The 72,089-nt window shown below is 41.4% G+C and overlaps 1 long non-coding RNA gene across 1 annotated transcript; it reads right to left on the bottom strand.

Moving 5' to 3' along the window:
- Window positions 1-16,891: 16,891 nt before the first annotated feature.
- LOC125632280 (uncharacterized) lies at window positions 16,892-44,702 on the bottom strand. Its single transcript, XR_007355260.2, has 3 exons — window positions 44,644-44,702; window positions 18,100-18,678; window positions 16,892-17,513 (listed from the first exon to the last, which is right to left on the bottom strand). It is a non-coding gene; the product is annotated as an uncharacterized LOC125632280 (long non-coding RNA).
- Window positions 44,703-72,089: the final 27,387 nt, after the last annotated feature.

The raw sequence follows: 72,089 nt of genomic DNA on the forward strand, positions 1-72,089 counted from the left end.
AACTTCATTACCCAGAAAGATAAATGAGCTAAATAATTAAGCAATCAATTTGCAAACACCTAGAAGATAATAAGGTGATAGGTAACAGTCAAGAACAAATTTTGTAAAACCAATCTAATAGCTTTTGTTTGACAGGGTAACAAGCCTTGTGGATGTGGGGAAGTGGTAGATGTGGTGTTACTTTACTTTAGTAAGGCTTTTGATACTGTCTCTCATGACCTCCTCATAAACAAATCTTGGGAAATGCAACCTAGATGAAGCTAGGTGGGTGCATAACTGGTTGGAAAACGATTCCTCCAGTGTAGCTATCAGTGGTTCACAGTCAAGCTGGAAGGGCATATTGGTGGGATCCTGCAGGGATCAGTTCTGGGTCCAGTTCTGTTCAATATGTTCATCAGTGATTTAGATAATGGCAGTACATTAATAAAGTTTGCAGATGATACCATGCTGGGAGAAGTTGCAAGTGCTTTGGAGGGTAGGATCAAAATTCAAAATGATCTGAACAAACTGGAGAAATGGTCTGAAGAAATAGGATGAAATTCAATAAGGACAAATGCAAAGTACTCCAATTGGGAAGGAACAATCAGTTGTACACATACAAAATTGGAAATAACTGCCTAGGAAGGAGTGCTGCGGAAAGGGATCTGGGATCATAGTGGATCACAACCTAAATATGAGTCAACAGTGTAACACTGTTGCAAAAAAACTAAACAAACCCAAATCTCATTCTGGGATGTATTAGCAGGAGAGTTGTAAGCAAGGCATGAGAAGTAATTCTTCTGCTCTACTCCTCGCTGATTAGGCCTCAACTGGAGTAGTGTGTCCAGTTCTGGGTGCCACATTTCAGGAAAGATGTGGAGAAATTGGAGAAAGTCCAGAGAAGAGCAACAAAAATGATTAAAGGTCTAGAAAATATGACTTATGAGGGCAGATTGAAAAAATGGGTTTGTTTAGTCTGGAAAAGAGAAGACTGAGAGGAGACATGATAACAGTTTTCAAGTTGTTACAAGGAAGAGAGAGAAAATTGTTCTCCTTAACCTCTGAGGATAGGACAAGAAGCAATGGGCTTAAATTGCAGCAAGGGTGGGTTAGGTTGGACATTAGGAAAAACTTCCTAACTGGTGGAAGCCTAAACAGGGTGGTTAAGCACTGGAATAAATTGCCTAGCGAGGCTGTGGAATCTCAATCATAGGAGATTTTTAAGAACAGGTTAGACTAACACTTGTCAGAGATGATCTAGATAACACTTAGTCCTGCCATGAGTGCAGGGGACTGGACTAGATGAGCTCTTGAGGTCTGCTCCAGCCCAATGAGTCTATGATTCTATGCTTGCTCTGAGAATCAGGTGAGCAGTCCCTGCTCTTCCTGCATTGCTGGATTCACAAACAGTCTTGCTCCCCTGCACAACTGAGTAAACAGTGTTTTAAAAGTGTATTAAAATGAATAATATTAAACAGATTGATCTTCAGTAAAATATAGGTTATCACTTCCAGTTTGTTCTTGAGCAGGATCAAAGATCCAATATCACAAATACCTCCTTTCAGAATATTTCAAAGTCCTGTAGCACGTAACTTTGAAATCAGAGGCTGATACAGCAAAGCTTATCAAACCCACACAATTCAATCTGAAACAGACTTGCTGAGTTTTATAAAGACAGTAAATCCTACATGTTCACAACAGGTCACATAGCACTTTATATGCAAGGAGTAAGATCTTAAAAAAAAATCAATTCTATTCTTGATCAGGAGCGAGTGACAAAGAGAGAAAGAAGCCACAACAGGCATAATAAGTTTTGTGTCTTTTTTGTGTCAGAATCCAGGCAGCAGAATTTTAGATATGCAGGAAATCAGGCAATCCAGCACAGAGGCATGACTGTCTGGCCAGAACCAAACACTTAGCTTAAATAAAATAGAATAAAATATAAAAAAATAGGAAGAACAAGTCACTACTTTTCACTACTAAAAATTATTGACAAGAAATGTGAACTTAGAAAACACACAGAGTAAACAAAAGGACAAAATCAAGAGTGCCTAAGGTCAAATATGGGAATCAGGACATTCGCTTCAAAATCACAAGCTACTAAACATAGAAAATATAAACAGATGGGAATTTGGAGCGAAGTGGGAACGATTAGAACCTCAGCCTTGTTCAATTTAAATTTGACAACTGTTTGATAAGACACACAGTTCTTAATGTTCTCCAAGTATATTGAGAAAGCAAACACAGTAGTATGGACATGAGAGTAGGGTAAGCAGACTTTACAGCTCTGCATATTTTGGTTTAAGGATTAGGTACTGAATATATTAAAAAATGTGACAAGGCCAGCATTGAACCTTGAGAATTAAGGAGCAGTACAGTGAAATACATCAACATGAATATTAACCCACTCTCTCAAAGTGACAGTTTTCTGCTGATTCCTAGCTGGTGATATTAAACAGTATGGTAACATGAGGAAGGAGTAGCATCAATAGTCTGTCACTTTATTATACAGAAGTCGTTGTTTCATCAGTATAACGTAACAGTATCCTTCAACAAGACAACTAGTGAAACGATGCATTAATAAATGTACGGCCAAATCTTGAGGTTCTTACCAAGGTAAAATTCCCAATGGGAGTTAAGTGCTCACTAAGGTTAGTAGAGTACAATAATTGGGCCCAGTGTCTACTATGCACAGATCAGAAGGAAGATTGGAAGATTGTAGTACATGATTAATCTTGGGGCAAAATTTCCAAAGGAGCCTCAGTCCAAGCCAGTCTCAATTTGTACATACAAGTTTTCTTTGCACATGTCGCTTGCAGAAATATGGGCACAGACTCATTTTGACAAATGTGTTGACAAATTGGATAGAATTTACATCCCGTTTGCACATCTGATAGTGTGAAAAACTGGGTGTTATTTGCACATCTACAGTAGAACCTCAAAGTTGCAGACACCTCAGGAATGGCAGTTTTCCGTAATTCTGAAATGTTCGTAACTCTGAACAAAGCGCAGTTCGGGCTCCAGATTCAGCAGCTGACACTGCAGGCCAGGATTCAGCAACAGCTGAGCTCCCTACTCAGCCCCCGGCATGAGTTTACAAGCTTGTCCCCTTCTGGGGTGTGTGTGTGTGTGTGTGAGAGAGAGAAAATAGTACATCCCTCTCCAGGCCTGGAGAAGGGGGCGTAAAAACAGCAGGTCCCTCTCTTGGCTGGGCGGTGGACGTGAAAGCTGCACAGACCCCAGTGCTGCTCCTGGCTCTGCTGGCTCTGGCTGCCTTGGGCTGGCAGCCCCTGTGTCTTGCTGTAAGTGGTTGCCCTGCAGGTGGGGGGTGGGGTGGGAACAGGCAGCCCAGATGTGCCTACCTTTAATAGGCAATACAGGCACAGTACAGTACTTGTATGCATGCGTGTGTGTGCGTGTGTGTGTGTGTGTATGTGCGTGCTGCTGCCTGACTGGTTACTTCCAGTTTCACATGGTGTCCAGTTGACCAGTCAGTTCATAGCTCTGGAGTTTGCATCTTTGAGGTTCTACTTATGTGCGGATACAGATAGATTTCATGTCAGGATAATCTGAACCAACAGTTTCAGGCAAAGCATTCAGAAAAACTAAGATGGTAAACAAAATTCTGAGCTCTTTGAACAGTTGTACTGATTCAAGTTAGAGAAAATTATTTTAGCATGGTGTTTATTAGAGACTGGTGATTAAGGCCACAGAATGAACGTGAGACGTTTGAAAGAATCCAACTGTGTACATCATGAGCATGACTGTCATGTTCTAAAACAATACCATGTTCCCCATTGAGTCCTCAAAAGAGAAGGAATGCCTTTGAGTGTTATTTAATAATTAGCACTTATATGGTGCTTTTTTACACATACCTCTTAAGACAGTTTATAAAGATCAATATGCAGCATGAGACCCATTTTTCAGATGAGGAAACTGAAGAAAAGAGAGTTTAAGTGGTTTACCAAGGTCACACATATCAGCAACAGAGGCAGAACTAGAACCCAGATCTTCTGAATTTGAGAGATACCACTGATAAACTCTGAAGTCTTGGTGTACAGCAGCAAAGAGGCATTGAAAGCTGGTATTGAAAACAGTACATAAATGAAAAGAGCTACAAAATGGCAATGTTAATTCTATCAGACTTTTGTAAAAGAGAGAAAATCGTCTGTGTTGAAGGAAAAAGAGCAGGGAAATTACCTCCAAAGAGATATATCTATTTTCCTTCCTCACCTCAGCCCTATGATTGAAGCTAAAAGGAATAATAGCTTGCTACTAAAACAGAACATTTCTGTTCACCACAGGCAAAGTTTACTTATAAAGGATCACTTATAAAAATAAACATTTTATTTTCTTCAATAAATTCTTTGAATGTAAGCATTAGATAGAGCTAAGAAAGAACGTTCTTCAGTAGACTATGAAACCTTGGATTCCGTTGACTGACCTTTCATTATGTAGGATATAATATTAAGCTCTTTGGGGCAAGGACTATTTTTTTTAAATATATATACACACACACACACAGTTGAGTTCTGATCCTTGAGAGGGCTGCTAGCTGCTACTACAATACAAATAATAAATGACAGGTTTCAGAGTAGCAGTCTTGTTAGTCTGCATTCACAAAAAAGAAAAGGAGTACTTGTAGCACCTTAGAGACTAACCAATTTATTTGAGCATAAGCTTTCGTGAGCTACAGCTCACTTCATCGGATGCATTCAGTGGGCCACAGCTGTAGCTCACAAAAGCTTATGCTCAAATAAATTGGTTAATCTCTAAGGTGCCACAAGTACTCCTTTTCATTTTTCAGATAATAAATGGTAATTAATACTACCTATGGTCAAATAGCCTGAGTAAAAGTGCTATGCCCACAAGGACTACTTTGGGGTGGGAAGGAAACAGACTCCTTGCTCAGAGGCAAACTATACAGTGAGATATGGCTACTACTCCAGCCTGTGGCAAACACAGTCCACAGTGTCAACCAGATTTGTGGCTCATTTCTAATCTATACAAGATCTTATACGGCCTTCATCACTACACTATCTGAGAGCCTTCCAGTAGTGCATTAAGCAACATAACTAACATCTGTCATATGTGGTTCATTCTCTCTTCATCCTATCCCCAGAGGTTAATTGAATCTGCTGTGTTTAGGTTTGGTAGGGCTTTTTAACATAAAAATATACATATGTATATATATGTACCTGCTGCTGTATATTTGTATTAGAGAAGACAAAGTCAAAAGACTCCACCTTGCATTTGAATGGAAGGTGGTGAAGTTTGTGGTGGTCCTTAGTCCTGTGTGACTTTATTACTGTGACATGCTATACCTCAAAGTAGCACCCTGGAACCGCATATTCACCACTGTCATGTAATTATGATATGTATTGTACAATGCATGCCTTGTGTGGTATAGTTTTAAAAGTCTTGATCTGTTGAACCTTAATATCCTGTTGTATTGTATGTACTATGATTGTATGTGAAGTTATAAAATATTGCCTTATGTGCTACTGAAATATGTTGTGAGGTTGGGAGACGTCCACAGCTGGCCTTTTACAGGGACAAAGGAGCACCTATCACTAGCCAGACAGGCGTTAATGACCCATCAAAAAGAATTCACTATCCCAGGGACTTCCCAAAAAGAGCACCTATGCAAGGGGGACTGCCTGACCCCCATATCACAGCAAGGATCATTCTTGCACTGGAAGAAAGTATAAAAGATGGAGAATTACATCATCATTTGGCCTCTCCCCCCTTCCTCCCCATCTCAGCATCTTGAAGATCATCTGGAAGACATAGACTTTGAACTAGGGAGATTGGTCCCAGGCTGGAAGATAGCTAAGTCTGTGTATTGAGAACTGTGAGCTGCCTGTAACATCTGTTACGGGGAGAGACTGATTAATTCAAATATTTGGTTCGTCTGTTAAAGTTAGGATTTAGAATGCGTTTCTATTTTTATTTCTTATGTAACCAACTCTGATCTCTATGCCTGCTACTTATAATCAATTAAAATCTATTTTTCTGTCGTTAATAAATCTGTTTTATGTTTTATCTAAAAAGGTGTGGTTTTGGTTGAAATGCTTGAGGAATCTCAGCTCAGATTACAAAAGTTGGTGCATGTCCACTTTCCTATCACAAAATGGCAAACTAATTAATAAGCTTGCACTGTCCAAGGAAGTCTTGAGCAGTGTAAGATGTTACATTTCTGGGGTGTAAAGCTTGGGGCAGGGGTGATTGGCTGGTGCCTTTCTCTGTATGATTCATGAGTCACTCAGGGAGTATTCATGTAAGTAGGTGGATGTGGGATGCCATATGCTGATAGCTTTGTGAGAGACAACCCATACTGGAGAGTTAAGGGAGCACAGTCCCACAGTTCCAGATTGTACCCCAGAGATCCAGCTAGAATTATACAGTTACCAGCTCCTGAGGAAGCTCTGTCTTATGTGCAGTGTAGATCTGCACTGTGCCTAGTCCTCAGTGATCATACTCAAAGTCCCTCCTCGAGAGCAGCTGCAAGTCAGGGTCAGATATTTAGTAGTGTGTACACAAACATCTATGCATAAAATTAATGTACAATTATTGTGAATGCACACACACTCAATATAATTGTTCTTGTACAACTGTATATGCATAATTCTAAATATCTGCCCCTCAGCTCTCAGATTCTGCCCTGACTCCTTACTGGTGTTGCCATACACACTCTTTCAACTTCCCCTCACCTACTGAGTTGAGGGAAAGGGGTATTACATATGTTAACTAAAAGGAGTAATCCCTCCTTCCTTACAAGAATCCCTAAAAACAGTCTTCTGTCTCCAGTGAACTGTCAAACTAAAGTAGATTAGTATTATTCTACACACTACTGTGTACATCATAGACATGTATTTTAATTCATGGAACAAAGAATCTTAGAAATGCTATAAAATAGGCAAACGTATTCAACAAAGAAAGCACATCCAAACTTATTAACAAAACTGGTTTCAAGTAACCATTATTAGTGCTCATGAGTGTTCTGAATTTCTCTTCATATTGGACTTCATTTTGTATTGTCATGCATGATGAGAACAATAATAAAAGAAAACTTTTCTTCAAAGTTATGATGACACTTTCACATTCTGCAACTTACTAATGTCTCTGGAAGCCAAGGACAGCTTTTATGATTCTCTGGTTACCTAATTTATTGTTTATAATGTACTGAAGTTCATTTAATCTCCTGGTATATGAGATTTAACTGCCTTGGACTTCTTTTTTTTATTTTATGATTTCCTTTAAAAATATAAAAAAAAAACCCTTGTTTTTATCCGTGTGAAATACTACATAATTTCTTAGATGCATAAAGAAATAACATTAGACCCTACATATTAGAGACAATGCATAAATACGTTTGGTAAAGCAGCTCTTATGAGGCATATGATCTAGCTCTTAAAGGGAAGTCCAGCTGTCATTGACTTCTTGAGTTATCTTTGTGGGACACAGTATTAATCCGTTTACAAATTCCAATTTTTCAGTTGTCAGGTTCCTTTAAAAAAAAACAGGGTAAACAGCAACAGAAAGGACAGCAAACAGTAATGAAGTGTAAGCCAGATTTACCTACTACAGATCCCTGATGGTAAACAAATACATGCTGGCCTGTCACTTCAAGACCAGAAGGAGCTATTTGCTTAGCATTTAACAGAATTAAAAGCACTGTTGTCTTGTTCCAGGAAGCAATCCAAACATTTCAGATTTGCATTAGAGATACAGCAGTCAGTGCAGAATAGTGACTAAGTGTGGCCTTGTGTCCTTGAAACAGTTATGTAAAACTGCAGGGCCTCTGCGGGATATAAATTAATTTCTCATATCCTCTCTTAAAAAAAGATAGTGCTCAGGAAAACAGCTCATTCTAAATATTAATACACTTGGGCTTGTTTTTGTCAGAGTGATAGTACCTGTTAATTCAGATCATTCTGCTGTACTGTATTTTCAGGCTAGCTAATGCCCTCTCTCCCTCCTCTTATTCATGACCTCTAACTGGGCAAATCAGTCACACCAAATTTTCCTGCCTGCAGCAAGCCACAGCTAAAGTTCTATACATTGTACCACATTACCTATTCCATGGTAAAAACAGAATGGAGACAAGGCACTGTACTTTGACCACAAGGTAAACTAGATGAGGTCAAGGATAAATGGGAGGGTATAGTACTGACCTCGCCTAACAATCTTGCGGTAAGATCTGCAAGTGCCTTTTCTCCATTTAGGATTTTATAGTGCATTAATCATGTTGCTGTAAAAAAAACACATTTTTGTCAGTGAAGGCAAAGCTTCAAGGGTGTGCTGAGTGCCCACAGGGTGACCAGATAGCAAGTGTGAAAAATTGGGATGGGGTGGAAGGTAATTGGCACCTATATAAGAAAAAGCCCCAAATATCAGGACTATCCCTATAGAATCGGGACATCTGGTCACCCTAAGTGCCCACCTTTGGGCCTCCTATACCCTGGGGCCCACTGAGACCAAATCAGGTTGTCCATGATGCCACCATGTCATAAGGCACTTTAACCATGCTCACTTTCTCCTGGACATGCCCACGGCACTGCGTACACATGCCAAACCCGTGAAAAAACACAAAAATTGGGCTTGTTTTTGGCTTAATTGGATTGGCTTGTTGGCTAGTTTTTTGTTGTTGTTGTTGTTGTTGCTTGTTTATTTTAGATTCTTTTTTTTTTTGATCGGCAAGCAGGGGCAAGGGGCAAGCAAGGGCAAGGGGGGTAGAGAGTCAGGGGTGCACAGCGAGCCCACCACAGACCCAGACTTCACGCTGGGGGGATCTAGTTACATAGAGTGTGATTTAGGGATTGGCTTGTTTTGGCCTTGTTTTGAAATGGGATTAGCTTTTTTTTGGCTTATTGTGAAAGTCGGGGTGCTTATTTACCATGTGAAAGTTGGCAACTGTGGCACTGGGGAATGCGAAGGGATGTAGCATAGATGCCATGAAGGGGAATCCTCAGGGTTCAGATTCTCTGGCTTTTGGAGCTGCTTTGTGTTGACAAAGCAGCAGGAGTATAGGCCAGGATTTTGCTCTATATTTCTTCTTGGCAGAGAGGGGTGCTCTGCAGCTTCCTAGATGCCAGGGAGCTTGATTGTTCAGTGAGTATCTGTAGAAATACATAATGGAAATGTCAGTTAGCCAAGATTGTGGCCATTGGGTGCACAAACTGCAGAAAGCTACTGACCACAACCCCTATACATTACCTATATGATGCAGTACAGTATCACCTGAGATGAGTCATATAATGGCTCAGCATTACCCCCAAACTTATTTAATTTAGTTCACCTATCAAGATGTTTTCACTCTGCTTTTGTGTAAGACAGCAGAATTTCACATTAGAGCATAGTGAACATAGCAGAAATCTCACTTCTCTCTAACATTTTATAAATGTGCATACATATCCACATGCATGTTTCTAACTACATATATATGTATATAGTTAGAGGGGAGTAAGATTTGTACTGTGTGTACATATAGACAAATACTATTTTAATTTGAGTCAGAGTTAGGGAATGTTTAAAGAATGTTTACAAAAGACTTCAGAGGCCACTTGCTGCATATAACAGCTAAAAACACCCCCACTACAACCCTGAAGGCTTTAGAAAAACTATATCGTACTTAATGGGTCGGTTGTGCTAGACTGCAATGCATTTGTATGTGTGCGCAAACCCCCCCACACCGCACAAAGTCCCCTGACTCCAGACCCCAGCAGAAGGCAATTTATTTCTGACCTTGGTCTGAGCTGCACTTTGGGGTTACCAGGGTAAAGAGTACAAGCCCTTAGGTTCTGACATGTCTTGCAGAAGCTGCTTGCTCCCTAGCAGTCCTGCACAAGGAGTACATAAATAGTATTATGCAGCTCTTCAGGACTGATCAACATAGGAATGAACCCCACTTCCTCTTATGCTATCTCTACACTGCACCGCAGTGTGGACCATGAGGGGTGAATTGCAGCATGCAACAACGTGCTGTCACTTCCCTATGTGCATGCTGCTGGCACACACTAGAAGGTACCTAGTTTGTGTTAATGTAGACCTCTTCAAACAGGTACAAATACAAAAGGGTTTATAGGATGAATCAGATATTCAATTCTGTGTTACAACACGGTGATAATGGACAAGGAAGTGGTAGGGGATAGTTGAATTTCCTGAGTATTTAAATTAAAGTGATAAACATAGAAGCTGTTTTTCCCACCGAGTGCCCACTCTGCTTTTCTCAATATTTTCTCTTCTTCATGGATAGAGCTGCAGAGATACAAATGAAGTCAAATGATAGCAGTGTGAATGAAAAGACAGATTTTGCAACACACAGTATAGATATTCTAGAAAAATAACACTGAGATTTTCTGATGGACTGAAAGGAAAGGAGAGAGAAAAAGAACACCACACACTGCAAGTGAATAGTCAGCTAGCAACAAGAGAACTAAACTGGATTTTAGGCTAAAATGAACCAACAACTCCATCAAGAGTTTGCTTAATACTATCAGCAAACCACACAAGGAGGAGCGTATACTAACGTGGGAGGAAAGAATACATAATTTAAAGACTCCAGCAGAGACACTCATTTTCTGTGTATTCCAACCAGCTGAATCCTTCGTAGGCCCCAGTTCAGCTGGCCTGGAAGCAAAGCTAAACATTACCATTTGTTCTCAATCGCTGCAGCCCAGATTTTCAAAAGCCTTTTGCTTTTGGACATCATGGGACCATGAGCAAAAGCCCTAGCTAGGACTTTAAATATTTTTATAAGCAGGACATATAATATCAAGCCTGCCTTCTTACAAAAATGAAAAACCCATTTGAGTTTGTTACAAAGTCTGTAAAATATTCTCTTTTCTTCATCTAGAGTGAAATGAGCTTGGCACCATGTGTAGCTCTGAATAGTAATCTACATGTAAATCAGTAGCAGCCCCATGACCTGAAAAACCTTATTCTCAGAAGATCACAGTCTTCAGCCAAAAGAGGGGAAGAAAATACATATTGATACAATTGTAGATGTATTGTTAGCAGTACAAATGTTCACTAGAAAATAAGAGTCTGACTCCAAGACGAAATGGCTCATAGATGTATAACCAGCGTAACATCTCATTAGGGCAGCTCCTTTTCACTGTCTGTTCTGAAGTAATGATTTGAAACTAGACATTGTGGTGTAAAAGAAAACATTCTCACCTCCCACAAAAATACATTTATCTGATTTTGTCGCTGATGACTGCCGCTTATAACGGATTTTGTTTTACAGCATGTGTTCCATTATGTTTCTATAATCTCATTTAGTATATATGTCATTTGTTTATCTAGGTTAGTTTTCCAGTAGGAGGGCTGCTTTTTTCTCTTTAAAGTGAAGGGCCAAATTTTGCTTTAAAGTCAGTGGACTTGCACAGGATATAAACCATGGCAGAGTTTCACCCTGGTGTTGTTTATTTGTCTTTAGAGAATGCACCATTTAGGTTATTATTATTATTTTTTTTTTACTGAATGCATCTCTCAATGGATGCTGCTGCTAAGAGGGTAAAGAAAAACACCACTACGAGGCTGCTGTAAACAGCTCTTTACCATAGAACATCATTGACACATTCCTGTTGTTCATTACTTGAACAACAAAAGGTTAGAAGTGACTAATGAACATTGCCTGCCACTGAGCAATTTGAGAACCTGCATTACCTCAAGGTCATACAAATCCATGTCTTTGTCCAAATTATAACCCACTGTCTACCTCTTCATGAGCCTTTTGACGTAATCACTAGATTATACCTTAAACTGGTATTTTCATGCCCAGGGCATACTCCCACAGCCTTTTGTCTCTTAGGGCTGAATTGCATTCTCCAATCTATGGAGCACATCAATGCATATCATTAAAAAAAGAAGGTATTTTTCTGTTTGCCTTACAAGCATCTGAAATTCACCTGCAGACAATGCATGGTACATATCAGAAGGCAGGACTGAGTCTTTGTCTCTCATTTAATAGGCAGCAGGATTAAAACAAACAAAAGGAAGTATTTCTTCACACAACGTACAGTCAACCTGTGGAAATCTTTGCCAAAGGATGCTGTGAAGGCCAAGACTATAACAGGGTTCAAAAAAGAACTAGATAAATTCATGGAGGATAGGTCCATCAATGCCTATCAGCCAGGATAGGCAGGGATGTTGTCCCTACCCACTGTTTGCTAGAAGCTGGGAATGAGTGACAGGGAATCGATCACTTGAGGTTTACCTGTTCTGTTCATTCCCTCTGGGGCACCTGGCATCAGCCGCTGTTGGAAGACAGGATATTGGGCTGGATGGACCTTTGGTCTGATCCAGTATGTCTGTTCTTATATTCTTATTGATGCATATGGAGAAACAAGAACAACCTTGTCTTTTCATAAACATACAAAGCTATATTCACTCGTGTGTTTGGAACACTCAATTTTCTTTGATGTTAGAAGGAACATCTTCAGGTCTATCTATCTACTTATAAGATGCAATATGAAAATGTGAAGTTTAATAAAGGGGGAAAGGACCGCACAACCCAAGAATAAACAGAAGCAGTTACCGGTATATAAATAATCACATTAAAGTAGAATAACTGCTTTGGGCAATGCACAGGAAAAATCCCTCTCCTCCAAATCTTTGCCCATTTTTAGAACAAAACTCAAATCAAACCTTTTCTGTTCTCATGAAATATGAATCCCTGCCTCCAGCTCATCTAGGAATGGAATTAGAAGTGCCAAAATACTGTTAGACAGTTCTCATAGGACTCAACATATCATTTAGACTTACCTCAGAGTAAAGGGTGGTACAAAGTCCCTGGTGAGAACATGGGAAGGAATTCTGCTAGCTCTCTGAACATCCTGGCACAAAGGGAAAATTCACCTTCTATTTTCCTTTCTGGGATGCTGCTTATTCTCTCCTGCTTCACAAGTAATGCAGTAGAGGGCCAGTTCATGGCCCCATCTCATTTCTACCTCTCCCTATTCTCTTTGAAGTGCCATCCGTCCTGAGTGCATAGGGACGGAGCAATGCTTGTCCTCTACTGAGTGCAGGAACTGCTATTTGCCTTACCATGTGTGGGTTGTTCAAAAGAGGAGGAAATATCTTTGTTTCCCTCCCTACTACACACCAGTATGAGAAGCAAACAGAATTTAGTCCACAGTACCTGTAGGCTAAGCTGGAAGTAGAAATACCAGAAAATTTATTAAGATCGGCAAGCCTAAGACATTTAAAGAAGCATGCAAATTTAGCAGAATTGAATTCAGTACCTTTGGAATACAGCTGGTTGGAAATTTTCAGACAGAACCTTTTTCCATTAGAAAACGCTGATTTTCTGCAACTGAAACATTCTGTAGGAACATGGCAATGTTGACCTAATGCTAATGGAAATGTCTATCTGCCTGGTTTCCTACCAGCTCACCCTTCCAGTCTCTGAGCTCTCCAGCAGCCCACCTGGTGGACTAGCAATGAACTGAGAGCCTGGAAGCCCTACAGGCCCTGCATCCCAGGCTCGTCGTTCCTTAGCAGTCTGGGCTCCCAGGTCACTAGCTCCAGGGCAGCCCACCACACAGGCTGCCTTGGAGCTTGGGCTACTAGGGGTTCCATGGTCCCTAGCATTGGCATAGGCCAGAAGCTTTGGAAGTCCTTACTCCCATGCTTCCCTGGCTCGTAGAGTTGCCTGACTCCTCAGCCTGGCAGGCTGCTGTGGCTTCAGCCAGCTTGGGGAGAATCAGGAATGTTTTGAAAAGGGAAAAATGAAATGCCATTTCAACACAACATTTTGGAATTCCCATTCTCTAAGAAATTTTGAAATTTAATTTCTTCCTTTTCAGTTCTTTTTTTTAAATTTCAGAATTACCGCAGGAATGGGAATTCTAATTTCCAGACAGCTCTACTGTGGCTTTTTGCCCATTGCTTACCAATATCCAACACAGGACAAGATTAGAGCCAAAGCAGTAAAGTTTGGATCCAGAGCCAGTTGTATATAGTTGCAGGATTTAGGATGAATGCCTGACAGAGGAAAGGGCCAGCTGTGAAGCTCAGGGGTATTTATATCTGGGATTTTGATTTTAGTTCAGATCAATCTCTTGTTAAAATACTCTATCCCATTGGGTGCTGCCAAATGTTAGGGGCTTATTCCTTCACCAACTTACTTCCCTGGTCCTTCTTTCATGAACAGAGAGCAACAATACCCAAAGTCCAAAGATGCAAACAATTTGATGTTTATTGGGGTGAACTTCCAGCAAGCATGATTTCAGTTTCCTTCCTTAGTGTCCCCCTTCCCAGCTCTGAAACCACAGAGCCTTACCTGTGTCCCTCTTCCGATTCCCCACCTTAGCAAAACATGATTCCAATTTCCCCACCCCCATTCCCTGTTCCTATTTCCCCCCTTACTTTCTTATTGACTGCAGACTATATAGTAAAATTTGAGTTCTGCTTAGCTATACATTAACCAATCATTTTACTGAAATTTAACTAACCAATCCTAACATATTGTAACATGATTATTTAACCAATTATATCCCACCACCTTAATTAGTTTACACCCAGCAAAATTAATTATACTGCAGACAGAAACAATCACAGAACCAGTCAGAGATTATACAGACAAATAATAGCAAAGTGGGAACTATAATGACAAAACAATATAGAAGAGAGGATTTCACAACTACACCTATAAAGACATAAAGGTTTCCCAGCTGTGTCTATTGACAAGTGAGTTCTTACCGAACAGAAAACTATGAAACTAAACTTCCTTTTACATCCTCTAGGCTCTTCCCTTTCTCTGGAGGTGATAGATCGGATCACCTTTCCAACAGCCCCAGATTGCCTTAGGGTATGTCTACACTGCGAAATTAGGTCGAATTTATAGAAGTCGGTTTTTTAGAAATCATTTTTATATAGTCGAGTGTGTGTGTCCCCACACAAAATGCTCTAAGTGCATGAAGTGCATTAACTCGGCAGAGTGCTTCCACAGTACCGAGGCTAGCGTCGACTTCCGGAGTGTTACACTGTGGGTAGCTATCCCACAGTTCCCGCAGTCTCCGCTGCCCATTGGAATTCTGGGTTGAGATCCCAATGCCTGATGGGGCAAAAAACATTGTCGCGCGTGGTTCTGGGTACAAGTCATCAGGCCCTCCCTCTGTGAAAGCAATGGCAGACAATTGTTTTGCGCCTTTTTTCCTGAGTTACCTGTTCAGACGCCATACCATGGCAAGCATGGAGCCCGCTCAGCTCACTGTCACCGTATGTCTCCTGGGTGCTGGCAGATGCGGTGTGTGACAGTTGTTTTTGTTTCTCCTTGATGTAAAGCCACCCCCTTTGTTGATTATAATTCCCTGTAAGCCAACCCTGTAAGCCATGTCGTCAGTCACCCCTCCCTCCGTCAGAGCAATGTCAGACAATCGTTCCGTGCCTTTTTTTCTGTGCAGACGCCATACCATGGCAAGCATGGAGCCCGCTCAGATCACTTTGGCAATTAGGAGCACATTAAACACCACACGCATTATCCAGCAGTACATGCAGCACCAGAACCTAGCAAAGCGAAACTGGGCGAGTAGACGACGTCAGCGTGGTGACGAGAGTGATGAGGACATGGACACAGACTTCTCTCAAAGCACGGGCCCTGGCAATGCAGGCATCATGGTGCTAATGGGGTAGGTTCATGCGGTGCAACGCTGATTCTGGGCCCGGGAAACAAGCACAGACTGGTGGGACCGCATAGGTCTGGGACGATTGCAGGTCTGGGATGATTCCCAGTGGCTGCGAAACTTTTGCAGGCATAAAGGCACTTTCATGGAACTTTGTGACTTGCTTTCCTCTGCCCTGAAGCACATGAATACCAAGATGAGAGCAGCCCTCACAGTTGAGAAGCAAGTGGCAATAGCCCTGTGGAAGTTTGCAACGCCAGACAGCTACCAGTCAGTCGGGAATCAATTTGGAGTGGGCAAATCTACTGTGGCGGGCTGCTGTGATGCAAGTAGCCAACGCAATCAAAGATCTGCTGATATCAAGGATAGTGACTCTGGGAAATGTGCAAGTCATAGTGGATGGCTTTGCTGCAATGGGATTCCCTAACTGTGGTGGGGCCATAGACGGAATCCATATCCCTATCTTGGCACCAGAGCACCAAGCCGGCGAGTACATAAACCTCAAGGGGTACTTTTCAATTGTGCCTCAAGCACTGGTGGATCACAAGGGATGTTTCACCAACATCAATGTGGGATGGCCGGGAAAGGTACATGACGCTCGCATCTTCAGGAACTCTGGTCTGTTTCAAAAGCTGCAGGAAGGGACTTTATTCAGACCAGAAAATAACCATGGGGGATGTTGAAATGCCTATAGTTATCCTTGGGGACCCAGCCTACCACATAATGCTGTGGCTCATGAAGCCGTACACAGGCAGCCTGGACAGTAGTCAGGAGCTGTTCAACTACAGGCTGAGCAAGTGCAGAATGGTGGTAGAATGTGCATTTGGATGTTTAAAGGCGTGCTGGCGCAGTTTACTGACTCGCTTAGACCTCAGCGAAACCAATATTCCCACTGTTATTACTGCTTGCTGTGCGCTCCACAATATCTGTGAGAGTAAGGGGGAGACGTTTATGGTGGGGTGGGAGGTTGAGGCAAATCGTCTGGCTGCTGGTTATGCGCAGCCAGACACCAGGGCGGTTAGAAGAGCACAGGAGGGTGCGGTGCGCATCAGAGAAGCTTTGAAAACCAGTTTCATGACTGGCCAGGCTATGGTGTGAAAGTTCTCTTTGTTTCTCCTTGATGAAACCCCCCGCCCCTTGGTTCACTCTACTTCCCTGTAAGCTAACCACCCTCCCCTACTCCCTTCGATCACCGCTTGCAGAGGCAATAAAGTCATTGTTGCTTCACATTCATGCATTCTTTATTCATTCATCACACAAAGGGGGGGGGGGGGGATAACTGCCATGGTAGCCCAGGTGGGGTGGTGGAGGAGAGAAGCACTGGGAGGGTTGGTGGAGGAGGGAAGGACAAGGCCACACAGCACTTTAAAAGTTTAAAACTTTAAAACTTATTGAATGCCAGCCTTCTGTTGCTTGGGCAACCCTCTGGGGTGGAGTGGCTGGGTGGCCGGAGGCCCCCCCACCGTGTTCTTAGGCTTCTGGGTGAGGAGGCTATGGAACTTGGGGAGGAGGGCGGTTGGTTACACAGGGGCTGTAGCGGTGGTCTGTGCTCCAGCTGCCTTTCCTGCAGCTCAACCATATGCTGGAGCATATTAGTTTGATCCTCCAGCAGCCTCAGCATTGAATCCTGCCTCCTCTCATCATGCTGCTGCCACCTTTCAGCTTCAGCCCTCTCTTCAGCCCACCACTTACTCTCCTCAGCCTACCATCTCTCCTCCCGGTCATTTTGTGCTTTTCTGTACTCTGACATTGTCTGCCTCCTCGCATTCATCTGTGCTCCGTCAGTGTGGGTGGACAGCATGAGCTCAGAGAACATTTCATCGTGAGTGTGTTTTTTTCACCTTCTAATCTTCATTAGCCTCTGGGAAGGAGAAGATCCTGTGATCCTTGAAACACATGCAGCTGGTGGAGGAAAAAAAAGGGACAGTGGTATTTAAAAAGACACATTTTATAGAACGATGGGTACACTCTTTCACGGTAAACCTTGCTGTTAACATTACATACATAGCACATGTACTTTCGTTCCAAGGTCACATTTTGCGTCCCCCCACCACGTGGCTAGCTCCTCCCTCCTTCCCCCTCCCCGTAGCTAACAGCGGGGAACTTTTCTGTTCAGCCACAGGCAAAGAGCCCAGCAGGAACGGGCACCTCTGAATGTCCCCTTAAGAAAAGCACCCTATTTCAACCAAGTGACCATGAATGATATCACTCTCCTGAGGATAACACAGAGAGATAAAGAACGGATGTTGTTTGAATGCCAGCAAACATTCACTGCAATGCTTTGTTCTACAATGATTCCTGAGTACGTGCTACTGGCCTGGAGTGGTAAAGTGTCCTACCATGGTGGACGGAATAAGGCTGCCCTCCCCAGAAACCTTTTGCAAAGGCTTTGGGAGTACATCCAGGAGAGCCGCAAATGCCAGGGCAAATTAATCATGAAACATGCTTGCTTTTAAACCATGTATAGTATTTTAAAAGGTACACTCACTGGAGGTCCCTTCTCCGCCTGGCGGGTCCAGGAGGCAGCCTTGGGTGGGTTCGGGGGGTACTGGCTCCAGATCCAGGGTGAGAAACAGTTCCTGGCTGTCGGGAAAACTGGTTTCTCCGCTTGCTTGCTGTGTGCTATCTTCCTCGTCCCCAAAACCTGCTTCCGTGTTGCCTCCATCTCCATTGAAGGAGTCAAACAACATGACTGGGGTAGTGGTGGCTGAACCCCCTAAAATGGCATGCAGCTCATCATAGAAGCGGCATGTTTGGGGCTCTGACTGGAGCGGCTGTTTGCCTCTCTGGTTTTCTGGTGGGCTTGCCTCAGCTCCTTAAGTTTCACTCGGCACTGCTTCGGGTCCCTGTTATGGCCTCTGTCCTTCATGCCCTGGGAGATTTTGACAAATGTTTTGGCATTTCAAAAACTGGAACGTAGTTCTGATAGCACAGATTCCTCTCCCCATACAGCGATCAGATCCCGTACCTCCCGTTTGGTCCATGCTGGAGCTCTTTTGCGATTCTTGGACTCCATCATGGTCACCTCTGCCGATGAGCTCTGCACGGTCACCTGCAGCTTGCCATGCTAGCCAAACAGGAAATTGAAATTGAAAAGTTTGCGGGCCTTTTCCTGTCTACCTGGCCAGTGCATCTGAGTTGAGAGTGCTGTCCAGAGCCGTCACAATGGAGCACTCTGGGATAGCTCCCGGAGGCTAATACCGTCTAACTGCATCCACAGTTCCCCAAATTTGACCTGGCAAGGCTGATTTCAGTGCTAATCCCCGTGTCGGGGGTGCAGTAAGGAAATCGATTTTAAGAGCCCTTTTAAGTCGAATAAAAGGGCTTCGTCGTGTGGACGGATGCAGGGTTCAATCGATTTAATGCTGCTAAATTCAACCTCAACTCTTAGTTTAGACCAGGGCTCATTTCAATATGACTAATTTAGAATGTGAGGATGTGACCATATGCTTCCCAGCTTATGGCTGCCTCTGCTGCTTAGCCAAAGGCCTTAGCCTAAGAACAGGGCCTCAGACTGTCACAGTAAGAGAAGGCTCTTACACCGGCAGACAGCGATTTTGATTCTTTCCTTTATACCTCTATAACTAGCCAAGTGATAAGAATACACCTAAATTCTTAGAGTATAGGCCTTTACAGACAGGTATAAATATCTATATCCTAACACCAAATAACCTACAGTCAATTCCTGAAAGCTGCTAATAATTCCACACACCACAAAAAGACTACTGCATACCCAAATATACAGCTAAAATGCCCTAAAGCTAAATATAAACATCTGCTGGAAGTAGGGAATCCTATTCAGCTCTCACTTACACCAAGCTAATTGACATGCAACTCCACTGAAGTCATTGGCACGTGGACTGGTTTTACACCAGTGAAAGTGAGATCAGAACCAGGATCAACATTGTAAAATGATTTATATGTTCTAGTACCAAATTAAAAACCATAAGAACTGTAAATGTCATGTATAAATCTGAGGACTTCTCATGGCTGAGAAACATTCAGGCAACAGAACAGCAGCAGCTACAAGGATATTTGAACGTTAATTGCTCCTAAAATTCCAGCTTGAGCAATAATCGCCGTGATCATGGAAAAATATCCTATTTTTCCAGATCTTAGGACATAGGTAAACACAGCCATTTTAATGGTTCTAGGTGAGGATGATTACACAGAAATAATTAGCTTGAGACATCAATCTAATTTCCTGAAGCTTCTAAGAAAGCCTTACATACTTGTAAAATCTTAAAAATAAATCATGTCTCCTTAGGAAGCATGTTTTCGATATTTGGTCATCGAGTTCATTAAGCACTGGACGGTGGTATAATGTCTTGTATAAGAAATTTTAAAAGGCAAAAACTTCAAAGGAAAATTATGCTAAAACTAAAATAACTGCTCCCTTAATGCCTTTCTCACCAGGAGAAAAATAACAGAGGTAGATTTTCCTTCATAATTTTTCATCTAAGAGTTTGAGGTCACCAGAGTGCAGACTGAGGTGGCCAATGACAGCTGTAAGAAATTCAGAAGTGAATTAATTTTATAAAGTCTCAGGGCAAATCAGATTTATAAAAAAAATAGTGTCTCTCTTCAGACGTAATCAGAATCCTAGCTTCCCTCTTTTGCATAGGAACTCTGAGAAACGAGGGCAAAGAGAGCTTTCCTTTGATTTCATAGATAATCCAATAAACAAAGCTTCCAGTTTATACTAAATTACTAGATCTTACACTTTTACCATAAAATACTATCAGTTAAAATGACTACAGTAAAAACAAAGAAACAACAAACCTCAAAAACTCTGAATTTTAAACTCAGCAGATTTTGAAAGGGGAAGAGGAAAGATGCAACATAGATGCAACATAATCCTAGTGATACAAGCAGGAAGTATTGCAGATGTATTGATATCTGCGATCACTATCCTTAGCATTGCTAACTTAATGCCTACCTGCCTCTGCAGCAGAATCTGGAACAGAGCCTTATCAACATTCCCAGAAAAATGGTACTGTCAACAATTGCCTGTGTGATTAGGCACTTATCTTTTGATGTTCAGTTACCTTCTGCTTGTTAACCTTGTCAAGGAGGGGCACTGAAGAGAGCATCAACCAAATGAAACCTAAGGTAATTACTGTAATTCGGAGAGAAATATATTCACTAGAGGCAGGCAGTTCCACCCTCACAATCAACCTTTCTGCAACTCAAGGAAAACACAAACATGGCCTGGCTCAGACAAATTAGGCATGAACAAATGTTGCACATTAAATGAGTTAAAGGACCTTGTTGAAAATTGCAAGGGCTGCTTAGGGAAGCAATGAATTCCATTAAGGCAGAAATAGGCCTAAAAGGAAGCGGGCTTTTTGCAGAGACTTTTACACACATTTACAATAGTCAGTTCTAATGGTAGACAAAACTCTCCAAATGAATCAATGCTGATAATAGCACACGGCTTTTGGGGAGACATAATGAAAGGGAAAACTACAACCACCATTACGAAGTACCTCTTATATAGCACCTTTCTTCAGTAGATGCCAAAATGCTTTACGAAGGGAGGGTATAAGGATCTAAATAGTTGTTTATACAAATGTTTACAAGTTAACATGATTTTAACCCTTCCCTAAGCTGGGAAAACAATATGCACATTGTTTTTGTTGGCATTCCCCAAAATGAATTCCCATCTATTACACAGTATTTTGAATATCTACAGCTGAAAGAAGAATTATTCCTACATTACTATAACTTCTGGTACATCAGTACAGCTAAATGATCCATCTGCATGAAGTACTCGGTCTTAATAGGTATTAGCCTTTACTCCCACTATATTTATAGGAGGACTACTGTAGGTTATTATACTTAAAACTTTAATGGGAATGGGTTTGCTCCATTTCCCTTTTCTCTCAGTTTTCGAACTAGTCATAGAGAACAATGTCATGACACCATTTTTCTGCATATTCACTTGGTCCACTCTGGAGGAAAAAGAAGAGCAGGCATGCATTAAAAAACATGTGATTTCCAATATTGTTTGAAGGTGGAATCAGCGAGCAAAGTGGCATAATGCCATATTAATGTATAAAATATGTGCACTTGTAAAATATGTTTGAATGCAAAGGTTAAAGAGAACAAGCTGAATTAAGTTACAAAAGCATAATGGAAGGACAGTGCCGATACAGATCATAAGGTGCCATGTTAAGCATCAATCATGCTGCGTGTAATACATAGGATTATTTTTCAAAAGCCTCACTGCAGTGTGTAACCTCGCTACAATCAAGACAATCACAAACATTGCAAAACGGCACTGATTTCCATCATTTTTTTTAAACGGCATGACGATCACATGCTAATTGTGTGGACCTGTTACTGTGAATGACAAATAGCCCTTTCCAAAAGGAGATTATGGGTAACAGCCCTTTGGGATTGATTGTGTTCTTCATCATTAAAATCCCCATTGTGTGAAGAATTAGGAAATATATGCTTAATTCCACAGGCAGCTTAGTGAGCAAGGAATAAATAGAGCATGCTGAATTAGGGGCAAACCAGTGCTACGGTGCCTGTGGTCTGAGTGAAAGAGACAAAGAAATTAGGAAGAAAAAAAGTACTCAGTACGGCCAGCACTAGCACTATAAGGGTAGTTTTAAAGATGATGTTATTTCTGCCATTAGTCTTTTTTCAGTACAAAAAAATCATCACAATTATTCCAGATTTACACCTGTGCAACTGAATTATGCCTAGCTCATGCCTGAAGCACTGTCTAGTGTGTATAAGAGGATTTGTGCGAGGGTTGCCCTGCAGACAGAATTCACCCTGAGCGCACACAGGCAGCTCAGAGCACTGTGGCACCTACACCACCACTGCAAAGATGAATCATCACACCACCCCTCAGCCAGGTTTTCCTGCCTCCTTTCAGGCACTAGCAATTAGTGTCTTCCTAGAGGCATTCTGAGGTGGGAGGCAGAAAGGATTCAGGGGAAGCCTTTCAGAGTGGCCAGGCAGAATTTTGCCCACAATGTTGCATTAATAGATTTTGTTATTCAGCTGAACTGAAAAGTGGAATTGCTAGCAGTGTGGGATTCCCAGTTCAGCTATGTTTGGAAACGACAACCTGAGGTAAACTCCGTGGTATGCAAAGTGCCATTCAGAAACACAGCAGTGAAACTCACCCTGGCAACTCCAGAAAGGGAAAATTGCAGTTATGAAACTGCTGCCAGGATGCTTTTTCATCAGCAACCCAAAGAATTGCCTCCCTCCCTTCACAACCTGGCTATCTCACAAGCTACTTCACTGTTACTACATTAAGAAGAAAACAAATCATACCTTTTCTGGTGTGTGCATTGGGGTGGGGATGGTTAGTGCTCCCTGAGGTGCAGGATGATGTAGTTGAGGTTGAAAGGATTATGGAAGAGAGACAACAACAGGAGGGGATTAGAGGCAGGCATGGTCAGAGGGATGGGGAAAGCAGAGAGGATGGTGGCATGAGAGGGGAGTGAGAGGGTGGGTAAAAATATACCTCTAAAACATGGGTGCAGCAGGTAGATACATGAGAGAGAAAGGCAGGGAGTGAAGCAAAAAAATGCAACAAAAGCATGGGAAATAATGAAAAATGTGCTCATCAACCTAATCAGAGTAGGGGCTAGGAACCGTGGAGACACCCTTAGGGGTGGGGAATGGAAGTCTTAGCCACAAGCAGCTGATGCAGTATTCCATGTATGTCCTCCTTTTACCCTGGGTGGGGCAGTTGCTTCACTCTTCTTCCCCTCCATTTTTATCCATTCCTTTCCAAGTTTGGTGAGTGGGAGGAGGCGGTTACCTGTAGCATCTGGGCACAGGCTCTGGGGCTTTTGTCCCACCCCGTACCACTGCCATTGGACAATGTGGGTGGCACAAGGCCAAGCGACTGGCTCCCATTTCATGGTGGTGGTTAGAGAAGGGTGATACACTTTGCTTCCTAGACATGGTAATCATTGCTAGCTTGGTGCTTCAACACTGCTCTTAATCAACTTGTTGCATCTCCTATGATACCAGGAGTAGGCAACTTGCCAGTTTTGGAGTCTGTAAGGGATATTTTTTTCTGCACGTGGCAAACTTTGGTGTGGGTTTTCTCTCCATCCACTTGGCATCTAGGAGGCATGGGCTTTTTTGTTTTGTTTTGTTGGAGGGGTGTTAAATTACGATTGTTACAACTTTGGTAGGTTCCAGTGTGGTACGTAGGTTATGAGGTGCCCTACTGAGATCTCTGTAACCCTGTTGGCTGCCAAGGCCTTGGTCCTGAACACTCACAAGGCAGGGTCAGGGGATATGCCTCTACATCTGGCACAGCTTGTGGCTCCTTTCATCTCAGCTCTGGACTAGGAGTCTGGCTTCCAGTCAGGGTCTCTTGGAAGACCTGAGGCTAGAGAGAATAACCTTTTGTCATGGGCTGTATAGACACTACTTTCCAACAGCCATCTGTGACTAAGTACATGATCAGCAACAACTGGAGAAAAAGGGTGCAGCTCAGGCTTCCAGAGAAACTGGGGGACCAAGGGTGCCTCTCAGCAGTGAGGTGGCAGGAGCTGTCTAAGGAACAGACCCAGAAACTGCTTGGAGAGTGGAGTCAGATTGCTGGGAAAGAGTTAAGAGAGGCCAGACTTCCCAAGGCCCATGTTGTCGGTCCCTTGGGAAGATTACAATACAGGAATTAAAGAATAGCCAGCATTGGACAGATAACAAAGATAACAGGGTCTTAAAGGGCCAGTGTATCCTTAATAGTCCCTTAGGTACGGGGGAAAGGGACAAAGCCCCTTCATATTTTTACACTCATCCTCAGGAGTTTTAATACCTAAAGGGCCATTGGTGCCAGCTGAGCTCTGCAACTGAACAGCCCTGCTGGATAGCTGGGGGTGGTTACCCCAGTTTGATATTAGTTGTTAATTATGTTGCAGACTTCAAATGTAAACACATCGTGGTGTCTGTATTTCATTGTTTCCATGTCTATACTTTAATGAGTAAATCCTGCATTTTGACTGGTCAACAACTGTTATTTATAGAAGGACAGTGACATGATTTGAGATCTTGGAAGATGTAACTCTCAAAATAAGAACCAGTTCATAACTTCAAACCATACCATGTATGGAGGTTTAGTTGGGTAACATTTTTACCCTCTTATTTTTCAGCTTCATGCAACTCTGCATTGTATGGGTCTAGCCAAGCCAGGAAGTAGAGCTGCCAAAATTCTGGGAATGTGAGAATAGCCATTCTTATGGATTTACTTTCCAGGTTCTTATAATAGTCCTCATCATCGCAGCATCTGAGTGCAGGGTTTTCACCCTGAAAATACCCACCAGAATTCTCTGTTTTCACAAGTTTTCTAGTCTAATTTTGCAGACTCAAGATGTTTGGATAAACATATAAGCTTCTGGGCGCTTATCTGTAGCAAACAGAAACTACTTGACCAATCTGAATGGCTAATTTTCGAGTACCATTTTGTAATTACTATTACGATGTGAGTCCCTTGAAGTAGCATGCAAAACCATCAAAGATTATGCAGGAGCAAAAGCACTGAAATGGAGTCTAAAATGAGGACAACCATTTTACTAACTTCCACTACTTTGTTAAATAATATTGTAATGAACTGGATAGCATCTATGTGTACTATTCCTCTCTTCTGGCTAGAACTACTCATCTGTGCGTCATTGACCCTGTAGTGCTAACGGTTAGCAAAGGTTCTCTTTTAGTCAAATAGCAGGAGCCTGTGTTTTTGAAGCAGAATGACTAGTTCAATCCATGAAGTTTCTGTGAAGTTCTAAGTTGTCAATGGGCTGCATACCATGGCAACAATGAAATACTCAGGTAGTAGCTGATGTGTTGCACTACTTAAAATGGAAAACTGTCTAATGCAGCAAAAATGTAGTCAAATGTAGACCCTGTCAATCACAGTGATTAACAAGGGTAGGAACACTGCCTTCAAAATGCTGTAAATAATCAAAGAGAAAAGATTCCTTTGAACATTTTGCTACTCAGGAAAAGCTGTTTTCCTCACAGGAGAAAAAAAAATTCTTTAAAGATTCTCTTATCCCAAAACAGAAACCTGTACATATTTTATTCATATTATCTACAGAGCTTGTCATATTTGTATCCAAGGTCTTAAGACAGTTCTTTCCTCTCTAGAAGCACACCCAAAATACTGTCCAGTGCTTTTCAGCTGATGCAAGGTCACTAAAATATAATCATGGGGAAATGGAAGATGCACATATATATAAAATACGATGTAGCAGACTGTCAAGGTTCCTCCCCCACTCTGAACTCTAGGGTACAGATGTGGGGACCTGCATGAAAACCCTCCTAAGCTTATCTTTACCAGCTTAGGTCAAAACTTCCCCAAGGTACAAAATATTCCACCCGTTGTCCTTGGATTGGCCGCTACCACCACCAAACTAATACTGGTTACTGGGGAAGAGCTGTTTGGACGCGTCTTTCCCCCCAAAATACTTCCCAAAACCTTGCACCCCACTTCCTGGACAAGGTTTGGTAAAAAGCCTCACCAATTTGCCTAGGTGACTACAGACCCAGACCCTTGGATCTTAAGAACAATGAACAATCCTCCCAACACTTGCACCCCCCCTTTCCTGGGAAATGTTGGATAAAAAGCCTCACCAATTTGCATAGGTGACCACAGACCCAAACCCTTGGATCTGAGAACAATGAAAAAGCATTCAGTTTCTTATAAGAAGACTTTTAATAAAAATAGAAGTAAATAGAAATAAAGAAATCCCCCCTGTAAAATCAGGATGGTAGATATCTTACAGGGTAATTAGATTAAAAAACATAGAGAACCCCTCTAGGCAAAACCTGAAGTTACAAAAAAGATACACAGACAGAAATAGTTATTCTATTCAGCACAATTCTTTTCTCAGCCATTTAAAGAAATCATAATCTAACACATACCTAGCTAGATTACTTACTAAAAGTTCTAAGACTCCATTCCTGGTCTATCCCCTGCAGAAACCCCAGCATATAGACAGACACACAGACCCTTTGTTTCTCTCCCTCCTCCCAGCTTTTGAAAGTATCTTGTCTCCTCATTGGTCATTTTGGTCAGGTGCCAGCGAGGTTACCTTTAGCTTCTTAACCCTTTACAGGTGAGAGGAGCTTTCCCCTGGCCAGGAGGGATTTCAAAGGGGTTTACCCTTCCCTTTATATTTATGACACGGACCTTGCATATTTAGGTGACTAATCATTGTTACATTTTCTCTTTCATTCCTTCATATTGCTGCTACAGGAATAGTCAGTGCAATTGTCTACAGAAAGTCTCTTTAGAGGTATTTAGCATGTTTCTTTTAATTGCCACTCCCTAACATGAGCCTGACTGCTCAGCAACACCAGACACCAGGAGCACATCATCCCGATATAGGACTGTTTTCACTGGCTTCTCACTGAACAGAGTTCAGTTCATGGTCGCTGAGCTGACTTTCAGATCTTCTCATGAAATGGGTCCTGGCTACTCGAGAGATCACATCTCCCTCTTTGTCCATGCCTCCCAATGACAGTTGCATTCACACAGAACAATAAAATTGTTGACTACTAGGGGTAGGTCCATGGCCACAGGAAACAGAACTTTCACAGTAGCTGAACCAAGAATGTGGAACTTATTACTAGGGTTGCCAACTTCGCAATATTTGAAAACCAGACACTCCAGCAAGAGTGCCGGAACCTCCCCCACCCTGCCTCTTTCCCCCAATCCCCACCTCCCATTTGCTCCCTTCCCACCCTGGGTTGGGAGGGACTTGCCTGCAGAGGTAGGGCTGGGAGCTGCAGCTGCCTGACGCAGATAAGAGGTGGCCCTGGCTGAGTAGGGGCTGGCATGGGTGATGACTCGTTGCCTCCCTGCCTCTCCCACCTGCAGTAACTGGACTTTGGATGTCAGGTCCCCCCACTTTCCTGGCCACCCTACTTATTACCAGCAGAGAAACTGTGAGCCTTGCTGCATTCAAAGATAAGTGCTAGATCCTTTTCTCACAGTAGTACACCTAGATTCATTTAAAAACAAAACAAAACAAAACAAAAAAACAACACAGCAACAAATCCAGAAAGCCTGCTTCTGAGTGGCAGGAAAATAAAAGAGAAACAGTGGGAGCTACACAGATATTAAAATGAGAAGGGCCATATAAGTACATCAATAAATAAGTAGATAGATGTCCTCCACTGAATCAATAACCAATATTTGTTATGCATTTTCCTAGGACTGTATGTTTCTTTGGAGTGAAATTCCCTTGGTGCAAAGGGACAGCAAGTGACCGGAGCATCATTTAAGTCCCACATAAACTTTATTTTGAGTTTGAAGTTCAGCCATTTTTAAAGTATAAGCAAGAATATTTTTTTTAAAAAAAATAGGCATTTATATTATAGCTGTAATATGTCTCACCTAAAAAGAACGAATTTTGGAGAAAAAACTGAGTGAAAACAAGGTTAGAATGAAAACCAAGTTACTCCTCAACTACACAGTAATGAATGCAGTTCCACCCTGCATTCTTTGCTCATGCAAAACTCCTGTTTGTGTAATGCCTGAATAAAGAATTAAACATTGGGCCATTGCTCCAAGTAACACCCTTTATTGAGACGTTGTAAGACCACTTGCTTTGAAGAAAAACTAAAACATGACCAATTTTCTCTAACATTTTAAGATCTTGGGGATGGCTTCAATGGGAAAAGAAATGTTCTTAGGGAAAATAGCAAAATAAGATAAGTGGTTATGTAGCCCGGCAATTTCTTTGTTGTAAATTTAATCAATAGTCTAGTCATCAGTTCAGGTGTCTGCAAAGCAGACCTCCTCCTTGTGATCTCTCAGTTGTAGAAATAATCCATCAGGCCAACTCCTGAGTACTTTCAGGTCCCATCCTCTTGCATTAGTGAACATAATTGGATAACCATGATGGTGTGCGGCTTTTTTAATTTAATGTCTTAGCACAGTATTATATAGGGATATCTCTACCTTTTTATAACTGCAGAAGTGAAAGATAATGCACATGCAATTAAAGATTAAAAATACATTTATATATATACATATATACATATATATACATATATATTTAATGTGCAGGTTCCTTTGCCCATCTAATGATCAAGTACTGAGCCACAAGGGCCCTGTTTTCATGTGATTATTAGGAACTCAAAGTCATGATGGAAGAAGGAGAGAGGGAAAAAAAGGTGTCCTTGCATACCATGGCTTGAAAGGATTTAAGAATCCTTTTTGTGAGAGTGGAAAGGTTCAGCGAGTAATTGCTAAAACTGTAAGTACTTGAGAGGTCGCTATCAATTCTCAAGGCTACTATAAACATTATGGCCAAGGACAACTCCCACTAAAAAACAAAAAAACAATAAATGAGTTATTGGAATTGGACCCATTGTACTGAATATTGTACAAAGAAAGAAAACAATCTTTTTTCCAGGAAGCGTAGAAAATAAAGCCAAGGTAAAAAAAAAATAAAAAGAGGAAATTTAATTACTGGGGTGAGGAGGACTGAAATGGGGTAAACCGGGAGGGTATTTTTTTTTTTTTTAAAATCTGATTATTCACTGATCTGTTTGACCTCAATGGCACTGATCTAGTCTTTTGAGCTAAGGTCAGAGGCTTCCTGAAAAGCAAGTCTGATTGTATACCTCCCAAACAGCATGGGTGGGTATACATTGGTGTAAATGGTAGTCATTTGGAATAAGATCCCAAAGAGAGTTTGACAGATTTAACTAATCAAGGTACAACAATACATACTGACATAGATGACTTTTCCTTGCTTTTAACATGAAGAACATCTGCATGTGGGAGAAATGAACGTAGCAACAAGGGACTTTACTTTGTGGTGTTTTACACTGTCAATTTTTGATTGAGTTAGGTTGGACAAGTTTCTATACTTTATGTCTTCTAGAACTGCAAAGAAAGATTAAGCTAAACACAGGCGGGGACTGATGATGCTAGAGGAATCTAGTGAGAATGAACTGAATTGCCATGCTTAAATCTTTAATAAGGTGCTTGGTGATGACCACTGAGCTAAACGGTTAAAGACATGTTAACTGCAGAAATTGGCAAAACTGTGGGTGGACTTTGGTTCTGCAAAAAGCATCTTGTTCTTGTATACAAGTTGTTTGTAATTTTGTTGAAGTTGGGGGATTTTTATGTAATGCAATTTTTTTTAAAATGATTGTTCTTCACCACCCCCAAATGCTTTATAAATAAAATGTATTTTTATTTATTGGAAAAAAACAAAACCAAGGGAAACTTAAATATAGGTCCCATTGAACCAGACCCCTCTATTTTTTAAAATGAATTTTGTGCTCATGAGTAATGGATTCACAGTCTCAAGGTAAAATTTTCAGAAGCAGCTAAGTCACTTAAAAACCTAAGGGTTTGTCTACACTTCAGGTTATACCAGTGTAACTTATGCCACTCAGGGATGTGAATAAACCACCCCTCAAGTGACGTAAGTTACACCAACCTAAGCACCGGTATGGACAGTGCTATGTCGGCGGGAGAGCTGCTTCCGCTGACATAGCTTCTGCCTCTCACAGAGGTGGTTTTATTATGCCGACAGGAGAGCTCTTTCCCGTGAGCACAGAGTGTCTTTGCCAGACGTATTGCAGTGGTGCAGCTACGCCGTTGTAGCGCTCCTAGTGTAGACAAGCCCCAATTCTCAGTTCCTTTCAGTGGGTTTTACACTCCACAGTGACTTAAGTGCTTTTTAAAATTTTACTTCCCCCGCCCCCAAGACTAAATGGCATTTGTTTTATAGCACAAATGGCATTGCACATTCTACCAATGTGAATGTGGTTTGTCCCAATTGTAGCCACTGGGAACTAAACTAAAATAACCAATCAGCCTTCACCTTGAACTTGTAGAAATAAAGCTGGAAGAAAAGAAAACTTGCATTGAGTTTTGTTTGGTTTTTTTGTGGGAGGGGAGGGTGCGGCGGGGGGGGGGGTCCCAAAAAACATTCTGAAGTACTGTTTGGCTTTTGTTCCGTGACAATAGATTACAGTACCATCATCTTCCACATGCAACTGTGTCTTTTTCAAGCAACCACTAAGCTTATTAATATGCAACGCAAACAGTGAAATCTTTGTAGCACTTCCCTGGGAATGAATAAATATTCAGAGTAAACATGTGCTAGCTCAATTATTTGATATCTGACTGATGTGATGTGTACATTTGTCCACTAGAAACTAGACTGAGACCACCATAATATTTCACATAGAACATTTCAGAGATTTCAGATGGTAATGACTTTTGATCACTACTGGGATGGATTTTAATCAGTGGCTAAAAGGTTAAACATTCAATACCACCCTGCTGAGCTATTTATTTCCCTATTTATGAAAGTTAATTTTATATGTCATTTTTGAAAAAGATTTTATCCCTATCAAGTTAAGATTCATGTCAATAGGAAACTTCAAGTTGTTTCATGATCTTGTTCACTGATTACCCTGTATCACAACAAAGGTTTGGCTGGGGATCAGTGTTAAGGATCCTTTCATCTTGCATACCTGGCTTTTCTGGCTGCAACCTTTTGTCACCATGTACTATTTATTTACTCTCTAACTCCCTTGCTATTTATACTCAGGTGTATTGTCCTCTTTTTTCCTGGCAATGCACTGTTTTCTACTTGTAAGCTAACTTTGTATCCTTCAAATTGCTCCATATATTGTACTTGTGCAATGCCTGTTTTTCAAGCAAAAGCTCATTAAAATAAGTTGATTTCAGTGAATTCCAGTCTATCAAAAGCCTGAAGCAAACCATATATGTGAAAGACTGTTCAGATTAACTAACTAGGAATTCATTGCTTGAGTCTTAATCTCTGACAAAAAGAGTTGTCTTGTCTCCACCAACTTATTTCTGCACTTCCCCTTTGGAACTGATACAAATAGTCTCTTGGGAGAACAGTTTTCAAAAGGAGTTTGTGGGAGCCTCATTTCCAGGGCCAGTTCAGGCAAGAATGGAGCCTCCTTCAAAGCCAATTGATTGGGCCTTCTGACTACAAGACCCAAGACTCTGTGTGCACCCCCCATCCCCTCACCTCAATCACATTATAAAGCTGGTTGAAATTTTTCAGACAAATAGTTTTGGTCGACCTGAAACAATGGTGAATTTTACATACTTTCGCTTAATAGTTTCAGGACTTAAGCACCATTCACAAACCAATGGTTAGAGCATTTGCCAGGATGTGGGAGATCTGGGTTCAATTCCCCCCTCTCCTTAATAGGGACAAAGGCTTTGAACAGGGGTCTCCAACACCTCTCAGGAAAGTAGGATATGGGATATTCTGGAGTGGGCCATAATAATTAAGTCTAATTTCAGTTGTGGGGTTTAGTATGAGGATGCCATGTGGTGTTGGTGGCCTGTGATATACAAGAGGTCAGCCTAGATGGTTTGGTGGCCCCTTTTGACTCGCTCAGTCTCTCCTGTTGACGTTGTTCCACTTGTATACGATACCTCAGACTATCATTACATCCCTCAGAATAGGTTCATAATCAACACCACCCAGCAGAGGAGCAGAAGTAGTAAAGCGCAAGCTAGTATTTCAGCTTCTACCCAGTGGGATGAGACCCTTAAGAGCAGCCGTCCTCTGCTATAACAGGTTTGGCGGCATTGTCCAAACTAGCTTTGTTTATTCCTTGGCTTATTTAAAACAGCAATGATCAGAGCACTTGAAGCTATATTTTTATATATACACTAGTTTCTATTGTCAGGAAGGAATCAAAATTCAGCCAGCAAAAAAAACAAAAACTGCTAAAAAGCAAGAACATAGTTTCTGTCAATACATAATAACTTAGCTCAGCTTATCAATAAAAAAGAACAATGCTAACACACCCTTCACAACCCATCGGATGTCTGTAAGCACTCATCCCTACCCCCCACCCCACCCCGCCTCCTTCCCCCGCAAGGTAGCCATAAATGTTTAATGTAGTAAAATAACCTCTATATGTACGTATTGTTCTTATTTTTATCTTTGTTCAGGGTTCTCTCTTGACTTGTAACAATGTCTGTCTCTATATATACAAATAAATGCAAATAAATTCATAATATATATATATATATATATAACTGGCCGCTATGGCACCATATTTTTAAAGCTGCTTATTAGTCTTCCCAGTACCGTAAATAAACCCCCTTCAGTACTGTCTGTGATTGCCTAATTCTTAAAAAAAAAATGTTTTTGCCTAAAACTATGATTCTGTAAGATGGTGATGCATACATCATTTGAGTACCTTAGTCACAAAAGGACTGGGGATTCAGAGCTCTAGGTTTTTCTAATGGACTCACAGAGTGGGTCAGCCCCTCAGCTGGTCTAAGTCTGAAGTTCTATAAGTCACTGGTGCATACTTGATGGGAAAAATCCTATTTTTGGAAAGAGAAATGCATTGGTTTGTGTCTTTATAAACAAATAAAATCAATGGAGGTACTTGATGATTACCTGTTCTGTTCATTCCCTCTGGGTCACCTGGCACTGGCCACTGTTGGAAGACAGGATACTGGGCTAGATGGACCTTTGGTCTGACCCAGTATGGCCATTCTTATGTTTTTAATTTTGCACCAGATGAGAATCTGGCCCCGAGAATTAATGGAAGGGTTACAAGTCTTTTTAGTTTTAACTAAAATTCTATTATTGCCCATGCACAATCTTGGTGTAAGTTAAAGGAGCTGCACTAATTTATACTACCCGAGAATCTGGCCCTGTACGTTTCATGCTGCAGAAAGGAGCAATGAGATTTACAGGTGCTTCTCTTTAATATGCAAGACCTCCCTGCACAGTTAGTTCAACTAAAACATTTGCAATATCTGAACTTTCCTTGTCAATTAAGATTGCTTCTGAAATGTTTAGTATCCTTATTGCCCCAGACATCCATTTACCTAAGAAGTCCATCTGATTTTTATGCTCCTGATCCAAGGAGGACATTAATTTTCAAATTACAGTGCAAGGACATAAATGCCAGTGTAACATCTTTACTCTCTATTACTTATTTTTGGCACAGCTAATGCTTACTTGAAGTACTCATACATTTCTAAATAAAAATGAAAGGTTACACTCCATCTATTGTGGTTTCCCTTTTGAAGCAGGGCATATATTTCAATTTTCATAATCCAAATCTCTCACTCTCACTACCTTCTGGCCATAACATTTGGGGATTGTTCTTTCTCAGTTATTTTCTGTATATTTTAAACATAAGTTTTTCTGCATTTATGTTAACGGAGATTTTTGCTTTTCTAATGTGTATCTGTAAAACTGAAGCTATTTCACTGCCTGAATTTAGAAGTCTAGGCATACAGTAGTTACTGCTCACAGTGTTTGGTCTAAAGCAAAGCCAGTATAGATCCATGCATATTTTCTATTTTATAAATAAGCACCAGCTATCCCTCGATTGCCATAGAACCCAGCCATACCAGGAGTGTATATCTAAGCACGCTAGTAAATATGGGGAATATTTAACACAAAAACCTTGCCCATTTTGTATACTTTAGGACAATTCGAGCACAAATTCCAAAAGGTTCTTTTTATTCTGCATTGCCCCTGCTTTCTAGTTTTACTTTCCTCATTGATCCATTCTGTAATGCAAGTCAATGATCACTATTTAGGGTGGATTTAGCGGAATTAGCCTTAACAGCTACTTTATTTATACACAATTAGTTTAAATGGAGAAGAAAATTAGTTGGGCTACATGTGGGAATATTTTCCAGTCCATTTACTAGTGAGCCTGCTCCCTAGGGTATTTCAGCGAGGACAATGCCTATCTCATCATTATGGGGACTATTGATTTCCCTGGATTTATCTCTGAGAATCCCTACCTTTGTCCACATGCTGTCTTGTTTGATGGCAGAAATCCCACTCCAGCTAGGACATGGTATATTTAAAGCTGGGTCAAATTTTTCAGCCAAACTTTTGGGGGTGGGCGGGCTGAAAATGGCAGCTATGGATTAACCGGAACATCTCCTGAATTCAGTGTCATGGACAAATAGTTTCAGTTGAAGCTAGAAAAGTCAGAAATGTCAACTGTCACTGTCAAAATGAAATATTTCAATTTTTCAGACTAGATTCACGAAAGGATACAGGTGCCATTCACAAAACCAAGTCAAGTGATGGCTGTAGGTGTTCCTTTCCCCCGCTCCCCGCCACCCCCCAAATAGTCCTGTCAGAACACTCATGTGGGAAATGCAGGTTCAAATCCCCACTATAGAGCAAGGATTTGAAGCCAGGTCTTCCTCCTCCCATGTGAGTGCCCTAACTACCAAGGTGTTCTGGGGCTTGTCTGTCTCAATTTCACCTGTTGAAACAATTCCACTCATAAAATACTTGAACAATCATTCGGCCAGAGAAGGAGGATGACTTTATAGCTCAGTAGTTAGGGCACTCACAAACCTGGGTTCCAGTCCTGCCTCCCATTAATATTTAATTAATTATACAAAGTGGAATTGCTTCAACAGAGATGGAGCGAGGTTTGGGAACTTACATAGAAAGGGGGAGACCAGGGTTCCTTCAGAATAGAGAGTTGAACCTTGGTCTCCTACAATCCAAGTGAGCACCGTATTGCTCAGGGTATTGAGGGGGAGCACTGCAACCACCTCCTCAGCTTCACGGCACAAGCCTCCCCCATTTCCTTTTAAATTTTGATATAAATAAAAAAACAAATATAAAACCTTTCCACTGACCAAGCTGGCACAAGTTAGAGTGCATTCCTGAGTTGAGCTGGTCAGGAATCTTTTGATGAAACATTTTCTTCCATGGAAAATGCCATTTTATCAAAATCATAATTTTTCATGGGATAGGGTCGTTTTGAGTAGTTATTTTTTATTGTAAATATATATATTTGTTTTTTTTTATTTTTAATTTTATATAGAGAGCATATTTTGTTTGTTTACTTTGATCAATTCACACTGGGTTTGAGCAACTTATTTTCTGTTATTTACCTTCTATTTTCATCCACTGAGCATACCTAATCCTTATCCCACCAGAGAGTTTTGGTAGAAGGTTGTTCAAAGTAGTGATAATTATTTTCATTGCTCAGTACTGCTCCCAAACATGCAGAATTTGGTAAATGTATGTCACACGTTGTAACAAGTATAAGCAATATGTTCAATACAATTGGCCAGATGCTTCATATGGCTCAGGCATCACAAATCATCCAGAAAGCTACCCTATATGAGGGGAATTGCTAGGTGACACAAAACTGGTGGTGCTATGCCCTGGTAGTCCTTTCCACTGTCCCAGATGGCACAAGTTAGAGAGCATTCCTGAGTTGAGCTGGTCAGGAATCTTTTGATGAAACATTTTCTTCCTTGGAAAATGCCAATTTATCAAAATCGTAACTTTTCATGGGAAAGGGCCGTTTTGACCAGTTATTTTTTATTGTTGAAACAGTTTTCACTTAAAAAAAATTACCAGTTTTCTGCTTTGGAATAGCTGTTTAAAAATTAAACAAATTACAGTAAGGAGAAAGGTTCAAAATCAAAACAAAATGTTTCAAAATAATCTGAATGAAATGTTTCAGTTTACTCAAAGCAAAATTTTGGGTTTTCAGTTAAGAAAAATTTGAGATTTTGACTTTTTGTACTAATTCAGGACAATTTTTTTTTTCTGTAGCTCAAAGGTTTTCATGGGATACCCAGCTCTAGTCCTGAGGCTTTTCTAACTTGCACTCTGGGGATTGGAAAAGAGGAAGTCCAGACAGAAAGGTGTCAGAAAGGAACCTAAAAAGAAAAGGAGTACTTGTGGCACCTTAGAGACTAACCAATTTATTTGAGCATGAGCTTTCGTGAGCTACAGCTCACTTCATCAGATGTTTACCGTGGAAACTGCAGCAGACTTTATATACACACAGAGAATATGAAACAATACCTCCTCTCACCCCACTGTCCTGCTGGTAATAGCTTATCTAAAGTGATCAACAGGTGGGCCATTTCCAGCACAAATCCAGGTTTTCTCACCCTCCACCCCCCCACACAAATTCACTCTCCTGCTGGTGCTAGCCCATCCAAAGTGACAACTCTTTACATAGTCAAGTCGGGCTATTTCCTGCATAGATCCAGGTTTTCTCACATCCCCCCCACCCCCATACACACACAAACTCACTCTCCTGCTGGTAATAGCTCATCTAAACTGACCACTCTCCAAGTTTAAATCCAAGTTAAACCAGAACATCTGGGGGGGGGGGTAGGAAAAAACAAGAGGAAACAGGCTACCTTGCATAATGACTTAGCCACTCCCAGTCTCTATTTAGGCCTAAATTAATAGTATCCAATTTGCAAATGAATTCCAATTCAGCAGTTTCTCACTGGAGTCTGGATTTGAAGTTTTTTTGTTTTAAGATAGCGACCTTCATGTCTGTGATTGCGTGACCAGAGAGATTGAAGTGTTCTCCGACTGGTTTATGAATGTTATAATTCTTGACATCTGATTTGTGTCCATTTATTCTTTTACGTAGAGACTGTCCAGTTTGACCAATGTACATGGCAGAGGGGCATTGCTGGCACATGATGGCATATATCACATTGGTGGATGTGCAGGTGAACGAGCCTCTGATAGTGTGGCTGATGTTATTAGGCCCTGTGATGGTGTCCCCTGAATAGATATGTGGGCACAATTGGCAACGGGCTTTGTTGCAAGGATAAGTTCCTGGGTTAGTGGTTCTGTTGTGTGGTATGTGGTTGTTGGTGAGTATTTGCTTCAGGTTGCGGGGCTGTCTGTAGGCAAGGACTGGCCTGTCTCCCAAGACTTGTGAGAGTGTTGGGTCATCCTTTAGGATAGGTTGTAGATCCTTAATAATGCGTTGGAGGGGTTTTAGTTCGGGGCTGAAGGTGACCGCTAGTGGCGTTCTGTTATTTTCTTTGTTAGGCCTGTCCTGTAGTAGGTAACTTCTGGGAACTCTTCTGGCTCTATCAATCTGTTTCTTTACTTCTGCGGGTGGGTATTGTAGTTGTAAGAAAGCTTGACAGAGATCTTGTAGGTGTTTGTCTCTGTCTGAGGGGTTGGAGCAAATGCGGTTGTATCGCAGAGCTTGGCTATAGACGATGGATCATGTGGTGTGGTCAGGGTGAAAGCTGGAGGCATGCAGGTAGGAATAGCGGTCAGTAGGTTTCCGGTATAGGGTGGTGTTTATGTGGCCATTGTTTATTAGCACTGTAGTGTCCAGGAAGTGGATCTCTTGTGTGGACTGGACCAGGCTGAGGTTGGTGGTGGGATGGAAATTGTTGAAATCATGGTGGAATTCCTCAAGGGCTTCTTTTCCATGGGTCCAGATGATGAAGATGTCATCAATATAGCGCAAGTAGAGTAGGGGCTTTAGGGGACGAGAGCTGAGGAAGCGTTGTTCTAAATCAGCCATAAAAATGTTGGCATACTGTGGGGCCATGCGGGTACCCATAGCAGTGCCGCTGATCTGAAGGTATACATTGTCCCCAAATGTGACCTATGCATCTTCTCAACTATGCCACATTCCTCACCTGAGGATTTAATGCAGTGGTTCTCAACCTATTTACCATTGTGGGCTTCATATGCAGCTCTCTCTGTGTTATGTGGGCCACATCCACAATATAAATATATACATACACTACTTGGATGTCACATGGGCACAGCTGTATGCTGACTGGGCCACAAGTGGCCCATGGGCTGCGGGTTGAGAACCGCTTATTTAATTCAATAATTTTCAACAGTAGAGTGTAATTAAAATATGAAACATCTGGAAAGTACATTCTGCAAGTATATAAAATTGAATGGGAACATAAATATACTACAAACACGAACCATGTTTGTCAGCAGGATCAATCCTCTACATATGTACGTTTTGGACCTGACTCTGCAAGCCTTACTTCCACAGAATAGCACTTACTCACAAGAACAGCCCCAACGTTTTCAATGGAACAAGTCACTTGTGACACTCAGTATGATTCTGGTTTGAAGAAGGAGACCTACAAACATGTGTTAATAACACAGTCTAGCTCATAAGGATAACATTCCACTGGGGAAGAAATGAGTTGTTTTAAGTGAGCAGGGTTTAAGATATAATTATTATTATTGACATCATTATTTTAGCCATGGACAAAACTATAAGCAACATGAACACATTAGATGAATATTACAAGTCTGAATTACAAACACTTTACCATGAAACAAGTGGCCAACCACTGCTGTCAACAGTTAACAAACTTACACAGTTTAGTAAAAAACCTGAAGCTTTTCAATCAAGGTTATGATGAAAGCCGTAACATTCTAAAGACACCACCTAGATTTTATGATTTACTCAAGAAAAAAAAAAAAAAAGGACTGCCTGGTAAGACCAATAATCACAGAGTGGAGACCAAGTAACATTCCCAGCATTCAAAAATAATTGAACTACTAAAAAAACCTGCAAAGGGTGTGTGGTGGGGAGGGAGGATGAAAAACACTATAAGACACTCCAAAATCTCTGGTAATTATGTTAACCCTGTGACAACTAAGGAAGAGGGGCTTATATTTCAGTCAGTTTGGTTTGAACATGTGCAAACTTGAGTTAGGTTTTATAAAAGAAAACATGTTCTCATTGACCTACAACTCTTCTAGCCTGTGGCAGCTAAACAGAGTTTTTACTGAGGTATGAAACAACCAATAGAAGATCAAATACATTTAAACTTTGCTAACAATCATTGAAATAGTGGACTAGACTAATCAAGGGGGAAATGATATATATTTCCAATTTAAAATGTACAAATACCATTTCATCAATAAAGGGAGATTGACAGTTTTACAGATTTATTACATTAAAAGAACATTACCCAGCATTAAAAGAACATTTAGGTTGCAAAGTCAAGCACTCAAAAGTAAGGAACTGCCAGATTTACAGTTGCTCATGCAACTTTATTTCTCCCCATTCAGCACATATCCTGTGCATTAAATGAGGCATGGGTCCTGTGGTAAAACAATATAATCATTTAATGAAAAAGTGTACCATAATACATATGCACCAGGGGGCTGTGAAGACTAAATAATACTCTTAGCAGAGTTTTTGTATATAATCGCCCAGTTTAAGGAAAAAGATAAACACAAGTTCCATTGTGTGAAACTGTAACAATCTCCCCCATCATGCATCATCAACAGGGTCTGAACCTGCAGCACAAACTATCACTAGGCTACAGAACTACAATAGCTGGCAGCAGGGGAAGGTTGTTTATCCTAAAGGGAGGATAGACAAAAGCATCTGTGGAGGTCACCTGAGAGTCCACCCCCATCCAGGCTTTTCTTTTTCCCTACCCTGGGAATTGGGGGAGCTTCCATCCCATGTGGTGCCTCCAGAGGAGGGGAATGGTCTAGAAGGTCTAAGAGGGAGGCAGCAGGGAGTGTGGGCCATCTCCTTCCCTCTCTGCCCATTCCCTCCCCTAGATGTTGGGAAGAGGATTTTCCCCTTCTCTCACTACAGCTGCTCCAGCAACTGCCAGTCCAGTGGGTGCTGCTGCTTCTGCTGAAGCAGTGGCAGCATGAGCCTGGGCTCAGAATGTTATGATGTTCAATTATTTTGATGTTTACACAATAGTGTGAAAGGCCCGTGGTGTAAATGAGAATCAGACCTTCAGTTCTAATGAGGTGCTGAACTGATTGGCTCGGAAAGGAGACCCAATTTTTTTTTAATTAGCCCTGGGCCCGTTACAGACTCCTGCAAAGCAACCTCTCTCAGTAGGTTTTCAGAGTAGCAAGCATTAGCCAGGATTCATCTGTCGCAAACACTCCCCTCTGCCAGGATTTTTTGCCTGTTGGATTTGGCTCAATATATTCAGTATGTAAAAATGTCTGGGATTCTGTTGAATTGGAATCTTATGGAATGTGTGCCTGACTATAATGATCACAGTGAATTGGAAGAATTTTGTAATTTTCACCTGTGATATTTCCATTAACTGTTCTCACTAAGAAAGCTACAGGGTAGCTTAATCCTACCTAGCATGACTAGAAAAGAAACCATCGCAGATCAATAGCTACAGTTTGATATCCATTCTATGAATATCAGGAAAAATAAATTGCAAGGGGCAAAGTAACCTGCTGGCATTCAGAAAATGGCATCGAGCCCAGAAAGCACTTAGGGCCCAATCCAGCACACTAAAGTGAATGGCAAAGTTCCTATTTACTTAAATGAAGCAGGATCAAGCCCCTAAATATAGCTTTCTGTATGCAAAGCCAGTGTTTGCAGACATTTCTTGCATTTAAACAGCAGGAGTCCTTGTTAAGGGAGCCATGTATTTTGCTGTAATGTTCATAGAAGTGAACAGATCTTAATAGTTACAGAACTACTGGGATGTAATTGATTTACTCATCATTGCACTAAAATGCTTGACAAGCATATTTTTCCAGCTAAACCAGATTTTGATGTTACTCTGCTTGTGAAGTGCTACAAATAAACTATCAACTGGTACTGGAAGTATATGGTAGGAGTAACAAAAAGCTTTTGCATTTGGTTAGAAGTCAAAGTAAGTTGTCTATAAATCAAAAGGAGGCTCTTTCAAATCATGTTTTCCCATTGTTCATTTCCACACTAAGAAAAATGTCTAAAAAATGTATTGCATGGAGAGGTTGGCCCAAAAAGTCAATATTGATTAGACACAGAAAAATCATATTTTTGCTGGTTTTTTGAAAATGAAGCATTTGATTTGCCTCAATTTTTTCAGTTTTCCCACAAGAGAGTATTGGTTTTTTTTTTTTTCTTCCTCCTTCCATCAAGAGACAAATAGTCACTGCTGTGAAAATGTTAATATTTTTCTGTAAAATTAGTCACTTTTCATGTAAGGTAGAAGAGCAAAAATGTGTTAATGCTTCCAGGAGGAAATGTGGCCACTGATTGCTGCAGAGAAATAAAGACTTTTGTTCACTGGTAGAAAAACTAAAATTCTCCCCAGACAAAATTTGCACTTTCTTGTGAAAACTCTTAGAAGTCTCATTTGCAGAATTGAGATGATTTTTGCACAGCTGTAAGGTACATCTGGAAGTGTAATTCTGAGCTCACGTAGACATACCCCACCCGAGGTCCGCTCAAGCTACAGTGCTAGTATGTACCCAGAAGGGCCGGGTGGGTGCGTACTTGGCTGGCTAGCTGTAGGGGCAAGGTTGCGGAAGATTGGCAAGGAGCTAAGTGGTGGACTGAGTACGTGATTGGATGTAAGCGGAGGACGCAGGCAGTTAGAATGAACTTTGTCCGACAGACCCTGCCAAAAGATACCGTAGCATAGCTCAGCATACTTTTGTCTGTAAACAAGTTAGTTTATATAACAAGCATAAATTATACATGGAAAAATGTAACCAGCTGTTGACCCTATGTAACCCCGAGATAAGCGCAGAGAATATAGCACCACAGAGGACTTCCCCCCGGCAGAGTCCTGCCTGGTCAGCTGTCCCGAACGGCCAGAGTCCGCTGCAGCCCCTCCACACATCCTAGGGGCTCCCTGTGCAGATTGGAGCATAAGTTCTTCCTTCATTAAAGCATAGCTGACTATTCTCAGGCCTGAGTGTCATCCTTTCACTGGTATCTCCCCCCAGCCCTTGCGGGCACACTAGCCAAGCCCCTGCCTGCTCTTCCTTGGCCACACGGCTGTTTTTAGTGTTACCGGTGCTAGCTCTACTCAAGCTACGTCTATGTGAGCTGGGAATCACACCTCCTAGCTCAAATGTAGATGTACCCTTAGGTCCATATTCAAAGTATAGTATACTTCGGGAAATTAAAAGACTTGGTGAGGTCCTCAGCTGCTGTAAATTAGCATATTTCCATGGACTTATGCCAATTACACTACCCGAGGATCGGGCCCAGTAATTGTTTTCTGAAATACTGGAGAATGCACGAGATCAGCAGTCTCAAATTATGGTTCACAGACAGCTGGCTGCTCATAGGGTGTTAATCCCATCTCCTTTTAGATGCTTTTGCAGGCACCCAGGCTCTTTCACAGAAAGCAGTTGCTGGAAACAAGACAAGCCCTTCTACCTCCCCACAAGCATTTCTTCTAGTCGCTACAGAAATGGGCCACAAAGACAAAGAAGATTTTGATTGGGAGGCGCGATGGCCTGCATAATAGGAGAAGTGATTCCTTGCAGTAGAGGTTACTCAGTTAATGGTCATTTTCAATATAACTCTTTCTAGAGTATGTATTAAAAACAATTGTGTACATGACAACTCATGCCACCCGTTTAAAAAATGTTACTATAGAAATTTTAGGGGGTTTTTTATTAGTAGTTATTCTTTTAAAAGCAGTTAACCTAGCATATGAGGTTAATTTTATTTTTGTTTCATAGCCCCTTTATATAAAATGTTTCAAACCTGAATTATTTCTTCCCTTTTTTAAAAAAAGGGATCAATTCTGGCCTTGCTCCAGCCCCAACATGCCACTCCGGTGGTGTACAGGAGTAATAAAGGACATGCTACATGCAGGGAAGAATTCTTCTGGTGCAGGAATAGCATAGGGCTAACATAAGCTGCCCTTGGTGAAGAGAGCATGCCAGGGGAGGGGAAAACAGAGACTGGGAACAGGAGGGGCACACATGTAACGTTCTGCACTATGGCATATTCTGGGCTGCAGAGCAGTCTGTGGGTAACCCAAAGAAGGTTACTATAAGGTAGAGCAGCCCCTGCATTTGATCTAACTAAGTCTGGGGGTGGGGGTCAAGTCATTTTCTACTGCAGGCAATAGATTTGTGCCAATAATTGATTTTTCCGTTCACTGGCACCAGTTAAAAAAAAAAGTTTCGGGTAAAATCCAAAAACCTGAAAAAGTCAGAATTTTCAGTGAATCAACAAGTTGGAAAATAATTTGTATCAGATCACATGAAACGTTTTGCTTTCAACCTAGATCAGTGGTTCTCAAACTTATTTGATTACGCCCCCTTCTTTGTGTCTGTAGTAGTTCATGCCCACGCCTCCGACCACACAAATACATCTACTGATAAAAAATAATCAACCTGCAACTCTCACTAAATATTAAAAAGAGGAAGGCATTGATTCAAATAGAACTAACCACCCGTTCTAGTAAGAGCAAAAGCAAAACTGCGATTGTGGTTGATGTTTACGACTGAACGTACACACTGCGCCATAGCAAATGAGTTAACTTACAGCTGGCAATGACGTTGTATAATGCTATGCAAGGTTAACAGAAATCCATCAAAATGCACAGTGCTTTTGAGTCAAATGAACAGCGCCACCTGAGGACATGATATATCTGGAGGAATCAGCTTTGCTATTTATTCATTGCTGTGGGTGAATTGTGCGCCATAAGTCTTTTTTCCTCTAAAGCTTCTCACCCACCCCCGACTACATTCTGCGCTGTCCCCCTCTTTGAGAAGCTCAGGACTAAATTCAGAGAACCGAAGAGAAAGAGAAGATTGTGCATCCCCCCATTATATCCAATAGCACGGTGGTTAGGGCACTCATTTGGGATGCAGGAGACTGAAATTTCAAACCCTGTTCTAGAGTAGGTCCTGGAGAGCAGGTCTCCCACATCCAAGATAAGTGCTTTTATCACCAGGTTATTGGCTATGTCGTCGTGAGTCTCTCTCAATCTCTCCTTTTGAAGCTGTTCCATTTTGTATTAAATAATTAAATATTAATTGCACCAGAGATGAAAGAGAGAATTACTCCATAGCCTGGTAGTCAGGGTACTCATCTGGGAGGGGGAAAAACACACCTGGGTTCCAGTCCCTTCCATAATGAATATTGGATTATTGTATTGTATCATTTTAAGACAAAACATGTCAGACTCTAGACTTCATATAATCCTAGTCAGCTAACATAATTTCTAAGGTTTCCCTCACTAGTTCAAAGAAGAGAAGGATAATTTGTTATTTTTTGTTTGGAGTATGTAATGGGTTTAGACTATAAGATCTCCAGTACAAGCCTGGATCATCAGATGGATTTGTACAGAACCTAGCTCAAGGAGGCATCAATTCTGATTGGGCTCTTTAGGAGCAATTAAATTATAACAAACAGGTCAAAGATACATTATCATCCTCTATGTACACATTGTCTTATACTATGGGACAACAGCCCCTTCATTGAATCATAAATAAGCAATCCATTTTCCTGTACTCACCGCAGGAGTGGAATTTCAATTGGGTGTTCCATGCAAGGAGCAGTTTCAAGATCACCTCATAACCAACAGATGGAATAAAAGTGCAATAGCCTGAATTCACATTCCAAACTGGATGTTTCCTCAAGTCAGTTGTACATCCTTGTGAGGCAGTTCTTCACCGTATCCCCCCTTCATGCTTCTCTACTGCACAGCTAAACTGCATTTGTGTTCAGTGAAGCTAGAGGGTAACATGGAAGATTCACATCAGTACCATTCAAACTGACTGATATTAACCATTCACACAAAGAAAAGGAGTACTTGTGGCACCTTAGAGACTAACCAATTTATTTGAGCATAAGCTTTCGTGAGCTACAGCTCACTTGCTGTAGCTCACGAAAGCTTATGCTCAAATAAATTGGTTAGTCTCTAAGGTGCCACAAATACTCCTTTTCTTTTTGCGAATACAGACTAACACGGCTGTTACTCTGAAACTAACCATTCACAGGTTACCAAAAGTAGTTTCATGTCCGCATGCTGTATGTATATCATTTTTTTCCTCTGCACAAACAGCCTACATTAGAAACCTAGAGTACACCATTCACACAATAGCTTAGTATGCAAAGATCACAAAGTGCAGCAGAAACATAAACAGAGAAGAATCAGTATGAGGGTAAGCTGCTCTGGTTGGCCTGTGAAGCACTCTGACTAATATGACCTATTGGTGGGGTCTGACCCAAGCAGAGGAGATGGCTATTCATGATAGCTTTCTGACACACTGTAACCCATGCGGAACCCTGTACCCCATGTTCACTGCATTTATTTCGTTATTTTATACAAAGTATGCCTCGTGTGGTATCATTTGAAAACTCATAAGCTGCTGAACATTATTAACCTGGTAATTAATGTGTGTCAGCTTTGTATGTAAAGTTATGAGACTATACTGTATAACCGTGTATTATGTTACAAAGTTAGAAAAGGAGGTCCAAACTAGTTTTTCAGAGACAAAGGCATACTGAGGGATCAGCATAATCAAACAAACCATCAGGGACTACCACCTCTATCACTTAGATAAACAGTCATCCTTTGGCAGGAAAAGGGGTATAAACAAAGTATTTACAGTTCACCTGAAGGACATTTGGCAGTTCACATAGGCCATGGAACTGTCTGACCCCATGACCCAGCAAAGACTTTTCTAGTGCAAAGGGTCAGAGTTTAAAAAGGATAGACACCTTCTTTCCCCCCATCCCTGCTCATGGCACCTACAATGCTTGAAAGAACAAAGGAAGCTTTTGGAACCATGGGAAGGGGTCCTAGCCAGCAGGCTTTCCAGCTAGCACAGACTGCTGTAGGCTTTTGGGTGAGACACACCTTTTTGCTTATTAGCCTTGGTAAAATTTAGGTATTAGCTTGTGCGTTTATCTTTATATTTCTTTTGTAATTGACTCTTACTTATATGCCTTATCACTTATAATCACTTAAAATCTATCATTCTCTAGTTACTAAAGTTGTTTTACTGTTTTGTCAAAACCAATGTGTTTGATTGAAGTGTTTGGGAAGCCTCCACTGGAGATAACCAGGCTGGTGCATTACAGGCTGGAGAGGACCATTGCTTTGATGGAATGACAAACTGATTTATGAGCTTGTACAGTCCAGTGGGTTACTGAATGGTACAAGACATACTTTTCTGGAGGGCAAGGCTGGGACTGAGGTGTATGTAGGTGTTGCCTTCTATCTATTCATGGATGGCTGGGCATAGTATTCATGTACTCAGCTGGGAGTGACTCTCCATGCTGGTGGCTGCGAGTGATCAGCATCTGGAGAGATTTGTTGTCCACTAGCAAAGCAGTGGAAAAAGCATCCCAGGCTGGAAAGCTAAGGGGACACAGAAGCTCAGCCATTCAGGTTGCACCCTGGGGAATGTCACAAGCCTTTAACCTTCCTCTGTTGTTCTTTGAGCCTTCTTTGTATATCACAGTACACAGGGTGAATGGAGTAACTCTAGCAATTGAATTAAAACACACTAGGAGGTTCTTCAGGATAAAGAGGTCACTGAGTGTTTCCCCAGACCCTACCAGGAGTTAGGATTTGAACAGAGACTGCTGTACTTTATGTGTATTTCCAAACTCTGTAAACATATGCTGGTTGTTCAGACTACCAGTCATGGACACAGGCAAGCAAGTGTTGGAAATGAGCCTCTAAAGTAAATTTGTTCTGATATGGAACAAGGAGAGCCTTAGAAGTCTGGACAATCACTTAAATTTGACAACAGTGTGCTTTTCCTGTGACAGCAATACTTGCTAGCAGATTTCATGGTATTATGCCATAATAACATAATGACTTCCAAGAAAAGTTTATTACATTCTAGAGGATGACACGTCTACACAGCAAAGAAAAATCTGAAGTTGGTCCATGCCAGCCGACTTGGGCTGTGGGGTTGTTTCACTGCTATGTAAACTTCCAGGAGCAGGCTGGAACTCAAACTCTGGGACCCTCCCACCCGACAGGGTCGTAGAGCCCAGAAGTATTTTTCTTTACTGTGTAGACATACCTGTAAAGTATGCAAATGATCACATCGGATGTAGTGTGCTTACCAATGTATTTTATACAGCACTGTACAGGTGTATTGTCACCAATTAATCTGTGGTGCTATTTGACAGCAAAATAGTTAATATCTCATTTGAAGACTAACACTTCCCAATGGTGCAACCTCATTTTGTGGGGTAGGGTTAGAGGGAGGCAGTCTACCTGGTTGTGGAGAAAAGCTTGAATATGAACCCTAAAACTTCAAGAAGCAGAAGGTAAATAGAAAGAACCCCACATTTATTATTTTTGTAAAATCTCTTGAGTTTGAAGATAGACGGTAGGGTTGAAAGAGATGGAGAGAAAGGAGAATAATATGGAGGCTGCTTCTGGGGTGTCTGTCTGTCTCCTTCTCCCCCCCACCCCCCGGTCCACAGCTCCAGGTCCACCAATGAGAACAATAAATGGAGTGACAGTTTTGGGGGCCAACTTTTCATTGTAGCAGAGCAATTTAATGCATAGTGACAATGTAAAAATGGTACCTTCTTATTCCACAGATGCTACTTATGTGTATTCAGAATCTGCTTAATTTAGTGACAAATGGCACTTGACACGCCTTTTAGATCTGCAGCATGACCATATCTATAGGAGTTGGAGAGCTAGATCCAATGCTTTACAGTCAACAAAATTGCTACATAAGTTGTAACTGTGGGTCAAATTCTGCCCTCAGTTGCACGGGTCCTTAAAAAAAAGAAATCAGTGAAGTTGCACTGATGTAAGTGAGCACACAATTTTAACACAAAAGCATTAAACTGGCATAAGTGTGGTAAGGGCAAAATTTTGAAAAATGGTACTTTGTAATAGATGACAATATATGAAAAGGAAAGAACACCGATCCCAGGCTGAGTTTACAAAGCTAGTATCTTAAACAAAAATAGTTTGACTTTACATTAATCAGATTTGTTTTCTATGGTAAGCCATTGAGATATACCACCATTTTGGAATTCTGATGGGAAAACAAGCCAGCTGAAGATACGTTGATCTCTGCATGCAAATCTGCATATGTATTCTCTTAACATGTTTTTCATATCTACAGCTATTGAGCGATAATTATCTACATTCTGTTTTCCTGGCTCAAATTTACACCCTTCTTGTGTTCCCTTTTTATTAAGTGTTGTTAAACACCAATGGAATCCAGGAGATAAACTGGCTTGTTTCGGTCAGAGTCACAAAAGACGCCCAAGTTCAGTGTAGTAATAACATAGCAAGTCTCACTGCTGCTTGCACTGTACATTCCTCCTGTGTCACATAAGAGCAGCCTGTTCCTTCCCCTTCCCCCCATTCCTACAAGGAAGAGCATCTTCGGAGCCATGAAAAGAGACCAATTCATGCTCTCATGACTAAGGAACACTGGATTATCTCCTTTCCAGAGTTTTGGAACCACTAAAGGGAGATGGGGGCAGCTAATTTCAACGTTTCCTTTCATCCCAGTGATAAGGGCCTGAATTCCTTTGCTTGGTCTTGGCCTGTGACAGGATCTCTCACACATGCAAGCAGTCTGCTATTTGCTGCAGGCCTTCTTTTCCAGAATGGCTGAGAGCACACAGTGCTGTGGAAGCAGCTTTTGTAATACTACCATAATTAAAATTTCCTTTAAAAATTGCAGACACAAGAGACTACAAAACCAGGCTGAGATCCAAATTAGAAATGTAATGTCAGCACAAATCTGTCAGGCTGAACTCAACAAGAGATTATGGAACATTTTGGGTTTTACTGTTTAAACTCTTGCCAGTTGCCCAATATACCAAGTCATTCTTGTTATTCCCAGAGCGCATCACCATTAGAATCTACACCGAAGGGCCAATACTAAAATGAAAAGAGCGAACACCAGGCATAATTATAAGTTAGCATTCAATTTTAATTTAGACAAATACAAACTATCAAAAGGAAAGAAATTCAGAACTCAGGTTGTCTCTTCAGTTGCAGCTCACCTTATTTTATCTGTGCAGTCCTCAAGCATTCCATTCAGGTGTACAGCCCTCAGGTCCTTGCAATCATTTTCTATGATACAGGTACTGAGAATAAGATATTCCCTTTAGGTGTCTTCCTTTATTAATTTCTTTTAGCCTCTCAAGTCCAACCCTTCTTGTGGTCCTGGGGTTAACACCAACAAGCATCCTCTTTCAGGATCAGGAGTCCCACAGCCTCTTCCTGGGCCTATGTAATAATTCAGGTAGGCGTCTCTTCCTTGTATTCAGGAGTCCCACAGTCCTCCTGCAAGAGCTGGGCTGTAAACAGTCAGACTCTTCTTGGATCAGAAGTCCCAAACCAGTAAAAAGGCCAGCTTCGGGCCTCAGTCAGCTTCTATCCAGTTGGCCCCTTTCCCCACTCAGTTGTTTCATCTCTTGAATTGAGAGATCCACACACATCCTACTTCTCTCCCTGGGAGCACCCTTTTTCAAGGAGCTCCCATAGCCTTTTGTCAAGTCCAGGTACTCTTTACTCAATTAGCTGCCAGCCATGCACCTAGGATATGTCTACACTGCAATTAGACACTCGCAGCTGGCCCGTGCCAGTGACTGAGGCTTGAGGGGGTTGGGCTAAGGGGCTGTTTAACTGTAGTATAGACACTTGGGCTCAGGCTGAAGCCTGGGCTCTAGGACCCTGCGACATGGGAAGGTTCCAGAGCTTGGGATGCAGCCTGAGCCTGAACATCTGCCCTGCAATTAAGCAGCCCAAGCTCTGCAAGCCTGAGTTAGCTGGCACGGGCCAGCTGCAGGTATCTAATTGCAGTTTAGGCGTACCTATAGACAGTTAATTACTGACAGGTGGCTGAGATAGGCTGTCTCCTTGCAGAAGCCAATCACCGATAGACTGGGCTCTGACTCCCCTTCAAAGGCCCAGCCACCTTGTGAAAATATCTACTAATACAGCCCATATGATATATAGTGTAACATCAGTCTCTACATGAAGATCCTTGATTCGCTGAAGCTTAACAAGATGAGGCAACATCCTTAACGCTGTTTTATTTATTTAGCTTGTGCTGGTGCATTTTATAATCTTTTGAGGCCAGATCCGCAGCTGGTGTAAATCAGCAGAGCTCCATTGATTTCACTGGAGCTATATTGATTTACATCAGCTGAGGCTCAGGCCCATAGTGTTTACTTAAAAATTATCTTAATAATGTTTTGGGTGTAATTATAATATTAGAATTATTGTAACAATTGTATTATAAAAATGCCAAAAATATAGATCAAATTAAAAGTAACCTGCTTAGGTGCTGGAACTAGAGGTGTTGCCACATCCCCCTGGCTTGGAGTGGATTCCTTTATATCCAGGCTTTACAGTTTGGTTCAATGGCTCTCAGCCCTCCCACTATAAAAATTGTTCCAGCACTCCTGGTAACCTGTAAACAACAACAAAATTTAGAAGTACTTGAATGAAGTATGCTGGAATCTAATGAAAATGCGGAATGTCATCTTGAATCACTATTTCCTATCCAGTATGAATTTCAAGAGACATAAGTGGAAATTAAAGAGAAGCTAACCCACAACAGATGTTAGCAAGGCTTTTTTCACTTTGAACATAATAAACATATGGAATAGCTTATCAGGCACTATTGCTGAGGCAAAACCAAGGATCATTCAAGAAACAATTAGGTGCTGTTCTAAAGAAATGGAATACTTAACATGGATGAGCCCTGATGGGCCAATAGTCCTGATGGGTAAATCGCTCCAACTAAAAGGTTTTATGTCCCTATATTCATTTGAATGTAAATACCGCTTTAGTAACACCTACGTCTTGGCTTGGTGGGGAGACTGTTTCACTTTCTCTCTCTTTTTATTCTTTTGAGAGAGAGAGAGAGAGAGAGAGAGAGAGAGACTTTGTTGTTTTCTTTTTTATGATCGCAGAATGTCCACATGTGATTTTTAACCCCAGCTATCACCAACAGAGAAAGACATTGAGGTTCTGGGATGGCAACTTATGAGTTGAGTGTTTACTTCATCTCATTTTTTTAATTTGAATGAAGAGTTACTGTGTCCGGGAAAACTAACAAAAGGTTAATTTATGTCAGCACAGCTAATGCTTAACAATGCCCTACCAATTAAAGGATAAGTGCTTCAGTCATTCTCTCTCTCCTCTCTCCAAGCACCAATTGCCTTGTCCAAGCACCACATTTCCTAGCCATCTCACAGTAGTGAGGATAGTGGTGTATGCAGGATATTGTTTACATGGAGACCACAAGTATGACATAATTTCTCGTGTGTGTAGTGAAAGCAGCTTAAAGTAGTGTCATCTTCTAGTAGGGACACAATACTCTTGGAGCAAAAATTTAATACAAGAGTGGAGATGATAAAGTAGGGTCCTGAGTTCTGAAATGTTTTGATTCTAGGATACCAGCACAAACAGGGGGAGAACAATGCTAAGATTTGACCAGAATTGAATATCAGGGGGGCAGGTAGGTTTGGATAAATCTTCCTAAGAACAGAGGGTCAGAAGCAAACACATTGGGCTTCATTCTCTATTGCCTTTCCCATTGATTAGTTATTTTGCCCAGATCTACTTAGGCACCTGTGTCCCAGCACTCACCTGGGATGTTGGAGACCCACGCTGAACTCCCCCATCTGCTTTACAGGGTGAAAGGATTTGAATAAGGCTCTCCCAAACCTCTCAGGAGACAGCTCTAATCACTTTGCCTATTGAATACTCTGGTGTGAGGCTTGTCTCTCCTGTTCAGATAAATAGAGGCATTGGGTCAATGAGAATGAGAAAGAGAGAGAAACTATAGCCTGAGAGAGAGCCTATAGACTGGTTGTTATGGGCTTATGGCGCCCATGTGGGAGGTGGAAGACCCAGTCCTACTGCTGTAATGACTTTCTAATTATGTATACAGAGTGCAACAACTTCAACAGGAGAGCCTGTGAAAGCTTTACACCACAATATCCCATAGCTCAGTGGTTAGAGCACGCTTCTCAGAAGTGAGAGACCCCTGTTCAAATCTTTCTCCTGCTCAGGTAGAATGGGGAATTGAACCCTTGTCTCCCACATCCCAGGAGAGTGCTCTAACACTAGGGTAAAAAGTATAAGATGGGCACCACCACAACCATTCTGGATTCCTAGCAGAGATGGGCTGTAGAGAGGTACGTATATCTATGAGGCAGGTGGAAAACCAAAAAAACCAACCCCATATATGGGTGCACAGTGATAGATAACAGATGTGCCATATTCAAAGAGAAAAAAGTACAAGTAATAAATTTGTCCTTGAAGTCAGACAGTAACAACCTAATTTTCATATAACAGTAGCATTTGCTTTTAATGAGTATATGTCACACTACCTTTCTGTATACTGTAAAAGGAATACGTTTAGGTATTATCTTTTGTGCACTCATTTCTTTGTCCCCACCTTTCTTTTCTCACTCTCCCAGTGAGGATAACTAATAGTGAGGATTGGTCAATGGGACATTGCTTAAAAAGTCGTAAGGTAAAAAGAAAATTAGTCATTTATATGAATAAGAATAATATCTTTACTTACACAAGCTGGAATAAAAAAAGATTACTGGGCCAATTGATCTTCATATTTCATGGCATAAATAGATCACCAGCTGGTGTAAGGAAGATATTTCCCTCTATGGTATAGTACTGCACAGTAAGGTGCATAACAGAGTAGGGAGGTGGTGGTAGATTAAGGTTAATGTTTTCTCTGAAGCGTCTGCCACTGACTCCAGTCAGAGGCAGGATACCTGACTAGAAGGAACAATGGTCTTTTGCAGAAGTACATATCTTCTGTTCTTGTTCCCACTGGTTCTAGAGTTTGGAGTTCTAGTTCCATCCTGGTTCATTGTTGAAATATTATCTAATAAACCTGATGGAAACTCTGTTTCTGAAGAATTTTATGGTCTGTCAGTTTTCTCCCTGGACGTATAAAGAGTCTGTTTAAAATGCCCCTATGAGCGATAGCTCCCATATGTTGCCAAGCTAAGCTCTCTCCCACAGTCGATGGTATATGTTTATCTTCTCAAAATAGTAAAGAAGAAACAAAATGTACTCCGGTGCCTGCCCAACCACATAGTCATAAAATGTCTCTTCCAAATTGGCTTTAACCTCATACTGGGTTACCCAGAATTAAAATTTTGAAGTATAAATTCCGTGCCCACCTGAGCACATCCTTTGAGAGAAATTGGGAGCTTTTTGAGCTGCAACAGGAAGTTTCACAGCGTCTTGTCAGTCTGTTAATAAAGGGTTCTTGAGAATATTCAGGTACATCTGCAGCAAATAATAAAAGGGGGAGCAAGCCATTTCTATGAATGAGATTTTTTCTAGCAGGGAGATGGTTAAGTCAGTCTGCCTTCCCAGAGCTCCTTAATGGTGTTTCAAATCAATCAGACATTTATTTTAAAGACTTGGTTTAAATCCACAGGGACATTTATTCCCTCTTGTGTGGTGACGTGAAGAAATAGTGAAGAGAGATTATGGGAAGTGCTAAATCCACACAGCAGAACCTTGAATATATGATAATTGTTTTAGTACTTTGAAATCCAGCAAAACGTGTCAATTTAATTCATTGAAGCAAAAATTGACTTCCCTAGTTCTAGCAAATGCTAACAGGTTGTCTGTGTCAAGGGCTAGGCAATGACCTCTTATTGCATCCAAGAGGCTCACCTCTTGCAAAGATAGCATGCATCTTTACAATCATCTTAGTTTAGAGAGTCAGAGTTTAAAGCAAGTGTGTCTTGTAGGTAGGGTGCTAATCAGAAATTTAGGAGACAGATTCAATTTCCTGCTCTGTTACAGATTTCTTGTGTTACCTTGGGTAAATCACTTAGTCTCTAAGCCTCAGTTTTCTAATCTGTGAAATGGGATAATAGTTCTACCTCACAGGGGTATTGTGAGGATAGATACATCACAAGTCATGACTTGCTCAGATCCTGTAGTGATGAGGGCCTTTAAAGTACCTTAGATAGAAAATGAATAGGCTGAGCAATCTTGTCTTGTACCCTAAGAGAGTCCTGCATTCTGGCGGGTAACCTATAACTGAGTCAATCAGTTCCGGTTTAGAATAACTAAATCCATTTAAACTCTCCTTAAAAACCTAGATGCAAAATACTTTAAGTGGAGACAGGCAATTCAATATTAGCAAATGCTTTCACAGAATCCGTGGAGATGAAGCAGGTAATGAAACTATGTGTTTGGAGGGAAAAGTGGATAGTGGGAGGGGGAGGGAATGGTGTCATATATCTGTTGGCAAAAATGCCAGTGGCAGAGTCAGGGTTAGAACCCAGGACTCCTAACAGCTGTTTCAGTGCACTAACCACTAGGTAACCCTTCCTGCTAACATACATTACATACCATGGATCCAAAAACCTACAAAACCAAAAATAAATAAATAAACCTAGCTCATAGTCTCATTAATTTAGAAAAACATACGCCTTGCTCATACAGATATTTTTACTATTCCTGGGATTTGTGTTTACCTTGGAACTATTCAGTAAGTCTCTTGTGCTCGCATGGATGTAACTGGTTTATTTGTTACAGAGCTCTGTCAGTATGTAATGGACCAGCCTGGTTCAGCAGTACTGTGAGATACAAAAAAAAAAAAAAAGATGCCTTAGCGGTAGCCCTGCTGTATTGTAATAAAGTGTTACAAAATATGTTCATTTTTAATGGTTTCATTTCTGGGATTATGTCTGCCCAAGGCGAGAGAAAATATGGAGTATGCCATTCTCTGGTGTGCCAATATATTTATTCAGAGTGCATAAAATCAACAGAGACTCTCTCATAAACAGCAGCGTTGAGCTGAGAGTTAATGACAATAAATGCTGATAACTTAATGATGAAAAACATACCATACCTAATTAATAGGCTGTAACAGTTTCAGGAAATCTGACAGCCTTGAAAAGAACCTTCATCCTTAGGAAACTGGTTGTTTAAAACAGGTTGGCAATAGTCCAATGTGTGTGAGGCAACTCTAGTGTGAATGAGAAGGGGTTCTGGCAACAAGGTTGTGGGGTGGGCGAGGACTGTTGCTTGAAGGAATAATCAACACACCCTATCTCCCTGTAGGTAGCCCTCTCTGATCTCTAGTAAGTGTTCCTTTCAGTCAGTACTAATTGCAGACCCAACATGCAGGAGAGGGGAAAGGTGGGTTAAATGAGAAGGTAAGACATCTTACATCTTCAGGTAAGACACTGGCAGGAAGCTGGTGAGAGTAGGAAGACCAAAGGAGCATAGAGGCCAGGAGATAGGGTCAATCTGATTAGTGCATTTTTGGGTACAGAGATGTCCAGCAAGGGTAACAGAGCTGGGGAGGGGGCTGGACCTGGTGAAGAGCAAGGAGGAGGGATCAGCAGCTCGGAGAGCATCGGGGTGACTGATGAGGGGAGATGAAAGGAGCTCAGGCAAGTCCCTCAGTGCAGTTCATATTAGAAAGGGGAAAAAGTCATTGTGGGGAAATCTTTACAACTTATAGACTGAAAATACATTTCCTTATTCTGTTCTTCAGAATATTTCTTGCAATATCGGTTAACTCACTTCCCAGCTTACTGTGCTGTACTACTTGGCTCTGAAGTGAAGTCATATTGGGAGAGATTCATCCCTAGACTGAAGGGGGTTCACAGGCTTTGTTTTGGGTATCTGCACATGGGGTGGATCTTACACATAGTAAAAAAGAAATCAAATTCATAGACTTATAGATTCCAAAGTCAGAAGGGACCATTATGATCATCTAATCTGATCTATTGTATACCACAGGCCATAGAACTGCCCCAGAATAATTGCTATAGCAGATCTTTTAGAGAAACATCCAATCTTGATTTAAAAATTTCCAGTGATAGACAATCCATCACAACCCTTGGTAAAATGTTCCAATGATTAATTACATTCACTGTTAAAAATGTACACCTTATTTCCAGTCTGAATTTGTCTAGCTTCAACTTCCAGCCATTGGATCATGTTATACCTTTCTCTGCCAGACTGAAGAGTCTATTATTAAGTATTTGTTCCCCAAATAGATACTAATAGACTGTAATCAAGTCACCCCTTAACCATCTCTTTGTTAAGCTAATAAATGGCCTGAGCTCCTTGAGTCTATCACTGTAAAAGGGATGTTTTCTCATCCTTTAATCATTCTTGTGGCTGTTCTCTGAACCCTCTCTAATTTATCAGTATCCTTCTTGAATTGTGGGTTCCAGAACTGGGCACAGTATTTCAACAGTGGTAACACCAGTGCCAAATACAGAGGAAAAATAACCTCTCTACTCCTATTCAAGATCCCCCTGTTTATGCATCCCTGGAGAGCATTAAAGCTGTTTTGCCCATGGCATCACACAGGAAGCTCATTTAAATATAGACAGACTTGTGTAACAAATATGAGTCCAGGATCAAGTGAAAGAATAAGCTTGATTGGGAGGGGAAGTTATATGCTAGACAAACATCTCAGCTAACAGCAAACAGTACCAAAATGCCCAAACCTATACACATCAGCCAATTGCTTCCACTCACTCCCATGTGATCATCACAGGGAGTAGACATTTCTGACCTGGAATAGCTCCTACTGTATCAACTCACACACACACAAGTCCTGTTAGGTTAGTGGAGGTGAGTGTGCTGAGGAGTTTGATCCTTATCAAAATCTAGTCTGTCAAGAAATCTTATCTAATGAGATTCCCAGTCCTTCCTGGTTCACTTGGGTTAGAAATATCGTGAGAGCAGCTTTTCTCACTTTATTTCAAATATTGCAAGAAAAATTGTTGATAATAGTTGTGACACTGCACTCCATGTTCAGCATAGTAATAGTATTGTGATATGATTATGATTGAATTATGATGTATTTTATGCAAGATAAGTCATGTGAGGTGTCATTGGAAAAGTTATGATTTGCTGGATATGATTATCCTACTTGTATGTATGTATCGTTTTTGTAGCTGACTTTATGAATATTGATTATGCATCTGTATTTCAAATGTAGTTACACCTGGGTAATGCCCACTTCACAAGATTCTTTCAGTCTAGGTAGTGGGTGGGGAAGGTCCTATTCAGGGCAATGGGCCATTAGGAATAAACAAAAGGCCTTAGGAAAAGCTTATCTCCCACCTGGGGAGCCTTCCAGAGAATGCTACAGAGAGCTTCTGAGGGTACGTCTTCACTACCTGCCGGATTGGTGGGTAGTGATCTATCTATCAGGGATCAATTTATTGCGTCTCATCAAGAAGCGATAAATCGATCCCCGAATTGACGCCTGTACTCCACCTCGGCAGGAGGAAGAAGCAGAGTTGATGGGGGAGCCTCCGTGGTCGACTTGCCGCCATGAGGATGGCCAGGTAAGTCGAACTAAGCCCTAGTCTACACTAGGGGGCAGGTTGACCAAAGATACGCAACTTCAGCTAAGCGAAGAGCATAGCTGAAGTCAGCATATCATAGGTTGACTTACCGGCCATGAGGACGGTGGCGAGTTGACCACTGCCACTCTCCCGTTAACTCCGCTTCCGCCTCTCACGAGCTGGAGTTCTGGAGTCAACCGGAAGCGCATTTGGGGATCGATTTTATTGCGTCTAGATGAAACGCAATAAATCGATCCCCGATAATAGCCCAGGCTTAAGAGATGATACAAGCAGGCTGCAGATTCTTACGGGGCAAGCTTGGAATCCCCAGGTGTTTCATTCACAGGCTAGAAATCCCTTTAGCCTGGGTCTAACACTTCCCCCAGTTCAGTCTTTGTTCCTCAGCTGTTTTCAATAATCTTCTTGTGTGGGGAGTGAAGAAGACCAGGTGGTGTCACTCCCTGCCTTATATAACTTTTGCATAGGGTGGGAACCGTTTGTTTCAAATCTTGGTTCCCAGACCAGTCTGTGGAAAAATACTGACATCCCAAGATGGAGTCCAGCATCATGTGGTCTGATCACAACTCCTTGTAGAGTCACAGCAGCCATTACCCAGGCCTGGGCTACACTGGGGAGGTGGAGTTCGAACTAAGATATGCAACTTCAACTGTGCTATTCGCGTATCTTAGTTCGACTTACCTGGCCATCCTCATGGCAGCGAGTCAATGGCGGCGGCTCCCCCATCGACTCCGCTTACTTCTCCTGCTGAGGTGGAGTACAGGCATCGATTCGGGGATCAATTTATTGTGTCTAGACGAGACACGATAAATCTATCCCCGATAGACCGATCACTACCCACCGGTCCGGCGGGTAGTGAAGACATACCCTAAGGGTGAGAATCTTTTAGGGTGTTATTGATATCCAATCTATTTAGTATATCGAGCCTGGTTTTCTTTGTTAGTTTATTTGCTAAATAATCTGCTTTGATCTGTTTGCTCTCACTGAAAATCTATCTTTTGTTAATAAACTTGTTTTTGCTTTATCTAAACCAGTGAGTTGGAGTGAAGTGGCACAAGGCTGTTGCATATTCCTTTCTACATTGAGGGTGGGGGGCAAATTTTATGAGCTTATGCTATACAGTTCCCTGTGAAGTGCAAGACAGTACAATTTTGGGTTTATACTCCAGAGGAGATGCATGCCTGAGGAGCTGGGAGTTGCCTTAGCTGTAGCCTTCCTGTGTATGGGCTGGTCAGAGAGCCTGCATGTAATTGCAGCTGGGTGTGTCCCTACCTGTATGTGTGCTGGAAATGTGTGTACATATGTGTGTATGAAAGTGCAGGCTGGAGGGCTTTGCAGCTTGTCACACCAGTACAGTGTGAGAGGGAGCCCAGGCTAGTGGGTCAGGCTGTTCAGTGGTACCCCTGTTCCAGATGACATCCCGGGGGGAACCCATCACAGTAGTCACTAAAGAGATGTGTTTTTTCGGGCTGTTTTAACAGATGGCTACATGATTCATTGTAATTAATATGTAGAGGTTCACACAAGGATGGATATTTTACAGGCTATTAGGACAGGTGATCTAGCATAGATTTCACAGGATTTCTACTTCTGTTTGTAGAGAAACTTGGAAATTCAGAGGCGAGCACTTTTTTCCCTTAAGGCAAAATTTTTCAAACCCAAATTTTGGAGTGTTGTTTTGAGGCACAGGCTGGTGTTTTATCCATACCCCCTTTCATCATAGCCACCCACAATACTTGGGTGTCATGGTGCTCTGCATTAATGTAAATCAAGAGTAACTCCACTGATATAAACAAAGTTATACTGGTATAAAACCAATACATGTGAGATCAGAACCATGCCCCTATTTGAAAGCAAGTAATGATCTAATTGCACACCTCAGTGACCAGCATGACCGGTTCCCTTCCATAACAGGAGAGAGGGGCTAAACTGGGTTGTGGGTGCTCAAAAGTCCTGACCCAAAGTCCCCTAAAATTAATGCAGAGTTCATTTGACTGTAATGGACTTTGGATCAGGCCCATCGGCATCTGAGCTGTAAAGAATAGAAGGCCATGCCAAGCATATGCATTTTAACTATCTACTGTCTCTGGAAAGTATAATTAAAGGCAAGGTCTTAAAATAGAACTGCTAAAAATGAAAAACAAAGAGTTTATATGTTCCAATTATTTTAAATTCTAATGTCTATGACATTTCAGACTGAGACACAGTGACATGGCATGGAACTTTTATTGGTAATACATTACCTTGAACATGATATGTTCTTACGTTCTTTTACCCAAACTTTGCACACATTATCACTATGTTAACCTTTGAACCTTTTGCACTTTCAAGTTCTGTGGTTTTTATTTTAAACCTTGTCACAAAGTTTCTTGTAAATGCACGAAAAGAAATAACATGCTTCACAGGTGGGAGAGTCTAAGTTACACACTGCATCCTCGAGAGGGATCAGCAGTTGCTGTAGACAAATATTTGTTTGCACCTGAACAACACTTCAAGCGTAGTGTGGGACTTGGGTAAGCACATTTAACTCAAAACCAGCTTTTTTTTTACTTTTGCTGGATTTACTCCTACAGCTGGAGAATAAACTGCTTTGCTATAAATATTAGTCAATGACTTTGGCAGCTAGCATGATGAAGAGAACTCTCACAATCATCACGGTAAGAACTATAACAACTCTTGAATGTCAAAATCTACATGGGAATTTAAATATAGAGAAATGCTAGTACTTAAACTAGAGGATACAAGACTGATGGGTCTGTCTCATGACATCCAGTTTCCTACAATGCCAAGTGTTTTATACCCTGCAGTATCAAAAGAATACATCTTGAAGTGGGACTTGTTATGATAAACAGGTTCTGAACTTAGCCTACACATAAAAAATCTTTTAAACATCTTTCTTGATCCAGAACAAACGCTAACCCAAAACAGTTAAATGAGGGCTAAATAACTCATCTCACCTCAGTCATTTGAAAATCATTAATTAGCCTCCCACCCCCCCCCCAAAAAAAACAATCATAAGTTTCTCTTAAAATCATATTACTGAAAAAAAAAAGTTTTGGGTTCTTCTCCTTTCCTTTTGATTTCTGTATATATAGCATACACTCTAAGCCAGTGGTTAGATGAGGACCATAATATGTTACCTGGGCCGCAGGGGCCGGATTGCAGGGCAGTGGCAGCCCGGACCCTGACTCATGCTGTGTGGGGCTGGCCAGCAGCCTCGGACTCCAAACCCCCACCTAGCGAGGCAGGTCAGCCTTTAGTATGCAGCTGAGCTGGGCTGCAGCTGTGTGCTAATTGGGCCGCACGTGGCCCATGGGTTGAGAACCGCTGCTCTAAGCTATTAAGCTTTTCTCTGCAACTATGAGGGCTAAAAACGTACTTATTTATCAAATAAAAAGCTGAGGTTTCTCATGCAATAATGTGATTCCAGCAGATGGGACTCTGAGAACACCCTCAAATTTGTGTGATACAATTATGAAAGATGGCAATGCTGTTACACTGTCAATATGGCAACTCTTCCATTAAGCCCTAAGCTAAGATTGATTGCTGGGATTTGTTTATCATTATGGATGTGCACCGTCGTTCTGGTCTGCCTTCCTGTTTTGTTTGTATAGCCAAGCAAATTGGGCCTCTCCCAGACTGGGACTCAAAGCCCACCTGCTAGCAAGATGGAAGCATGCAGGTCAAATAGAAGACCTACAAGCCAAAGCAAAGCTGCTCAGTCAGATGTTGTGGTTCGCCATTCTTGACTGTGTTTACTCAACCTCACAGAGCAGGAACAACACTTTGTCACTCAGGGTATATCTACACTGTAGCTGGAAGGTGTAATTTCCAGATGGAGGAGGTTATACCCAGGCAAGCTCAATCAGACTAAAAATAGAATGTAGGCACAGCAGCACGAAGGGTTAGCCACGCCAAGTATGATCCCATCAGAGACCACGGGTATGTTCTTGGGGTGGCTAGCCCCCTCCCACTGCTTGTGCTGCCAAAGCTATACTTCTGTGTCTGAGCTAGCAGGCTGACAATATTGTCCGTGGCACTGCAGTGACCTGAGACTCTATTGCGATGTTTATATTGTGACTGTTGCTGTGGGATAGAAAAGGAATGTCCGTACAGATGCAGATAGCTAATAGATAACGTGCCTGTGAGAGAACACTCAAGAACATTGCTCATAGGTTTTTCTAGAGCCAATAGAAGTTGTTGTGCACTGCAAATAGCTTCCAATGTGCATTTCTTTACTAGGAGCTCTTAATAGTCACACTGTATGGCTGTCATAAAACATCACCATGTATTGATGGGATTCTACGGCACAAATTATACAATGAAAGCATAGGCACATCTTACTATGAGGATTTGGTGTCCCTGTGACCATTTGTCTCAACATATCTGTTGTTGCCTCACCTGAGCTCCACTGCATAGTTATTATGCACATGCACTTTTTGACCCTGTGCTAGATTCTAAACTTGTGTGCATAGGGGTTGGACACTGCACACTCAGAATCCACTGGGACATATGAGCTTGCAAATGTGAGAAGCCATTAACTACATGAAGAGCTGCTACTGCATAGACAGTGTCTCAAAGCTGAGCAAGTGTGCAAAATTGTGCATACACAAGTGGATCTGAAAATCAAGTCCAAAAACTCCTCCCTTGCAACTTTCTGTACGATGGGAGAGGCCACAACAGAGGTTCTCTCACTTTTTTTCTGATGGGAGGGAAGGGGTTAATTCTCCACTTTCTTTCCTACTGCCTGGAAGCTTCAAGGGACAAGGAAGGATCCTGGTGTTATGATTCTTTACATGGAACTCCCTGTATTGGAGTATTAGTGTTTTAACCCAATCTAGATAGCATTCTGCATTGCTAAGACAAATCTCAATTCTGAATGTAAATTTATGTAAATGGTCTATATTGCATGTCTGTCTATCCCGGTTCCTATACTGGCACGGAAAATGTTCTTATCCCTCAAAAACAAGGGATTACATTTAATACTGCTATTGCACTTAACATTCTAAAAGTTACGTTATTTGGATTATATATTAGCAGTGCTGATTTTCATTTCATTTCATTTCATTCAAGCTATTTTCATCCCTAAAGTTAAGATTCAGTAAATTCTTCTATTTTGATCTCTGCTACAGGACACCAATTAACCACTGCAGCATAAAACAGCTGACAATCAAACATTTTCAGTCTTGGAGTTAAATAGTAGGCAGTATGGTTTTGCAATGTGAGTGACGGTCTACTTTTACGGCTGAGAGTAAACTGGATCTGAGATTGGGTGAATTGCACATATTGGACCAAATCCAGAAGTACCTGGGCAAAAAATGTCATTGATTCGGTGAGAGTTTTGCATGAGTAAGGACTAAGCGAAAACTGAAGTCTGGATTCTGCTTGGCCGTTATGGCTGCCAAGACAGCTAGGCATTATTATATTACCTAAACTCATGCCAGCACAGGATTGATCTCTTTCTCCTCCATCAGGTATGCATAATGTTTCAAAGAGGGGAAGAGGAAGAAAGGCCAGGGCTCTACTCCACTTAACACCATCCCACAGAGTGAGCTGCATACACGACGGAGAAAGCTGTAGCTGCTATTCACTGCTTCTGTCTGAACAGATGCTTCAGGAATATTCTCAATGAGCAGAGTGCAACCCCTTACCTCCTAGGGTGGGAGAGCTCCACACTGCCCCTTACTATGCACTGTGCCAACAAAGCATAGTCAATTTTGGAAAAAGAACTTCAGGATGTGGCCCAATAACATGTGACTTTTAATGTTGAACTGGTCATTAAAAATATGCAACATGGACGTTACCTACGATATACGTTATCTATACTTGAAATTTGAAATTAAAATGTATCCAGTTTGTAATTGTCATATAGAATGACTAGACAAACAACAATATATATTTAGAATTGTACTGAAAGATATACCCTGAACATAACAATAAAAGAACAAAGGAAGACATTTAAGGTGTCTCAATTACATATTGAATTTTATGATGTCAAGCCAATGATAACATTGCTGGGTTTGCAAACAAAGGCTTAACACTTTACTTTTGTATCTGAAAATATTTCTCATTAGTTTGGTCTCATTAGCTTGTCAAAACCAAGTGCCTTGCATATTCAATAGACCTGATTGAAAATAAAATCTACATCATTTTGAAATTTGTTCTGCCCCCACTCCCACCTCCCAGCAAAAACATGGCTGAAAAGTTTTCCAAAAAAGTCACACAAAAAATGTCAGGACTTTCAAAAAAGTCATCTAAAAATCATTTTCAAAACAAGACCATTTTTCAATTTAAAAAAAATCATTTAAAAATTGATCAACTCTAATATTAATGTGCAGAGTTCATGTTACATAATATTCACAAGCAATGGGGAAACTGGTTGGTTCTGGATACTGATAATGGAATATAGAGCTAGTAATTTCAAGGCAGTTCATTCAAACATATAATAATAATAAGTGAGAGTGGTTAACACTTAATGGCTGTTCAGCACCTTGTGGAATTAATCTTTTTGACTTCAATCTAGTTTACAATGCATAAATCACCAGATTAAAATAAAATCTTACCACACAAAAGACCCTTGGGACTGATTCACTACTGCATTAACTCCAATTTTATGTTGGAGTCAGTTTATTGTAAACAGTGGTTAATCACACTCTCCATTTAAGAGAGAAACCAAAGATTGAACGGCATGAATACTGGACTACTTTCTCTCCCATGAAGTAGTTCATAAAGAGTGAGTCATGCTGGCAAGACAGTTGGGGAAGCTTGCACTGTGGCTGTGCATGTTTCATGTTCTGTGGATTAATAGAGGACTCTGGTCTCCCGGGCTGTCAATCCAGAACTTTGCTAAAACACTAATTTCCCCAAAGAATTTTTTTTAATGTATTCACAAACAATGAAGAAAATACACATCATTGCACCCAAAAATAGCTATATCCTTTGCAAGGACAAGTGAGCCAGCTGGCTTATTTTGCAGAGGGACATGAAAACAAGTGAGGTGTTATTCCTGGGACTTTACATCTAAGATTTCCACTGACACATTTTGATGTGTTTACGCTGCGGTGGCTGTCCCTTGATACAAGGATGATGTCTGCCGCGGGGAAAGTCATTGATGAGACTTAAGATGGCTGAGGAGTCCAATTTACGGTTTACAGATTTTTCCACATATGTGACAGGTGTTTGCTTGGAAAGAGCACAACTGCTATTTGGGATGCTGTACCATTTTCTTCCTCCTCTGCCGTTTCTCACCCTCTCGAGCAAGGTGATTCTCTTCAAAAATAGGTTGAGGCTTGAGGTATGATGCAATGCCATTGCACTCTAGTGCCAGACAGCTCTTCCCAGTTCATGGGGTCAATGCTTCCCTTCTTCAAATATACTTTCAGGGTGTTCTTGTAGCGTTTCCTCAGTCCACCAAAAGCCCTCTTACCACAACTAAGTTGAAAAAAGAGGACTTGCTTCAGAAGATGTGTATCAGCCATCCGCGCACAATGGCCAGCCCAGCAAAGTTGATGTGTCATAATCTTCGCCTCAACACTGTGATGTTAGCTGCAGAGAGAACGCTGGCATTGGTGTGACGGTCTTCCGATCTGATACGGAGAACCTTCCTAAGCACTGTTGGTACCACTCCAGATGGTTAAGAAGGCTTCTATATGTCACCCATGTCTCACACCCGTAAAGAAGAGTGGGGATGACTACTGCATTGTAGACCAGGATCTTAGTTCCCATCCGCAGATCTCCATCAATAAAGACATGATGAAACAACTTTCTGAGGGATACGCTGGCACGATGATCCTGTGCTCAATCTCCACATCAAGACTGGCCGTCTGGGAGGGGTGGCTACCAAAGTAAGGGAAATGCTCAACGTTTTCCAGGGGTTCACCACCAATGATAATATGTGGGAGAATGGGGGGGAACTTGTGTTGGGGCAGGCTGGTGGAGCAGCTTAGTCTTCCCAATTTTGAGGGAACATCCCAGGCTATGATAGGCACCTGAGAACAGATGCAGGGTGGATTGCAAGTCAGCCTCAGTGTGCACAAGGATAAAACAGTCATCAACATACTGAAGGTCAGTAATAATAAGAGTCCTGGTGATTTTAGTTTTAGAATAAAGACATTGCAGATTGAATAGCTGGCCATCTATGCGATGCTCAATCCCAATTTCAAGAGAAAGGCGGTCACAAATAAGAATCAATATTACAGCAAGATAGATAGAAAAAAAAGGATTGGGGCAATAGCACAGTACCCCACTATGAATGGGTCGGTCTCCAACCTATTACAGAGGACATCAGCGGTCATCCCATTATGAAGTAGCTTGAGAACACAAGTGAACTTCAATGGACAACTGAACCTAGACAGCACTTTCCAAAATTGCTTCACAATTAATAGAATCAAAGGCCTTAGTTAGGTCAATAAATGCCATAAACAATGGCTGGTGTTGTTCTCTACACTTCCCTTGGACATGTCATGCAACAAAAATCATGTCAATGGTGCCCCCAGATGGTCTGAAACTACATTGGGATTCAGGAAGGATATCTTCAGCCAGGGGGAGGAGATGGTTCAAAAGGATGCGAGCAGAATCTTCCTGGAAATGGGAGAAGGGGGCAATACCTCAGTAATTCCTGTACATTGGCTTCTCTTCTTTCTTAAAAATGGTCACACTATTGGCATTCTTTAGGTAGGCTGGAATTTCCTCACTAACCCAAATTCTAACAAGAAGTTGATGAAATTTTTGCACAAGTGCCATTCCACCAGCTTTGAAGAGCTCCATAGGGATGATATCTGGGCCTGGCACCTCGTTGTTTCTAGTCTTTCTCAGAAGATGGGGGGTCAGCAAGATGTTCTATTACTGGATGCTGAGGAATGGACTCCATGGTAACAGCTGAGACTTCAGATTTGCTGTTCAAGAGAGTCTCAAAACTACAACATTGTTGAGGGCCACATTGTCCTTAAAAAGGGTGAAATAGTCCTGGGATTGAAGAGGGATTGTGTCATTTGTTTATGCTGCATGTGTACCTTTAAGGATGATATTTTTCTGAAGATGTGAGTTTAAATCCTGACTTACATCTGAGTCATGTCTTATATATATTGGTCTGTTCTAGAACCTGTTAAAATCAACGTTTGGATTTGCAATAGTTTTCAAAGTTTACAATTGTTTGAATATGAAGTTTTGGTTCAGGTCAGTTTCTTCAAAAGTAAAGATGAAGTGCTTGTAACCACTATTCTTACTAAAAGACACTGGATATTAGCAAGGCTTCCACATTGATTTGCTGAGTAATGGTACATCTTGAGCAGTTTATGTGGCATATTTCCCTTCTTTTGCAATGCAGTGGCCAGTCTCAGAGCTTAATTCCACTGGAGAAATGGTACAATTTGAACTTTTACCAAGAATGGAGGTAGCAGTGCTTGTTCCATTTGAGATTATAGTTGTTGCTGAACTGCTATAAGGATAAATAGACTGGCACATATTCCATTCCTTTAAAAAACTAGAAGGTGTAAGGCCCAGGCTACATTGTCATTGTGCATGTTTCTTGTTTTGCTCTGTAATTTTGTTACTGTTTAAACAGACAAGAATTTCAGTGGAAGAAAAAGACAGGTCTAGAATATATATGAGTAATAGTAATCTTATGAGACGTGGTAAAAGTTATTGATACAAGCCTTACAAAAGCAAAATTATTCATTCTGTACATACCTCGAAGTAGTTCATGTTCTTATTTTGCAGAATACATAAAAGCAACACACACAGATTTTTTTAGTATCTTTTATATTTGCAAAATTGTGATTCTGCTTATGCCATATAAAGGTCTTATCTTTCCCAAATCAGAATAATATAGGACCAAATCCTCTCAACATTCATTATTCGGAAAGGTAGTCTCATTGATTTATCAATAATGCCAAAGCACTCCATGGGGTGAGTAAGGGCGGCAGAATCTGGCTTTAAGTATGAAGTCACTTCCCTCGCCACAACTAATTCTTACTTAAAAAAAAAAAGTTACTACAACAGCTTTCAATGCAAGTTTACACCCAGACACACACACACACTCTTCAACTGAAAAATACCCTTCAAATTAATTTAAATGAAGAAAAATCTCACATTCTATGTAAATTATTATCAGCTAGCATGAAGTTTCCTTTTTTGGCATATGAATTACACAGAGCAATGCCCCACTAGGTCATCACTGCCCTGGCACAGCCAGCCATATTTCATCGTTATTAAAGATTTGGGTATGACACTGGGGGATGAAGGCAGCAGGAGAAGGGGGGAAGTTAAGTTTTTGTTTAGATTTCTCCTCCTAAATTATGGTGATTTGAGAGTAACTGAAAGACTCCGTTTATTCAGTTGCCTAACTGCCATGTCATATAAATGATTAATCTATATAAATGAATGTAATAGCTGACCAGAGCCTGGGATGGTTGTTTTAGGCTTTTGGGTTTTTTTTAGTGTAGTATGAATTGAAACAAATAAAAGTACCTATGGCAAAGGAATATATTTTCCTTCCTTCTGATTTGCATACAATTGCTCAAAAATCAAATAAAATATAACCAGTTTGAGTACTCTGATGTGCCTAGAGCATGGGATAGGCACATTCTATTAATCAAAATAAAGTAAATTAGTTAAGTTTCATACACATATTAGGCCAAAATCTCCTATCATGGCAGAGCTTAAATGCACAAATGAAGTCCATTTGTGCAGGAGACAAAGGGTGGATCCTCAGCCTGTTGCTGTCAATGGAAATTTTGCTATTGACTTCAGTAGGGCCAGGATTTCACCCAGAAGTTTTCTGGGGGCAGTTACATGACTGTGGAATTCACTCCTGCAGGACCACAAAACCATCATCAGCATCCCACTTTCTACTCCAACTGTGACCTCACCTTCACACATAAAAGAAGTATAACCCACTGTAACAAGGCGATGTGGCTCCTCGCCACCCGGGAGAGGGTCGAACCCCTCCAGATACCAGAGTGGGGCGGAGCCAGGAAGCTCTGAGCCTGCCCCTCAGAGGGACAGGCAGCGACCCAGAAGTAGAAAGATGGGCCCTCAGAGCTCACTAGAGGACCAGCAGCTGGGGAGGCCAGATGTAGCTAGCTCAGCTCGCGACTGGGAAAACCCCATGGCCCCAGGTCCACACCAAGACTGGCCGGACCTGCCCTGCGCCAGCTATCCAGGGGAGTTGCCGGGCCTGCCGCTTGCCCACTGCCCCGAGGAACCCATGGTGCTGGACGCCCCCGGAGAACACTGTTGTGACCCAGGTACCAGAAGGAGGGGAGTTAGGAAGTAGCGCGGGGACAGCCGACCCTAGTCTGGCTGTAACTCTGCCAGAACCCATGTCAGTGTGTTGCAGTCAGGATCCCCACTGACGCAGCAGCAGGTCGTTTGCCGCTGCTAAGGCCCCGGGCTGGGACGCAGTGAAGTGGGTGGGCCTGCGTCCCCCCCTACCACCCAACTTGTGGGTGGCAGTCTCCCCCTCTTCCAGGTACTTGGAGGCCTAGGCTAATTCACACATGCTGTGTGCTCAGCCCCTGCCTGAGGGCCTCAGCTACTGGCTATTTGGTGCCCCGCCCTGACCCAGGGCCCGGGCCTACGGTGCTGATTCCAGTTACCGCAAAGGCTGCCGAGGGAGACTCTGGTGGCTGGACAAATTCCCCCAAAGTCAACTGTGTGTAGCAAGCTGGTGTGGCTCCCCGGTGCCCCAGAGAAGGTCGAGCCCTGGCCTAGCCCCTTTATACCCACCAATCAGTGCATGTTACGTGTTCCAAACTGTGATCTATCCACAGCAGATACAAGTCTGTTACAGCTCCCAGTCCCAGGATTTAGTCCCTGAGCTCAAACCTTGAAAGGTCAGACTTTTCAATCTCGGAGTCCAAGTGGTGGTGAAGATGACAGTCACTACAAAAGCACACAAACATTCTGTATGCAATTTTCTCTCTGGGGAGAGGAACTACACATAACACATTAGACTCAGAATTTGCTTAAATGCATCACTGGAAGGTGTTCAGGTGCTCATTGATCAGTACCGTATTAGAACCTGAATAGAATACATATAGGAAAATATGGGAAATGAGCATGTGTGCAGATGCATATTCCTGGCACAGAAGGGGCTAGATCATGCACAGTGGCAATTTAACAACAGAGGGAAGCAGGAAGATTTTCAGTCATGACCCTTCTCCTGAGTCTTTTGCCTGGAACGATCAGGCTTAATTCTGTGCTGGAAACGCCAGAGGTGTCCTGTTCCCTCAAGATAACCAGTGCATCTGTTTGATGAACAAGAACACTCTGGTTATGGCCCATATAAAGCTAGTGTTGGATTCTTACTGCTGGGGTCTGTCTGACCTACTGAAGTCAATGGGATTGCATGGGTTTAAATAAATGCAGAGTGCAATTGAAAGTCCCTTTTCCATCTCCACAACACTCATGCTTTAGGAAGGAAACACTGAAACTATAGAGTATAGCAGAATTGTTGTAAGTTATAGCTCATGTCTGTTTATTTCCAAAACTATTGTCCATAACACATTTTCCATTTATTTTTTCCTTCAGGATTTCAAATTGTTAAATGTAATGCCTAATTAATCTCTCATATGACATCATTAAGTAGACACAGAGCAAATCTATCAACAATTTTAAACAACCACTTGTTCTGGGAGGCAGAACATGCTGAATATTTCAAAGACACCTTATTCCCATTTGTGTGGTTTCACCACCTATGTGGAGAGAACTGTAACACACTTTCTACTTGATCTGTGCACTGGGGGCAGTTGAGCTTTAGTGTATTAGTGTCCAACAGGTGTAAGAGTGCAGAAGGGGGTTGTCATTAGAGTGATTTCTGGTTATCTGCTAATTACATTCCACAGTTCCAAACTGTAGCATTGGAATCTTACTCATTTGTCATCTCTGTAGCATGTAGCAAGAGCTTTGAGACCTGCATTCTGATGCTAACTGCTCTCTTCCTTTTTCTCAGCCTGACAAATGAAATTAATGTATAAAATATTATACCCACGATAAGATGGAATTGTGCCTGAGGGCTGAGAGGCAGCTATCATAATATGATCCTTTAGGTATCTTCTTTTCAAGCTTAATTTGCATATGTTTTGTATTGGTGAGGGAACTGGGGGCTTGAAGGGAGAGGTTGTTTGTTAGTGTGCAGATTTACCTATATTGTTGGGTTTATATTTACTGTATTGCACAGTCTGTTTTAATCTAATTGTTTGGGTTTTTTTAAATGTTTAGAGCTAGGACATCAGTTCATTTTTATACTGCTTGTAATTTTTTTCTTGTTTAAACAAGGAATTTAATCATGAAATTGTGTGTGAATCACTTTTGTGTGTGAATCACTGAAATCCTCCAAGTTATTAGGTTTTTAGAGTAATTCAGATGTTAGGTTGACTCTTAGGAAAGATTTACTAATGTTATTTTTACAAAGTAAATAAAATCCGTTCTCTATTTCAGTAGACTGGTCTCCTGAACATCTTCAATATTTGTATACGCACGTTTCCAAGAGGATGTCTTTGTCAGCTGCGGCCTTCTGAACTCTCCCTTCGAACTCAATTCAAAATGCAGCAAGTAACAAAATAATGTTTCCAATCATTTTAGGTGAGAACCTTCCACCACACAGGGAAGCTTTATTTCAAACAGACATACTATTTCACTGGAAAGAGTATGTATGACGAATTATTCAACATGCCTCGTCACCAAACTTTTATACCATCTTCTGTTCCTCAATAGACAGCTCAAGCTCAATTTTTATTCTGTTCAAAGCTACACAAAATCATTATCCAAATCCTCCCCAACAAGCCTTTTTAAACTTTTTAAAGTAAAATAAGCAAACTAACTGAAACCAGAAAAGAAATTCAGAGTAAAGACTCCCTAAGTATTGCTAACCACTCCTCTATGGCTAGCAGACACTCCTGAATGCCTAGGTCAGAATGTGTGAGAACATACCATCTCCTCAGAAATTAGAAAAGTAAAAGTGGGGGTGAAAAAGCATAAAGACTTGACATACTTATCAACAAAACCAAGAAGAGATATGGCAAGCAGAAGCCAGTCGCAAAATGGCCACTATGGTGTGATAGCAGCTTGAGTCTGCTAAGTTTAAAGGGCTAGCCTGCAAATAATATGCTTAGAGAAGTATTTACAAGAGAAACCTGCTACATTAGAAAAAGTTAGTAGGGACTATGTAATACAAATGCAGCATTTTCTATAGCTCTGCTATGCCATATGTTGTTTTATTTGGCATGTTGTAGTCATCCAGTACCAAAGAGTAAGTTTAAATGCCATTGTTTTCTGGGGTGGGAGGCGGAAGCATCTTACTACTGAATGGATCTACAACCTTTGCATTTTCAGAGTCTTGTCTACTTACTTGAATAACTGTTGAAATTGCAGAACTGGTCCCTTAAAGAGGGCCTGAAAAGAAAAGAAAAAATATGAACTTTACTGCTCCTTATGGTAAATAAACAGGACTTGATTAAAAAGAAAAATCCCCTTTTTAACTTTAGGAATGTCTGGTCTGGAAATTTCACTTTCCAGTGGACGACTGTTCAGAGACTAGTGACATCACAAGAAACAGAAATCTGAACTGCAGTTTTTGGACGAAAAGTGCAATATAAATGCAAAAATCATTAT

The sequence above is a fragment of the Caretta caretta genome, chromosome 2, assembly GCF_965140235.1.
Source record: "Caretta caretta isolate rCarCar2 chromosome 2, rCarCar1.hap1, whole genome shotgun sequence".
Taxonomy (NCBI): Eukaryota; Metazoa; Chordata; order Testudines; family Cheloniidae; genus Caretta; species Caretta caretta.